This window comes from Siphateles boraxobius, unplaced genomic scaffold (genome assembly GCF_051911475.1).
Source record: "Siphateles boraxobius isolate OS27281-9 unplaced genomic scaffold, OSU_SipBor_1 41, whole genome shotgun sequence".
NCBI classification, from domain to species: Eukaryota; Metazoa; Chordata; class Actinopteri; order Cypriniformes; family Leuciscidae; genus Siphateles; species Siphateles boraxobius.
The window spans coordinates 945,185-1,017,273 of NW_027509042.1; the positions used below are offsets into that span (position 1 = coordinate 945,185).

Here is a 72,089-nt window from a genome sequence, read left to right on the forward strand (position 1 = left end):
TGTGTGTGTGTGTGTGTGTGTGTGTGTGTGTGTGTGTGTGTGTGTGTGTGTGTGTGTGTGTGTGTGTGTGTGTGTGTGTGTGTGTGTGCCTGATAAAAATGAAATGTAAATGCATATGTTGTGCTGAGGAGGATCTGTATGTCAGCGTACGATAAGCCGTCCCTGGTGTCCATCTGCTCATATATAACCTTACTGTCTTGAAGTGTGTGTGTGTGTGTAGATGTCTTTACCCTGGAGGGTTAACCAGGCGTCTGCCTGCTGACCTCTGTGAACCCGGGCCTTTGCTCAGACCTCAGGAGAACAGCAGGTACACACACACACACACACACACACACACACACACACACACACACACACACACACACACACACACACACACAGGAGCAGAACAGCAGGAGAATAAGAGCTGGGGGGGGGGGGGGGGGGGGGGGTCGTGATGGAAAGCTGTTGCATTGTGAAAGACCTGCTAATGCACTAAATAGACCAGTGACAAAGACACACACACTCAGAGACACAAGCCCAGCTGTCAATCACACACCGACACACATGCTGGCACGAGTCAGATCAGCAGGACGACTTCTGCCATTCGGACTAATGCATTTCTGTCTTTGTTGACACGCTGCCTCATTTGCCCGTTACAAATTATCATCACAAAGGCCTGCTGGGTCACAAACGTGATGCATTCATAGACCACACACTTATTCCTCCGTCTGTCTGAATCTGCTCGCCTTCATCAAGTCTTTCTCTTTACTAACAGCTGATGAGTTTCAGTGGTCAGTTCTCCTCACGTTCACAGGTGTGCAGAGAATCTCATCATGAAGCTCAAACACAAACACAATCCCGACTGTCTTCATGATCAACACTACATCTCATGTCACGATTCGATACATATCACGATACTGAACTCACCATACCATATTGTGATACTCCAAGACATATGATAAAAGGTTAACAAAAAATATTGGCTACTGTTGATTAAAATGCTAACTTTCGTTTTACATTGTGTGTGTAAATGAATAGACTTGGACTTGGTGCTGGAAACCCAATGCACAGGATAACAGACACACCAGAATAACAATATTCATGATTCTGAAGCTGAAAATCCAGAATTATTTTGGACGAATATGCTTGCACTTTTTCACTGACTAGATATATACAGTAAAATAATGTAGGCCACTGTTTACTGTTAACAGAGACATCTGGCGTTATCAGGACCCATTGCATTACTATACATTAAATTCAACATTACATATAATGTAGTACTGACACTAAAACTCTGAAAACTTGAATTTGTTCTTCACACAGAAATTTTTATTTTATTGTGAACTATACACAATATATATGGTCACTATCCACGATACATATTGTTGCATTTTTGCATTGCCGTATATTGTGAGTCAAGTCACCTTCATTTATATAGCGCTTTTAACAATATATATTGTTTCAAAGCAGCTTTACAGTGCTACTAAATGCCCCTTGATTTTATATTCTGCATCTATTGCAATAAGAGTTTAGCAGCCTGGCTCTCTCTCCGCAGGACGGCGGGTGTTAATGTGTTGTTGTTGGTGAGCATCTGTCCCGCACGCGTGAGAGCAGGTGGAGACTCGCTCGCCAGAGACTGGGAAGAAGGAGAGGCATGTGTTCGTGTGGGAGGCAACAGGAGGAGGGAGAGAGAGAGAGAGTCTCGTTCTGTTTATCAGACACGAACAACATGCATGAACACAGTTCAGTCTGAGCCACATCAACACTGAGATGAAAAGGAAAACAGTTTAGACACTATAGATTTTTAGGGATGAGTCAATGTCTTTGTCAGCTTCTCAGAGACACACATTACAGTCTCAGAAACCCTGTATAACAATAGATATTCTCTCTCTCTCTCTCTCTCTCTCTCTCTCTCTCTCTCTGTGTGTGTGTGTGTGTGTGTGTGTGTGTGTGTGTGTGTGTGTGTGTGTGTGTGTGTGTGTGTGTGTGTGTGTGTGTGTGTGTGTGTGTGTGTGTGTGTGTTGTGTGTGTGTGTGTGTGTGTGTGTGTGTGTGTGTGTGTGTGTGTGTGTGTGTGTTTGTGTGTGTGTGTGTGTGTGTGTGTGTGTTTGTGTGTGTGTGTGTGTGTGTGTGTGTGTGTGTGTGTGTGTGTGTGTGTGTGTGTGTGTGTGTGTTATATACAGGTGCTGGTCATATAATTAGAATATCATCAAAAAGTTGATTTATTTCAGTAATTCCATTCAAAAAGGGAAATTTGTATATTGTATTCATTCATTACACACATACTGATATATTTCAAATGTTCATTCCTTTTAATTTTGATGATTATAACTGACAACTAATGAAAACTTCAAAATCAGTATCTCTGAAAATTAGAATATTGTGAAAAGGTTCAATATTGAAGACACCTGGTGCCACACTCTAATCAGCTAATTAACTCAAAACACCTGCAAAGGCCATTGAATGGTCTCTCAGTCTAGTTCTGTAGGCTACACAATCATGGGGAAGACTGATGACTTGACAGCTGTCCAAAAGACGACCATTGACATCTTGCACAAGGAGGGCAAGACACAAAAGGTCATTGCTAAAGAGGCTGGCTGTTCACAGAGCTCTTTGTCCAAGCACATTAATAGAGAGGCGAAGGTAAGGAAAAGATGTGGTAGAAAAAAGTGTACAAGCAATAGGGATAACCGCACCCTGGAGAGGATTGTGAAACAAAACCCATTCAAAAATGTGGGGGAGATTCACAAAGAGTGGACTTCAGCTGGAGTCAGTGCTTCAAGAACCACCACACACAGACGTATGCAAGACATGGGTTTCAGCTGTCGCATTCCTTGTGTCAAGCCACACTTGATTAAGACACAGCATCAGAAGCGTCTCGCCTGGGCTAAAGACAAAAAGGACTGCACTGTTGCCGAGTGGTCCAAAGTTATGTTCTCTGATGAAAGTAAATTTGCCATATCCTTTGGAAATCAAAGTCCCAGAGTCTGGAGGAAGAGAGGAGAGGCACAGAATCCACGTTGCTTGAAGTCCAGTGTAAAGTTTCCACAGTCAGTGATGGTTTGGGGTGCCATGTCATCTGCTAGTGTTGGTCCACTGTGTTTTCTGAGGTCCAAGGTCAACGTAGCCGTCTACCAGGAAGTTTAAGAGCACTTCATGCTTCCTGCTGCTGACCAACTTTATGGAGATGCAGATTTCATTTTCCAACAGGACTTGGCACCTGCACACAGTGCCAAAGCTACCAGTACCTGGTTTAAGGACCATGGTATCCCTGTTCTTAATTGGCCAGCAAACACGCCTGACCTTAACCCTATAGAAAATCTATGGGGTATTGTGTAGAGGAAGATGCGATACGCCAGACCCAACAATGCAGAAGAGCTGAAGGCCACTATCAGAGCAACCTGGGCTCTCATAACATCTGAGCAGTGCCACAGACTGATCAACTCCATGCCACGCCGCATTGCTGCAGTAATTCAGGCAAAAGGAGCCCCAACTAAGTATTGAGGGCTGTACATGCTCAAACTTTTCATGTTCATGCTGTTCAGTTGGCCAACATTTCTAAAAATCTTTTTTTTTGTATTGGTCTTAAGTAATATTAAAATTTTCGGAGATACTGAATTTGGGATTTTCATTAGTTGTCAGTTTTAATCATCACAATTAAATGAAATAAACATTTGAAATACATCAGTCTGTGTGTAATGAATGAATATAATATCCAAATTTCACTTTTTGAATGGAATTACTGAAATAAATCAACTTTTTGATGATATTCTAATTATATGACCAGCACCTGTATACAATATATATAAATGTACACATCAGGAACCCTATATAACATTATATATATATATATATATATATATATATATATATATATATATAAATAAATTGATGGAATGCTATATATATATATATATATATAATGTATAACATTCCATCAATTTATTTATACATATATATATGTATAGCATTCCATCAATTTATTTTCTAAAATATAATATACATCAGTGTTGATATTTTCAACTAAAACTATTTAAAATTGTTTTTGTTATTTGAATTAAAGCTAAAATAAAATAAAATATACATATTGGACAGAAAAACTTAGATTTATAAATAGGCTAATAAACAAAAAAAAATATTATTTTAATTAAGTTTATGTTGAAGTACTAAAATTACTGAATCTGAAATAAAGCTAAAGCTAAATAGAAATATTTAAAGAAATTAAAATATAATAAAATTGAAAAGATAAAAATAAAAGCTGATTTAAAATATGAATAAATACTGTAGGCTACATAAAGTATATAAATAATACTAAAATAACACATGATGTTAAGTGAGCTCATATTGATTGAGAGCCTGTATGGAATATTTATTCTTTTATAACCTCAGTTTAGTATAATAAAAAGTGTACTTTAATATGTTTAATATATGCCATGGTCCTGAAATTCACATAATGGTACATGAGCAATATAAACCAGAGGAACCATATTATCATTGTATTTGTTTGTATGTATGTGTAGGACATTTGAGGACATGTCCCATGGTTTTACCATGTTTTCTGGGAATAATACCAAAGTGATGCAATGGCATCATGTAATCATGTATTATGGTATATGGCAATCAGTCTACCATAATATACATCAAAGTAACATCTGGTACCATCACTGTATCATGGTATCACCACTGATCAGATTCATAGTAGAGTCTCTGTAGACTGTAGCTCCTCCTCCAGTAATAAACATGCCAGAGATGCAATCAGTGTGTTCAGACCCCCATCAGACACACACACAAACACTGCGTCCGTGGAACTATAGTGAAGGAGACTGGACTACTATAGCACTCAACACACACACACCTCGGCTAGAGTCTGTCAGCGCGCAAGAAGAGCTCAGGATGGTCGGGATTCCGGGCGCGTTTCAGTGTAAGTACACTAGTGATTGTGTGTGTTTCTTTGTAGCATTTTGTGCAATTGTCCTACAGTAAGGCGTATTGCGCCATGTCAACAGAAAAATATCAACAGAACAGGGAGATTAACACATATTTATTTGTGTACGGCGAATTTTCCATCTGTGGTATACAATTATTACAGTCGCTATTGTTTTGACTGTAATGTATCGTTCTCTCAAACGTGTGTTATTTTCAAGTCAGTCAGTCTGGGCATGCGTCATACGAACAGCGCCTCTGGGTCACGAGCGTTCGAAACTCCCGCGTTCTTCTGCGTTCCATTTGTTGGAACGTCAGAACGCGTTCTGTGTGAATATTAAACGAAGTAAATGGTACGTCATAATACATTTAACATTATACATTCAAATGGAACGTCAGTTCATGAAGCTTTCATTAAATTGTGCTCTTTTTATCCATTTGCCAATATTTTGTACGATGTTTATGATGATGTCAGAGAGTAATACCACAGTATGTTAGGCCATCATTGATTGCCATATTCATATATTTACAGTAAATGGCAAAATAATCTTATGCTTTTAATTTCTTTATAATTTTTATTTAAAAAATATATTTTTTATTAATACATTATTATTAATAAATAATGTGCAAGTTATAAGGTAAAGGTACTTAAAATACCACAGCATTGCCATAGATTTCTATGGTATGCTTATGAAAAAACATGGTACTTTTCTGTAAGCACCATGGTATTACCATAGTATTCTTGGAGTACCATATACCATGGTATATGAAGTACCTTGCTATCATCACCCTAGTTTTTTGTAAGGGTGGTGTTACCATGTTTTTTTTGTGTGTGTGGACATTCTTCTCCCATGATTGTTTGTTTGGACACTAAAATGATGGGTATATTATGGTATTATTTGAAGTGCTGTAATGAAGCAAAAATAAAGTACTGTGGTATATTTTCATGCTAATCCAATGGGTTGTGTTTGGTAAGGGCAAGCTGTCTGTAAAGCATGGTAAACCAGCTCTAATCTGTTTTGAGGGTCGGAGACGGACCCTCTCTTGTGTCTCACTGGAGGATTTGGCGTTAATCCCTTCAGCAAAGTTTCACACCATCTGGACTTTAGTGCAGCTCAGTGGACTGATCTACAGGAGCACTGTGTGTGTGTGTGTGTGTGTGTGTGTTTACAATGAAATGTCATGGTGCCACAGCAGCGCTGTCGGGGTCAATCGTGTTTGAGAATAACGCAGGCCATTGTTTTATCCCTGGGGTTTGTTTCTTTGCCCTGAATAACTAATGCATCTAATAGCTGGTGATGTTGAAGATCATGTGATGATCATGTTGACCACTTGAGGGCGTGATGGGCTGTAGTTGATGATTGGTTGGATGTTGGTGATTGCCTGTGTCCAGTTTGTTTACAAAAAACACGCGCCATTGTATTTGTATGTAAATACCATGTCACATACATTTCAGTACCATGGTATATATTAAAGTACCATAGTATTACCATTGTATTATTACTGTGGTCAGTAATATTTTAGTACCATTTAGATAGTATTTTTTAATTATTAATTGTTGAAATATACTATGGTACTGAAACTCATATAGCATGCTATTCCAATGTATATCCCAAAATACCATGGTAAATGTCAAGAAAACTAGCTAATATTATGGTACATGGCCAACAAACCAAACCATGGTAGTGCCATGGTACTTTTTGTAAGTGTTCTTTAAAAAACACATGGTTTAAAAAACATGGTTATACAATGGACCATTTCTAAAACATCAAATTTACAGTTTTGTCGAGAATCCTGGCGACTCGAATGCCTGTGTCCATCCCTCTTTAATGAGCCTCTCGTGAGTTTTTGGTGCATAATCCATTTGGAAACATAAAAGCTTTAGAACTTTGGTGTAATTTTCCCCTTCAGCTTTGGCTGGAGCTCTTAAAATACGGGAAGTTTGTGTGTGTGTGTGTGTGTGAGTGTGTGAGTGAGTGTGTAAATGTTAGTGAGTGTGTGAGTTAGTGTGTGTGTGTGTGTTGGGGTTGGTTAGATTCCGATCCTCTGACTTGAAGAAAGGAAACACAGGACAAAAGGGCCCTTCAGGTTTGAATTAGCACTTTAATTGCTCTTGGCTCTTGCTGTCGGGGTCTCCAGCGCTGGCAACACGGCGCTCCGGTCCGGTCGCGTGGGAGAGTTTGTGCACGTCAGAAAGAGAGAGTAAGAAGAGTGGGGAATCAGGCATGGGTCTCCACTTGGGTTTTTAGCAGCTGTTAGCGTTTAAACGAGGCAATCTAGTCCCGCTTTGGCTTCACTGTTCTCCTCTTAAAACTGGCGAGAGCTGCGTCCTATTAGCAATTAACCAAAACCCTTTGAGTCCCGGCCATAATAAAATGGATGCTCAGTGGATACAGTTGCAAATGCTATATCAGACAGACCTAACATCGACTTTATGTGGCTGCAATGATCCATAGATTCATAAAACAGTGTTAAAACAGTGTTAAATTTGACTCTTAGTGTGTGTATGTGGACGCCGTTCTTGTGTTTAGCCATTTAGCAGGCTGTTTTTGGGGGGGGGGGCGTGTCCGCGCTTGTGTGTGTTGGATGGATTATCTCAGAAGGGAAACACAACGCAGTAATTGACATCAGCTCCACCAGATGTTTCTCGTCGCCCACCGCTGCGAGGACAGGCTGTGGAAGATTGAATCCAGATGTCGAGGCTCCACAGCGAATAGTTCTCTCACCACCAGCGAGCGACTGTTGCCCAGAATGTCAAGTTTTTGCTGGAGACACGGATTATTCCAGGACCGGACCGCCTGGAGTCGGGCCCCTGACCCCGTTTAGAAAAGTCCATTTCAGATTTCCTTATTCATCACGAATATTAACCTCATGTGTTGACAACTGTCTTTGTTTTGATACACTTCATTTAGCCTAAAAATGAAAAGTCTCATCATTTAGTCATTATTAACTTGCTCTGAAGTCCTGCTCCAAAAAATCTTGCCCAGACTCAATCATATTCCGTTGTGTCGCATTACGATTGTTTACGAGACACGTGAGACCCAATAGAGAACTGAATTGATTATGTTTTTTTTAAAGTTTGAATCACCCTTGCCTTGTTCAATCTTGGGGAAAAACAATAGGATTTTTCCATTTACTCTCCCTCATGTCTTCCAAACCTAAGACGTTCATCTCCGAAAAACAAATGAAGATATTTTTAATGAAATCTGAGAGATTTCGGCCCCTCCATTGACTGTCCAAGCAACTACTAGGCTACTTTGAAGCTTTGAAAAGTTAGTAAAGAGATTGTAATACTAATCCATATGATTTGAGCAGTTTATTCAAAATGTTCTGAAGAGACTCAATCGCTTTATATGATGAACAGACTGAATTTAGGATTTTTTTAAGTGTAAGTAAATAATGACTTTTTTTTAATTTTAGGGTGAACTAACCCTTTAATCTTTAAAAATGAATATAACTTCTATGAATTTTGAAGCCTAAATATAATCGTCAGAATTAGGCTTGACACAGTCGCATGACACCATTAAGCTTTGATAATGCTTTTAATCTTTATTTAAAAACATTTTCCCTGAATGTTTGAGTTAGGACAGTTTGCAAGATCTGGAATATAAATACGAGGCTGTGAACTGTTCGGTGTGATAAAGTTTAATGTCCGACAACCTCTGTAGTGGTACAGACACATGTTAGCAAATGCCTTTTTCAAGATAAACAAAAGCTTAAAAACATCAAGATTCTGATGTATGTTTTGAAGAATAAAACACGAAAATATCTTCGGTGTTCACACACAGAAATTATTTCAGAGATTTAATTAAAAACCCATTGACTTCAGTGTGCATGCAAGATTTGTTTTTAACAACTTTTAAACTTAAATTTCAGATTATTCACACAAAATATCGTGTGACTTCTAAAGACTTGGAATATTGCATGCTAGTCATAAGGAATTTTTTGGTTCTTCATCACCGATTGATTTTTTTGTGTTTTGTTTGTTAAATGAAACGAATGTTCTTTTGTGTTCCATGAAAGAAACCGATGGTGTGTAAATGATAACAGAACAAACATATATTTTCCGGTGAACTATCCTTTTAAATCCCTTTTCTCAGATTCCTTGAGCATCGATGCGTTTTGTAGTCTTCTGAATTGTTCTGCAATCGTCTGCAGGGGCTGATGGTTATCTGTTATCGGCTGATCCGCCTGTTGCGAAAACAAAGCAATAAGAGTTTGGAGTGTTTCTCGTCCTGCACGTGAGTGTGGGATTATTTTGGGACGGCTGATCATGCTCTGAACTTTCTGCTTCTTTCTGCACCGGTGGGAGTTTAAAGAGGGACAAAGACGGCAGTCATTGAGGAGTCTATCAGGGAGGAGCGTTTAAGAGCTTGTGAAAGGGGCTTATCATGCCATTAAAGCTTTTTAAGACCCCCACCACACACACACACACACACACACACACACTGCTTGAGAACGACCCCTCCACCTCCTTCACCCACATTTCTGTGGAGTTTAGGAATATTTTCTGGAACTTTCTGAAATCTCAGGTTCAGATTCAAGAAGCTTTACATTAAACCAAAACCATTAGAGACGCTGATGCACAGTTGAATCTCTTGATCAAATATCCAGGTGCTATTTTACCTAAAAAATAAACAAGAAATTATATTTTTTATATTTTAAAGACCATTAAGATCTTTTTTTGCATTGTAACATTGTTTTAATGACAATGATATACACTCACGTAAAGGATTATTAGGAACACCATACTAATACTGTGTTTGACCCCCTTTCGCCTTCAGAACTACCTTAATTCTACGTGGCATTGATTCAACAAGGTGCTGAAAGCATTCTTTAGAAATGTTGGCCCATATTGACAGGATAGCATCTTGCAGTTGATGGAGATTTGTGGGATGCACATCCAGGGCACGAAGCTCCCGTTCCATCACATCCCAAAGATGCTCTATTGGGTTGAGATCTGGTGACTGTGGGGGCCATTTTAGTACAGTGAGCTCATTGTCATGTTCAAGAAACCAATTTGAAATGATTCGAGCTTTGTGACATGGTGCATTATCCTGCTGGAAGTAGCCATCAGAGGATGGGTACATGGTGGCCATAAAGGGATGGACATGGTCAGAAACAATGCTCAGGTAGGCCGTGGCATTTAAACGATACCCAATTGGCACTAAGGGGCCTAAAGTGTGCCAAGAAAACATCCCCCACACCATTACACCACCACCACCAGCCTGCACAGTGGTAACAAGGCATGATGGATCCATGTTCTCATTCTGTTTACGCCAAATTCTGACTCTATCATCTGAATGTCGCAACAGAAATCGAGACTCATCAGACCAGGCAACATTTTTCCAGTCTTCAACTGTCCAATTTTGGTGAGCTCTTGCAAATTGTAGCCTCTTTTTCCTATTTGTAGTGGAGATGATTGGTACCCGGTGGGGTCTTCTGCTGTTGTAGCCCATCCGCCTCAAGGTTGTGCGTGTTGTGGCTTCACAAATGCTTTGCTGCATACCTCGGTTTGTAACGAGTGGTTATTTCAGTCAAAGTTGCTCTTCTATCAGCTTGAATCAGTCGGCCCATCGTCCTCTGACCTCTAGCATCAACAAAGCATTTTCGCCCACAGGACTGCCGCATACTGGATGTGTTTCCCTTTTCACACCATTCTTTGTAAACCCTAGAAATGGTTGTGCGTGAAATCCCAGTAACTGAGCAGATTGTGAAATACTCAGACCGGCCCGTCTGGCACCAACAACCATGCCACGCTCAAAATTGCTTAAATCACCTTTCTTTCCCATTCTGACATTCAGTTTGGAGTTCAGGAGATTGTCTTGACCAGGACCACACCCCTAAATGCATTGAAGCAACTGCCATGTGATTGGTTGATTAGATAATTGCATTAATGAGAAATTGAACAGGTGTTCCTAATAATCCTTTAGGTGAGTGTATATTTCTCTTGCCTAGATATAAAAAAAAATCTATATTGTTATTTACTTTCATAAAACAAATAGTACCATTAGGTATACTTATAATAGTGTACTTTACAATTTAAATAATGGAGCTTTTTTTATTTTGCATCACATTAATGAGAATGAGATTTTTTTTATTTATGCAAAATTAGTTTTCCATAAGATTTTGGTGTGAAATTATTATTATTTTTTATTTTTTATAAATTTTTAATGTATCTTTGAAATATTCTTGACAAGTTTTTGTGAGATTCCCCCATACATACAATTTAAAAATGAAAAATAAATCTAGCAGTTTACATTACACTATACATGTTTTTCTTCTCTCTCTCTCTCTCTCTCTCTCTCTCTCTCTCTCTCTCTCTCTCTCTCTCTCTCTCTCTCTCTCTCTCTCTCTCTGTGTCTGATGGGAAATCCAGCTGTTTTGTGGCTGTCAGTGGCCCACGGACTACATAAAAAAGGGGATAAAAATTGCCTTCAGTCCAGACTGTGAGAACTGACCAGAGCGTTGACATTGAGACCTGGTGTGTGTGTGTGTGTGTGTGTGTGTGTGTGTGTGTGTGTGTGTGTGTGTGTGTGTGTGTGTGTGTGTGTGTGTGAGTGTGTATACTGTGTAACTGTTTCCCATGCTTCAGGCCATACGGTCGCATTAAACAGGATGTCTGTCACATTTCAATGATCCATTATATTTCTCCTGTAGAGTTGGCAGCAGTGCTTCTGAATGAACGTGAGAGTGAATGAGACGCTTTATTTTTGTCTGTTTTTGTGAGTGCAGAGTGCTGTAATGATATGAAATACTCAAGAAATACTCCTGTGAATATTAGTGAGATTTCCAGCATGTGAACGTGAGTGAACGAATCAGTCATGTGAGTCGGTTCTTTTCAGTGAAGTAGTTCATGAAATACTGAACAATTCATTCGTGAAGAGGATTGATTCTGTCTGAGAACATTGGCTCTGTTCAAAACCTAGTGAGCTGAATCGTTACCTACATAGGCAGCATACTACCTTAAATGAAACCTCATAAGTTAACATCTGTTAAAAGCTTAACAGATAGGCAGTGTAAATTATGTTAGGTCATTAGGTTTTGAAAATGTGATGATGTAAAGTAACTGATGAATCATTTTTTGAACTGGTTCATTAAAACAAACTGTTTTGAACAACCGATTCACCAAAATGATTCAGGCATTCCAGCACTAGTAAACACGCCAAAGGGATTGTGGGAAACGGTGGTCTTGACAAGCCAGAACAGATCCTGCAATCCAACCTTAGGGAAGGCATGCTCTCACACACACACACACACACACACACACACACACACACACACACACACACACACACACACACACACACACAACACACACACACACACACACACACACACACACACACACACTCACACACTCTCTCGAGATCCCCTTTCCCTTCTTATCTGCACAACTATAATTAAGTCAATGGTTTACATTGTAAAAGCCCCATGGGTGCTCTCTTTCTGTCTCTCCGTCTCTCTTTCTGTCTCTTTCTCTCCAGGGGTTCTCTATACATCTGAACCACCTGCAAACACAGGTGTGTGTGTGTGTGTGTGTTTGTGCCAATAACACAGCTGCTCTCATGCCTTGAGGCCAAAAATGGACTGAGAATTCAGAATAAACACAGGTGTGCTGGAGGAGAACCAGAGATATAGACTTTTTTCTTGTTTTAAGCTGTTTTTCTGCTGCTCATACTATTTATGATGCATGCATTATATGTATTTGCAAATGCAATATTTCTGTGTGTTTATATACATGCACATGCATGTTTGTGTGTATGTATGCAAGTAAAAAGAAGAATTGGGGAGAATAAATTATGAATAATTTACTGGCATTGTGTGAATATGCAATTGTAAAAACGTAATGCAACAGTCAGTAATCTGAAATGTAATATTATTTTTGGAATCTGATTATGTAATCCAGATAAATGTGATCAGTTACTACTACCACGTTATTCCAAGCATACTTGACGTGCTGACTGCTTTGGCTAAATACAGTTTCACATATTATTTTTATGCATTTTTTAAGCAGTAGTTAGCGGTATGCTACTATTCTAATCTGAACACAGTCTCTTTCATCGAGTCTCTTTCCCTCATCTTGTCTTAGATTTCAATCGGCATGGATCCCACACATAATAGCCCAACACACAGCTCTTTGTGTCTCCCCATTACAGCTGTGTTATCTCTTCCAGGCTTTCATCCCACTCGGATGAGATTACAGATGCATTTTATTTCAATAGCGCAACTTATATCTGATACATACACCTCCAAATCAGGCTCAAGGTCACTGCCTACGTCCTTCTTTCATTACGGCCTCAGAAAGCGTTCAGACGTGTAAATCACACCACAAATGTGTGAATGTCATTGCATTAGAAAACTAAATTAAAAATAACTAGTGAAGGCATAAAGGTTTCTCATGCATTTGAATGGATTTAACCTAGAAGTGTTTATTTTATGCTCACACGTTCATTATTTGATAATTTAAGTCTAATAAACAAATGTTTTGCTTGGATATTTTGTATTCAATGCAATGACATTCAAGTGTTGTTCTAGGGCGGCTGTATGTCAGTTATTTGTGTTGACTAACTGAATAAAGTGATCGTATAGAAGTCTTAAATATAGTCCGGAGGTTGTTGCAGACCTGGTTTGGGACTTGACCTCTTCGGTATGGAGCGGTGTGTGTTTCTCTGATCTACTTCACATCAGTTCTTCTCTTGTAAAACAAGGCAGTGAATTCCTCTCCATCCCTTTAAAAGAGATTCTCAGAGAAACCTTCAGTTCGCAAGGTTAATGTTCATTTTTAGCGAAATAATAAAAGATTAATGTGTTAAATATGAAATGCAGAAAATGCAAAATAACCATTTTTATTTCCAATATCTGAATTAATGCAGCATTTTGAGGTCACATGACAGTGCCTCAAAATGCTGTTATTTAAACATTTGTTTCAAATGCATTTTTTTATATACACTGAAAAAGCATTGGTGATGCAAATTGCTAGAAATTGCTAGGTAAATTTCACAAATGATTACAAAGAAATGGCAATTAACACTTTGAATTAAACCTGGAAATTTGAAGTAGAAAGAATAGTATTTTTTACTGTGCTCTAGGCAGTATATAGTGTGTATTCTGCAAATTATTCATTTTGGAATCAAACAGCTTGTATTGTACTAGTTCTGAGGGACAAACATAATACCATTAATTATTTGCATGCATGAACAAATATGACGGTTACATCATGTTTAAGATTAAGAATGGATCAGGGTTGCTGTGTATATACTGGTCATTTGATGGTCATTATATCTCTCTGACAGTAAAGTGTGTGTGTGTTGTCTCTCTTTTTGGCTCCCAAAGTGGAAACTTAAGGGTAGTGTTGCCAAGAGGGAGTGTGACCCACCTCTCATAAATTGTAAGTGCAGACTCGTGCACACACACTCGGACAGACGCAGTGTTGGGGAGACACTAACTTCTAACTTAGCAACACTAAGCCAGTATAGTGTGACCGTATACGAGCTGAACGCTTTGGGGGAGGGGTTGAACACTGTTTCAGATGAAATGAAAAACAAGCATACTACTTATTAAATACTGCACGGCAAATTTTTTTAAAATAGTTTTATCATTTGCATGCATTTTTATGCATTGCTGTTTAAAACTAGTGATTTCAAATTCTTAAAGCGCTATATGCCATGAAAGAGAACTCATTTTGCAATATTTGCGCTACAGAGCACGTGAGTATTGAACTGAGTTCTTTTTGCCACCTAATTAGGCTTCAATGGTCAATGTAAACAGCTGAGAAAGAAAACACATGTGTATCAGTATATTGGATCCGTGCATTCGGTCTTAAAGTGACAGCAGCCTAATAAACCTGTCATTAATGTGAATCTAACAACAAAAGACAAAGAGAAAATAACTCCCTGCTCTCTGATGTTTTTCAATTGAGTACATTACCAGATGACCCCAAATCACTTTAACTCACTTCTGGGGACAATTTGGTCCCCAAACTATAAGTAAACACACACACAAAACTCTTTCACACACATCTCCTCACTTACATACAAACACACTCTGTCTGTATGTCTTGTAAGAGGAGTCGTGTGTGTGTGTGTGTGTCAGGCTTTACTTAAACTAATGGCTCCCAGGCGTGCAGCGCGGCCAGACACACTGGAGCCGAGAGCCGAGCAGGAATGCCACTACAAACAGAGAGAGAGAGAGAGACTGACGGACGCAGAGAAGTGCTTGGAAAGAGATTTTGGTGTGGAGGAGATTGGATGTGGATTTGGAACAGCAGTCCGCTCAGTGTGTGTCTGTGTGTGTGTGTGTGGGTGTGAGTTCAGGACGTGTGTGTTCACATCTGTCGCCCTGCTGCGTTACGTCCACAGATGGAGGAAACGTCTTGCAGATGGAATTGAAGGATTGTAACGATTTGGATAGAAACAGGCTCCTGTGCTCTTTATAATGTGTTTAAAAGAACATTTTCACCCAAAATGAAACAATATGACTCGTGCACTTTACATGTGCTCTCGATAAAGGTTCCAAAAGGGGGGATTTGAAATTTTTGGTTCCAACAAGAACCTTTCGGTGAACAGTTTTTTAAAAGAACCTTAGTGTAAAGAATGTTTTATAATCCAAAAAAGATTTTTACATTATAAAGGCACTGGAAAGATTCCATGGATGTTAATGGTTCTTCATGGAAACTTCGATGCCATAAAGAACCATTGGAAACAAAACAAAAATCGATGCAGTTTTGGAATCAAAGATATTGACATTTATTTTCATATGTTAACATAATACTCCTTATAAGCACAGAAAATTTCACTGCAAGTGAACTGCAAGTGAAAATAGAATTATTTAGGTAAAATAGTCAAGATTAGCGTTATTCTCTTGCTTTGTCTGCTATCTTAGATGTTTTTGGACACACTCACAGTGCATTTTGGTATTGTCTTCATCTTGAAGTATACTTGAAGGAATTCTGCTTTGGAATTTGGCTAAAATATGGGATTTCAGAAGGCAGTGTGAGCTTTTGTGTTGTTTGTTGCCTTAAAATGCTCTCTAGGTAGGCAACAGAGCTAGTCTTCTGTCATTCCCAGCACACACAGTGTTGTTCATTGGAAACAGGCCTTCTGTGGCGTCTCCATATGTGGTGTAATGGCCACACACTCCTTTCAGATGCATTTCTGAGCAGAAAGTCTTTTTTTTTGTTTAAGCCAAGCTTTATAGATGTGCATTTACATGCAAATGAAGGGAGCTGGTGTTAACACTCATCATCTCAAGTAGCAGCCCATACACACTCCCTAAAGAGCACAGATCACTGTTTGTCCACAAGCAACAGGTTTTACATCACTGCTTTGATTTTTACTCTCTCTATGCATGCAATATTTATGATAAACAGCTTACGATGGGCTAGTGTTGAGTTAATTCTGAACAGGATTTTTTTTCTCTGAAAATTTTAATAATGTAATATATATATTAAATAATAAATATATTGTATGTACTACTATCATATATATCTTTTTTGTTACATTATATTTACTTTAAAAAATCTCAAAATTCACCAAAAAACCAAGCTGAAAGATGATTTCTTTATCAGGTGATAATCTCCAGTATTGACCGAGTAATCGGGCTTGCTGATGTATCACCCTTTCACTAAACATGATGAAGTCTTGTTATTCCTGCTCGTATCATGTTCCTGAAGGATTGCGAGGTCATGCATTTTTTACTTTTCTTTTTTGGACAGGAGGAGAGATTGGCCGCTAGTCAGAGTTGTGTTTATTTGTCCAGAAGGAGATGGAGGAAGAGATAGAGAGCATATGCCACATGACACCATATTGTAGATAATGTTTCTAATTACATGTCAGAATTTATTAAACTTCGCGTTCCTCGCCCCAGGTGAAAAGAAAATGATCTGACATCATGCACATGAAGGATTTATTAATAACCATCCGTTTAGAAAGTTTAAAATGCCTTTCCCATCAAACAAGCAAACGAATAAATAAACATATTATCGGTATATTATACAATTGCAAACATAAAACACACACACACACACACACACACACACACGTCTAATACAGACATTATAAGTATTTCTAGTTCTGTGCTCTTAGTGTCCATCAACAATTGATTTCTCTCGAGCAATCTTACAAGAAACATGTGACATCAGTTAGATCTCATGAGCAATCTTTGAGCAATCTTTGAGCAATAATAGCAGTTTTTGCATGTGAACAGAGCAAGATGTTGCATAATTCAGGCTATAGTAACGACACACACAGTGTGAGGTGTGATGGTAACATCTCCCTCCCTTTAACTGGCATGCACTTTGTTTAGCCTTTGAGTGCCAGAGCAGTTAGTTATGTTAATGAGTCTCCTCTAGTTTAATGTATTGAATAGGGCAGCGGTTGATTGGCCAGGAGCCACACAGTGGGCGGGACTTTGGCAGTGACATCATCAGCATTGCAGACAGCACAGAGAGAGAGAGACTCTGTAAATCCCATAACCCATCTGGAGTCCATCTGTGCCTCGCTGGCGGTGGGAAGGACTCGACTGCAGCGTTCACATATGTGAGAGAGTTCGAGACACATGCCTCACATATGAAAGAGCAACCAGAGTGATTTACATTGTTTGGAATAAGACACGAGCAGGAGAGGACTATCATAGAGAGGAGGTGAGCTTCATCTGTGTGTGTTACTCTATTCCAGAGCTGCAGAGATCAGGTGCTTGTGCTTGTATTTAAAGGATATCTTCAGCATGGTATTACTATGGTACTTTTATGTGTGGATTTAAGGGTCTATGGAGAACTTGGTGTTACAAACCGTTGAAAATATGCCTTATAATAATATGATTTATTATAAGAAGTACGAAGAAGCATCATTGTACATAACATACATGTTTAAAATCAAATATACTATCACTTTACTATGGTACTTTAACAGTTCTTTCTTCACAGTAAGAGTTAGTACTTTTTGATTTAATCATCTGACTGACATGAGTATGGTAATCATTCAATACCGTGGTATCATAACATTTGGTAATGGTTTAAAAATACACACATGCACTGCTGTCATAGTCCATCTGTTTAGTGCATCTTAAATACTACATTAATGTGTTATATTATTAGTATATATGTCGTATTATTATTATAATACTATATGTTTAAAATTACGATTATATGAATGCAAATTTACTTCATAGATTTGTTATGTTTTTTTATTCATATATACACACCATATTCATCATGTAACATATATATATATAAATATATATATATATATATATATATATATATATATATATATATATATATATATATCAGGGAATTTTGAAATAGTGATTTTGGTGCTTTAAAGAGGTCAGTCATGGAAATGAATAACATCATGGAAAGTGTTTCTGCTCCACTGTAAAATATTTCATCATCTAGAACTGCTCTTTGCGACTGTAATCTCTATAAAAACCCTTCATGGTGAATGCAGTGATGGTTTGTGTCCCGGTTCCACGTGGCAGAAGCTTCAGGTGTGCTGAGATGCAGAGGAGAGAGTTTGAGTTCATTGCTTTAACTCTCGTTTAGCTTGAAAGAGAGTGCATTATTAGTTTTGTGCACGGATGATCAGAGGGACAGATCGATCAATCAAACTGTTAATTAAAAGGTTGATGTTGCTCAGGAGACTCGATGCAAATCCCTCAGGATTTGGTCATAGAGCTATAAATCATGTTTGAGATCTCTTGCGTTTCATTGTAGACTTTGGCAAATCTGAGCCCAGTTTTAATCTCTTTTGAAACTCTAGATTCGATCACATTGTGATTTAGGTTTTGAGATATTTGAGATATATCTCAGGACTGATGTTCGTCTCTGAGCGTTGTGTGTTTCTGCAGGTCTGCTGTGTGTCACTTTAACACAATCTACAGCCTGAGGACGACTGCACACCGTCATACTGACAGCACAGTGTGTGTGTGTGTGTGTGTGTGTGTTTTATTTTATTTTTTTCCTGTAGACTTGCTGTCTGTACAAACTCAGAACTTTGGACTGGAATCCAACTAGTGCTGAAAGCACATTTTAGCACTATTTCTAGTGTTTTACTTCAATACTTTGCTTGAGATATTTACTGTACCTTAGTAGAGTGATGGTATCAGTTCATATTAATACTTCTGTGTTTTTATGTAGGCCTACTACTACCGTTCAGAAGTTTGAGCTTGGTAAGCTTGTGTAATATATATTTTTTAAAGAAGTCTCTTCTAATCTTCACTGCTGTATTTATGTGATGAAAAATAAAGTAGAAATTGTGAAATATTATTATAATTTAGAATAGCCATTTTCTATGTAAATATATTCTAAAATGATATTTATTCCTGTTATCAAAGCTGAATTTTCAGCATCATTACTCCAGTCTTCAGTGTCACATGATCCTTCAGAAATCATTATAATCATTCTTAAATTCACATTTAATCAATTTAATCTATCCTTTAGGAATAAAATTATCAATTTCTACTTTAAGTATCAAACATTTGAACAGTAGTATATATATTCTTTTATTTCAGAATCATTGATATTTTGAGTTCGATTTTATAAGTTGATTTCTATTTATTTTTAGTCATTTTGTTGTGTGCGTTTTTATTAGTGTCTAATTTTAAGTTTTAGTTTATTTACTTTTAGTTATTTTAGAACTTAAACTAAACTAAAATAATAAATATTGCAATTGCAACTATAGCTGAATTTTTTTAAATATAAAACAAAATATTAAAAAAATCAGTTATTTCAAGTAATAAACATAATTTTAGGGTTTTAGTAAATGATAATAACTTTTAGTTTACAGTAATAACCCTAGTGTGTATATCATGTTCACCTACAAAAATATACCAAGATGTACTGTTGTATACACACACACACACACACACACACACACACACACACACACGCACACACATCTATAGAGCAGCTGTTGAGTAACGCTGAAGGCAGGAAGTTCCACATTAGCTCTGCTAAAGCAACGCTAACTGTCGTCTTGTCATCAAGGCAGCGACGGATCCGAGCGATTAGCCTTAAAACAACCGTTTTACTGTTGCGTCTGATGGAGGTGTGTGTGCGGCCGGCGCTCAATCACACCATTGTCCCGCTTGCCGTTAAAACCTTTGACCTCCTGTGTGGTCCGAGGGTCTGTGGGACATCACAACAGTGTCTCGTAGCCCTAGTGAAGATGTAGCTCTGGGTGGCTTGTGCTCGATGACCTCGAACAGCACTTTCTGGAGGCCCTCAGGGGCCCTGGAGGAGTCTAGCTTCAGACGTTTTGTCTTTAAGGGCCGCATAATTAGAGAAGATCTAACGGAGCTCGACCCAACACTTGTTGTTAGACGTGAGAGCGATGCTATCAAAAGAATGGTACTTTTTATATTTACTATGGTACTAAATGATTAGCATATTCATGCATCAAGGAATTTACATCATACCATCATGGTAAATTAATAGTAAAAAGCACAGTACAATTTTGGTAGTATTTTGTGTCAAACTTTTCTTAAGTAATTTTAGTATGATTTATGCTATTATAGTATCAATTAATATTTAAAATTTGCTTTTATTTTAATATTTTTAATTATAGTTTAAGTCATTTTGGTATGCGCTTTTATCATTTTTATTAAATATGTCTTCAACTTTAACTTTTGCATCTAATTTGCATATTTTATTTTATTTCAGCCATTTTTCAATTAAAAAAATAAGTTTTAGTTAACAATAACAACACTGACATCTATCAGATATACACCGTGGTATTGTTTGATTTACCATGGTATTTAAATGCTACAGAATTCATGTATCAATCTCCATAAGTGGCACATATACTGTTCATATTTAGTCCCGATAGTGGACAGCATGTTGTACATCTGGACTTCAGGCTTGAGACGTGATACAGCTGGTGCAGGGATAGTTGTGTCTGGAGACTCTGGTTATATCAGACCTGAGAAACAACGACATTAACATTTCAACAGACTCTTATCGACTTGATCTCTGTGTTTCTAAAATCAAGTGGAATGAGCCAATCAGAGCAGCCGTTGAGTGATTGATTACCCGGGCCAATCAATTAGTCCCACTGAGGTCAGAAGGGCAGCAATTCAATGAGCAGATGCTTCCGATGAGCCAAAGGACAGTGACTTTAGTCCTGACACACACACACACACACACACACACACACACACACACACACACACACACACACACACACACACACACACACACACACACACACACACACACACACACCGGATGCCAAAAGCTTTTGCACAAGCAGTTTTCTATTAGTGGACATTACTGTTTTCATCAATATGTCAATAACTGTTTCCTTCACTTAATCATGCAAATGTGTGTGTGAATGTGTGAAATCCTTATAAATGCAGTCTGACATGAAAATACATCCACAACAGTTTACAGTGAGTTAAAACAAGCATAGAATACATGTATTTTATATATTTATATTCTCTGAAAACGTCTTCATATGTGAAGCAAGTTAATGCATTTTGTTTTAAGGATGTTTAGATTTTTTTTAAATTGTAAAACAAGACCAAAATATTGATTAAGGAAATGATTTTGTGCAAAATAACCTTGAATCAAGATCTTTACAGAACATTATAGTGTCAGAAGGTAACATTTACCATGGTACTGAAATTCATGTACTATAGTATTTTAGTATTTTCACAAGGTACCTTGAAAAATACCATGGTATTTTTTTGTGTGTTTTATGTAACATGATACTGGTTTTGTCAGTGTGATATGGAAACAACTCAAGCAAAGTTCAAAAATCACTACTTTGATGATGTTTTGTGTTTACCATACATATCCAACACTGATAATAATCATAAATGTTTCTTGAGCAACAAATCATCATATTGTAGTGATTTCTGAAGGATCATGTGACACTGAAGACTGGAGTAATGATGCTGAAAATTCAGCTTTGATCACAGGAATAAATTACATTTTACAGTATATTCACATAGAAAACAGCTATTTTATATTGTAATAATATTTCTAAATTTTTACTGTATTTTTGATAAAAATAAATGCAGCCATGGTGAGCAGAAGAGACTTCTTTCAAAAAAATAAAAAATCTTACCGACCCCAAACTTTAATGTAGATCAAATTATTTGAAGGCTACTAAGTTTAAATACCTATCTGAGATGTGCCTGTACAATACAAACATCTCTTCAAATGCTAATCAATCGCTTTGACCGTAAGCTCATGCTGTTCATATAACCTCTACAGATCTAAAAGCACCAATAAATCAGGTAGCGATTAAAGCACTTGAAGATGTGAATCGTCTGCATCTGTTTGTCAGGTCAGTGAACGGAGGCTCAGACTGTAAAGTCAGATAAAGTGAGTGACGTTAATGAGCTCGGTGTTTTAATCGAGAAGCTGAGAGGGTTGAACATGCGGACAGTGACGTGTCGTGTGCTCTGTTGTCAGGATACACACGACGGCTTCAACCTGTTGCATGCTGCGAGAGAGCAGCAGATGTGTGTGTGTGTGTGTGTGTGTGTGGACTGATAGGCACCAGGTGCAGCTTTTGTTTTGCCTTTCCTTTCTTTAACTCTCCCTCCGCCTCCTGTTCCTCCTGTCAAACTCCTATTTTCCTCTTTTCTCCCCACAGGAACTTTTTATTGCTCAGATGTTGCTCTTTCAGAGATCAGGAGACTTTTTCGGTTATGTTTCAGATGTTTCTCCGATTCTTTAAATGAATGTCAGTGTAAGAATACATAGCTTTAAAATGAACACAGATCATTTGAGTTTATATTGAGATTTGAGTGCCGGTATCTGAGGCAATTTTATTATTTGCATTTAGTAATATTTTTGCTGTTCGCAGCCCATCAGAACAGTGTCTGGATTCAAGGAATTTTAATTTAAGATAAATTCCAAGAAGTTCGTTAGTACATTTCTAAAAAAATATTTTCTTAAGAACAAAAAAGACAGGCTTTTTTTCCAGCAAAAAATCATGTAACATGCATAATCATGACCAATTATTATCGGTCATTGGTGTCACTTCATAGTGACAACTCTTTGTGCCTCAATGTCACTCAGCACATGTATTCATAACCTAGATAGATAGATAGATGGATAGATAGATGGATGGATGGATGGATGGATTGATTGATTGATTGATCCAGATGAGACGCTTGTGAGATTACATGGGTCTGATATAGTGACTGATGACCTATAGATATAGTGACTGTTGATATATAGATATAGTGACTGTTGATATGGATATATATATATATATATATATATACACATATATAATCACTGTTGATATATAGATATAGTGACTGTTGATATGAAGATATATATGATCACTGTTGATATGGAGATATATATGATAACTGTTGATATAGATATAGTGACTGTTGATATATAGATAATATAGTGACTGTTGATATATAGGTATAGTGAGTGTTGATATGGAGATATATATGATCACTGTTGATATGGAGATATAGTGACTGTTGATATATAGATATAGTGACTGTTGATATGGAGATATGTATGATCACTGTTGATATATAGATATAGTGACTGTTGATATATAGATATAGTGACTGTTGATATGGAGATATATATGATCACTGTTGATTTATAGATATAGTGACTGTTGGTATATAGATATAGTGACTGTTGATATGGAGATATATATTCGATCACTGTTGATTTATAGATATAGTGACTGTTGATATTGAGATATATATGATCAAGGTTGATTTATAGATATAGTGAGTGTTGATATATAGATATAGTGACTGTTGATATGTAGATATATATGATCAAGGTTGATTTATAGATATAGTGACTGTTGATATATAGATATAGTGACTGTTGATATGGAGATATATATGATCACTGTTGATTTATAGATATAGTGACTGTTGATATTGAGATATATATGATCAAGGTTGATTTATAGATATAGTGAGTGTTGATTTATAGATATAGTGACTGTTGATATATAGATATAGTGACTGTTGATAAATAGATATAGTGAGTGTTGATATTGAGATATATATAATCACTGTTGATATATAGATATATTGACTGTTGAGACTCCATCTGTCGGTCCCCCCCCCCCCCCCCCCCCCATCATCATCTCCATATGGTGGAAGAACAGAAGGAGACGGAGGGGGAAGGGGAACAGAAACATCCGTCCCAGCTCTTTATTTTCTTTCTTTCTCTCTTTCTCTCACACACATAATGATCTGATAGGTTAACCCTTTTGTGTCCGTCTCTCTCTCTCTCTCTCTCAGTGTCTCTGTGTCTCTCGCCCTGTGTGGGTTTGTTTTGCTGATGTGTGGCTGGAGGCGGTGCGTTTCTCTGCTCTATTGTCCTGATCTCTTTAAATGATTTCTAAACACTTGGTTTGGCAGCATTGAAGCCCTTTTAATGGAAATTCATATATCACTTTAAACAAAGACAGGCCGGGCTTTTAAATCAACTCTGTGTGCCTCAATGTTTAACGTTTTGGGGGAGTAAACCATTCCTCAGATGGGTTTGGTTATATTCTCAGAGTCGGCACATGTATTCACAACCAAATCAGCCCAATGTTTTTTCATGAGATGTTTAGGAGAAATCACTTATATATTCATATACATCTTCATGTCAGAAAGCTTATAAAGGACCATTTCTGAAGGTTCTTGAGTTGCATTAAAAAGTTATTGTTTCATTATGGATGGATGGATGGATGGATGGATAGATGGATAGATAGATAGAAAGATAGATAGATAGATAGATAGATAGATATGTCCAATCAGAATCAAGTATGCCAGAGGGCTGAACAGTAAATGTTTATAATTTTTGATTGGTAAATATACATCATAATTTGATATAATAATAGTAAAATAAATTAAGAAGACCATATTTAAATTGATTTCCATTATGGTCTTTGTGTTTGTGACTTTAATGTCTCAATCTATTTTCATACGAGTACATGGTAAACCTATGATTAAATATATCAGCATGCAGTTGTTTGTTCCTCTCAGTTTAAAGCAGTTTATCACAGTCTATTAGAGGTTTCAGGACAGCGTGAGATGTGTCAGATGACCAGCTATTGACAGTGACATTTAATAGCTTTAATGATTTTTTCCTCTTTATTTGAGCTTTATGAGTATGAGAACAGGTGGCAGTCAGAAGAAGCTGCTCATGTGCTGTTAGCAGATCAATATTGATCCGCACGAATATATCTCAGAGCTAACAGACCTGTGTTCTCTTCCACACGGATCGCACCGCAGCTGTGTGTTCACTGCGGTGTGTGTGTGTGTGTGTGTGTGTGTGTGTGTGTGTGCTGGACTCAGGTGAAGGCAAGGATGTTTTCAATTCAGTGACTAATAACCAAGGTCTCCACACCTGAGACTGCAAAAAACACTCTTTAGTATCAACAGTTCATTTTTTTATAAGCCTTCATTTTTGTACATTTTTTTTAGTTATGCATAATTATGCATGAATGCCTAATATGCATAAACACATAAATAAAACAGTAATGTATTTGCATTTATGCAGGGCAGCCAGTTTAATGCCAATTAATGCAAAAAAACATTTATTCAGTAAAATTTAATGATACACACAGTTGCTATTTACTGATTATACCCCAAAAACAGTCCTTTTCCACCTTGATGTGAAAATTAAGCCTTAGTAATTAAAAAAAAAAAATAGGTTGGCGCAACATTTGACTAATTTAATGTTAAGTAAGTTAAACATACTAGAGTAAAATAACTTGACCTAAACCAACTAAATTGTGTTGACCCAACTAAAAAAAATTATTTTGAATGAACTCAATTAAATTGTTTGTAAAAAAAAAAATCTTCAGTTAAATTCAGGAAGGGTAATGAATACATTTTTTAGTGTATTTACATCAAGGTGGGAAAGGACTTTCATCATATAAAAGAAAAACATATTCAGTAATTTTACCTTGCTGGAGAAATCAAGTTATATCTACTGACAGTTAAACCTCGTTTTTTCAGGTTGGTTAAATTCAGATACCATCAGTAATCTTAAAGAATTTATTTCATTTCAACAAAACCAGTTATTGTAGATTTTACCACACGTAGTACATTTTCGAAGTTGAACTGTCATTTCAACATTTTTTTTTTTTTGCAATTTAAAATATGAATGGTTATTTTACACAATATTTACAAAACAAATGTTTAAATTGAATTTGATAATTATAATATTACAACAAGCTTTATTGATAATCTCAAAATTGCCAAATATTGTCGGACTGGTCAGTGTGGTCTGGTGATGTATGGATCTGTAATCAGAATCATTCAGATTTTAAAGAAATGTGTTTAGCTTTACTAGTGCAACTCTCTCTCGTCTTTCACAAGTTAAGCTGTAGTTCTCCACAGGTGTGCTGATAATCTCTGCTAACAGACGGGTTGTGTATATCCTACGGTGTGGCTCAAACCCAAATGGCTGGGCTTCCAGTTTCTCCCACGTTCCCTCTTCCTGACTCCTAGGGAGGAGACAGGTGTACATGGAAGGGAAAAAAGATGGGTACACATGATTTTTCAGTCAGGCATTAACAAGGGCAGCCTGAAGGACCCGGAGCGGGGCTCAGGTGCGCTCGCAAACCACACGATTTGTCTGTGTGTCCGTGCGTGTGTGCAAAAGTGTGTCGCACCTGTGACTGCTGCGCTTTCGGTTAGTGTGGCAGGATCAGGATTCGGTTTGAGACTCACAATCACTATAAAAGCTCATTTAAAAGAGTGCAATGAATGAAACAAGCTTAAACTACAGAACACAAATGTGATTGTCCTTCAACAGTTTATTTTCTTAATGCTAAATGTAATTGCTTTTTTCCTTGACTTTTTTTGTTTATTAGGCTCCTGCAGTAAATGCAATGAGCTTAAACTGCAGAATACAATGCAATTGTTCTTTACAATGCAAAATATAATTGTTTTGTTTCCATTTCCGTGCAGAAATGTTTGTTTTATTTTTATTTTATATATTTTTTAGTGGTTTCATTTTTTTAAAAATTTAATGCACTACACAACTTAAACAAATAGAGTAATGTATATTTGTAAATGTATATTTTACAGTAGTATAAGTATATAAACAATGACGCAATCAACATAATGGCATAGACACAACATTTTAAAGGATTTCAGTGAGATTGGGCACAGACTTTGCTCTACTCTTCTGCTATGTGTCGGACTCGTTCAATATGTCGTCTGTTTATCATGACTGCAATGAAACGTACAAATGAAGCGCTATAACAATCCCATTAAAAACCGCCTTACTTTTCATTGTTAAGTGGAGAGGCCCATTTAAAAACTATACGGCGTAATCCCTCACGGAGAAACGCATTCACTGCATTAGTTTCCCATGAATAAACATTAAACAAAACACGCTTTTCACCCAGAGAAGCCCCGTCTATGAAAAGTCGTCTGGTAAGAAGCGTTTCATGACCTTTGACAACTCGATCTGTGTGGGTCTATTAGCCGCCTTTGTAATAGCGCTTTCAGCGGTCTGATATACTCAAAATGAGGCCGATAGCTTCTCTCACGGCTCCTTCAGAACAACAGCACCTCTGATCTACGACTTTTGGGCCTGGTGGTCCATTGAAAAGCAGAAAGTATGCGTTTAGCCCTTGACGGCTTTTGTGAAGCCTAGTTAGCAAGCGTGAAATGGCCCGATCCTCCATTCAATGATCACCCTTTCTTTCCCGAGGACAAAACCTGGTTCATTTGCACTTCAGCTGTCGGGACTCCACGGTTCTTAAACAAGGGCAGAAAACATCTGGTGTGCACCAGAAAGGAGATGATGGGTTTAGGAAGGGTGTGAGGGTTAAGAATAGAAATCTATGCCACTTTTAGAAGTTTGGGCTCAATTGGATTGTCGAGGTCTCTTTAAACATGAATTGCATATCAATGCATCAATTGCATATCAATGCATGAGACACATTGTCTACATTTGTTTGCCTAGGAATATCCAAATTCATTCGTTTGCATTTGTGCATGTGTTAATGATTGTATAAACGATGCACTTGTGGCAAGATGTAAACGGTTACGAAATGAGAGTTGTTTCTGTGATTTTATGTCTGACCGAATGAGATCAGAGATGTTATTGGGTTTGAATGGAAATTTCGACAGAAAGCTTAATGATTACAAAGAAAATAAGTGATGTGTCAATGTCCAGCTCATTGTCTCTGGCTCTGGTTTTCAGACAGTGCAGAGAAGAACGTTCCTGCCATGCCCGGATCCCCAGTGGATGGAAAGACTCATTCCAGACCAACCGTCTCCGTCATGCCTCCTCTTCCCTCCATCAATCCCAGCGGACCTCGTCCGGCAGCGTTCTCCACCACAGCACGTGGGTCTCACTCAAACATGCATGCTCTCATTGCCATTAGTGTGTTCCATATGATGACATACTACCATTTTCACAATATTTTAATTTTTTGCATGCATGGAATTCCCGAAAAACATATTGCACGTCAAAATTTGCAGTATGCAGTATTGCAGTGTGCATTTGACTTTTCATTTCCAGAGTGATGAATAAACCAGAAGCGATTACAGACTAAGTCATGTGACAGCAATGTGGCATACTAGTTGTTTGAGATTTCAATTGTGGAATCATGCATTTGTTCCATGTACTATTGTTAGTAGGTATATAGATACTGTATATAGTATATTCTGAGAAGTATTCACTCCTAATGATAAAGGAGATTCATTTTTTGGCGAGTCTACTCAAAGTTTATTAAAAGCTGATGAATCGGAGACTGAAGCTGTTGTTATTAAATGTATATTAAAATATAAAACAAAAAAGAATTTCAATGCAATTTAGTCCATATTCACACAAACAGCATGTGACCGTTGTGTATGTGTGATAGGATTTCTCAATACTCGTAGTACATACTCAAAACATTCCCTGTCACCAGCGAAGTACATACTTTGAGTGCATAGCAGACCATTTACATTTAATTATTTAGCATGCTTTTTTATACAAAACAACTTAAAATGAGGGAAAAGCAATTTACCCTACAGGAGCAACTAACAGCAGGGTAAAGAAAAGAGCAAAAAGAGTCTTTATTTATGATTATTATGATAGTTAACCAGTAAAACTGTGGCTTGACATATTGCAGCTATAAACACAACACTTTACAAATTCTTTTGAGCTTGTAGGAAAGTTTATGTAGTGAAAAACAGGGTTATTATCATTAACAAACATTAAAAATGTTTGTTAAATTGAAATAAAGCTAAAATAAAATAGAATTATGATATGGAAAAATTTAACATTAAACTAAAAATCAGAAATTTAATGAAAATCTATCTGAAATATGTTTAAATTTAAGCACTAAAATGACTACCTGGAAATAAACAAATACAAAAAAAAAACTTCAACCTTAAACTAAAATTAAAACTAATAATAATAATAATACCTTAATAAAACTAATAATAAAATTAAATAATTATAAGAATAACTATAAATATAAAACAACTATATAATACTAAAATAATGTGTTTTCAGGTCATTCCTAACATTGCTATGATTATCACAAGTCTAACCACATTCTCTGTTTATGCAGTGACCAATGGGATCAATCATTCCCCACCGATGCTCAACGCCGTCCCTTCTCCGCCTCAGCGCTACAGCAACGGCCCGTCGTCATCATCTTCCTCTTCACTGGCCAATCAGCAGCTTCCAGCGACATGCGGCGCGCGCCAGCTGAGCAAACTGAAGCGCTTCCTCACCACTCTACAGCAGTTCGGCAACGACATCTCGCCCGAGATCGGGGAGAGCGTCCGAAACCTGGTGCTCGCTTTAGTGGTATGTCTATTACATACATAATATATGGTTCGGTCGTATGCAAGGGGGTAATCCATCAGCCGGAAACTGAAGCCGCCATTGTAGCAGAACTTCACCTGCTGTTAGCATTCCATTGACTCCCATTCATTTTGGCGTCACTTTGACAGTGAATAACTTTACATCTGAGGTGTCCAAAGACTTCATTTGTCCATTATTTATTTCTAAAGAAACACGACAATGTATAAAAGGCTCCATTACTTTGTATCTTACGTTATGGCCCCGTAGAAGCCGTTTTTGTAAAAATAGGCTTACGATTGTGTCATAACCACGCGTCTCTCTGTCGCACAGTAGAGAAATTACCGTATAGACAGGAGGAGAAGCTCGCAGGCAATCTTTTACTGACTATGAGGCAATCGGGGGACATAGAGGCATAAAGTCAAGGGAGAAGCCCATAGATAGAGAGTCCATAAAAGCAACGGAACAAAATATTTCAACAACATTTTTGAAGAATAAGGTGATTCAGATTTGTTTGGCACAGCTACTAGAAGTTTTACAACTGTCAGACTGTCGTCACGCTCAGTTTGATCCTGCGCAGTCGCTCAGCCATCAGGAAGTGAGTACTCTAATCGGTTTTCTCCGTTGAAAGCAAGGGGGTCGCTGTGTCCATTTCTTTTACTGTCTATGGTCGTATGTGGAGCGGATTTACTAGCGATGTCTTTTTTTCCCATAGAATTCCACCGTCACCATTGAAGAGTTTCACTCCAGACTGCAAGAAGCCACAAACTTCCCCTTAAGGCCCTTCGTCATACCATTCTTAAAGGTAAATGGGCAAAAAAGGAATAAATTGTCATTTACTCGCTCTTGTGTCGTATCCCAGCCTCACATTAAGTTATAAAAACGTTATTCTTAATGTTCAAAATGTCCTGTTTTTTAAATATTTCAAATACCAAGCTATGCAAAAGTTCCATTTTATTATTTTGCAAACGTGGGAATGTTACTTTGGAATCTTCTCTGAACATTCCGAAACAGGTTGTAACATTTAAATAGATGTTAGATTCCATGAATGATGTCTAATATTTTTACGTTTTAAATATTTTAGAGACTAGATAACTTCCCTGAAAACGAACGTTCAATTAACGTTACCGGAAGAACTTTGAGAGAACCTTGCTGGAATGTTCAGAGAGCGTTCCCTCAGAAAAGACATTAAAACACCATAAAAGCCAATAAAACACTCAACAGCAGTGTTGGAGATATTAGTGAATCCCTGGAAGGATAAAACATGTGAAGCTGCTTGAATTCAGGGATTTTAAAGTGCCATGCATGAGAGGGATGCTGAACAGAGAAAGTGGAAGACATCTAATATTTCCTTTGGTGATTTATGGAGCCAACGGAGACTTCCGTGAATTCCAGCCGTTCGGAAGTGTGAAACACGACTATAAACCGTTGCAGGTTGTTTTTACGGGGCCTGGGTAACATATGGAGCTCGGCAGCGGTTAACACAGTTGTCCGGGAATATTTGCTGGCGCAAAACAAGAGAACATGAATGACAGGCAGCATATGTGAGAGGAGGGTAAAGTTAATCATGAACAGAGATGTTTGTCGTTTTCGTAATAAAAACTAGATATTCTTGATCTCTTTTAGGAAACATTTGAAAGCATTCCAGACCCTTTTCTTCGGGTATCATGTTTAATGTACTCCATGAACACAGAATTGTTATGGTTATCACCAGTACTAAATTATTTTGTGATTGTGATGGCATCATCATTAGTAAATATGACCAATATAACTAAAATCAGAATCATTTATATAATTTAATACAAAGCACAGTGATACTAGCCGCATTTATCCATGTTTTATTTAATGATGAAAGCGCATAAAATGCTGTGTGTGAATAATTTTTGTTGAAGTGGTTTATTGAAATGATCAAATTTGTTCAAATGAATTTGACTTTCGGTGTGTTTCACACGTCAGCACTAGTCGGGCGGCATCTTTGACAGTATTTATGTATAAGAGGAACAAAAGGGGGCCTAATACAGAGCCCTGAGGAACTCCATAATTAATAATTGTTCTCAGAGAGAATCTTATTCAAAATAACTACCTACTTATTTCGGAAACTTCCTTGGCTTCCCTTTTTGAATGACGAATATAGACTATTGATACCTGCTGATTGTCGTTTTCTTACACACATATGCTAATTGACAGTCGCCTGTAGTCTTTGCTAGTTCTTTGACGTTGTCTTGGTGTGTCCCGGTCTTTACAGAGAGAAAGATGTGTAAATTAATTTATGCTTTTCTTTTGAAAGGGTTTACTTGAGAGAGTATTTTCCCCTTGTGTTTGCCAGATGGTTCTGATATTCTTCATATGTTCACATTAGTAATCAATCTCACATGCTCATATAAGAAACGGAGCGCTGGGTCTGTTTTGTTTCATCTGGGCGATTGTTTCTCATCCTCCTGTGGCTGAAGTGTTTTCACATGAAAGATTTATGGACTATTTTGACGAGATGTTGGTGAAAATTGCAGTCTGGAGCTTTAATAGCGAGCAGAACATGCAGTGACGCTGACCAGACGCCTCGGGCTCAGGAGTTTTCATGCACATCGCGGCTCCTCTGAGTCTGTCCGGGAAGAAATCTTTTTGACCTTTATCTCCACTCTTATCAGGAAAAATGCAAAAAATGTGGTGCTAATTGATTAGTTTAGACCACTTAAGAAAATGCTTCCAAAGTGGGTTCCCAGCAAGCAATAGCCGTCATTTCACCGTCTCGGTTAACTATTGACCCGATGTAGTCCGACTGTGAGTAACCCACTTCTAGCCAAAATAACCTCGAATTTGGTTACATGTTGTTTTTGCCAAAATAACTAGCGAGATGAATGATATTCCATCATGTAAGCAAAGTCAACAGTGATGGTTTGGTTTAATTTCTTTGAAATGTTCATATTTTAGATGACTAGTCTATTCTTAGGTGGTTAGATGTCTATTCAATTTTCCTAGTCGTCTGGGCTGTGTTTGGACAGCTATTAGATGTCTTTTAAACGCAAAATTGCTTGCTGGGTTTGATTACTTGCATGTTTCCATTTAGTTGATGCTTGTTATGCAGCCAGATTTACCGTAATCTGAACGCAGTGTGTTCTTCACGCAGGCCAACCTGCCTTTACTGCAGAGAGAGCTTCTTCACTGCGCTCGGGCTGCCAAACAGACTCCAGCACAGTATCTGTCCCAACACGAACACCTCCTGCTCAGCACCAGCACCCCGTCTCCAGCCGACTCCTCTGAACTCCTGCTTGACCCCAACGACAGCAGCAAACGACACAGTCCTAACCGGTATGAGCGCACGCAAACATGCTCTGAGAAATAACACCTAAAAATAAAGAGCCATGGCAGAACTACATTAGTAGTTTTGGTACCAGATACTATTTTTATTTTAAGTGCACTCACTGTTAAAAAATAAAATAATATTTTGTGTAGAAACAATATTTGCTCAGAAATTGCAACAGCAGACGACACAGTCCTAACCGGTATGAGCGCACGCAAACATGCTCTGAGAAATAACACCTGAAAATAAAGAGCTAAAAATAACACGATAAAAATTATTGCATTTTTGTATTGTGATATATTGTGACATGATATATTGTTACACCCCTAGTTGTTATGGTACCAGATACTACTATATATTAATATACAGTATATGTTTATTCACATGCCATGATGTTTACATAGTACTGCAAGGTATCTCAAAAATACCATGATATAATAAATCACACCTAAAAATAAAGAGCCATGGCAGAACTACATGAGTAGTTATGGTACCAGATACTACTATACTTCTATATATTCACATGCCATGATTTTTACATAGTATTGCAATAACATGAGATTGCTGTGACAAGAACAAAAAATATGGTATTTCCATGGCACCATGAACAGAAAACATTTTATGCCATGGTGCATAAGAAAATGTGGAATTACTGTATTAAGTCCAAAAGAAAAAAAAAACTGGTATTTCCATGGTACAATGTCCAAAAAATCATGGTATGACCAAAAATAATTTGGCGTAGAAACAATTTTCGCTCCGAAATTGCTAGTAAATTTCACAATTAATGGCAAGACATTGCATTTTTAGTAAAAGGAATGAAATAGTATTTTCTGGAAAACTTAGTCTTTGCTTTATTTACAACTTTGAAAAATCATTTAAGTTATGGTATTAAGATAAGTTATGGCATTAAGATAACATTATAGTTTAATATATATGGTTATCACATGCCATGATGGAAGGTACCTCAAAACATACCATGATATTAGTGATAAAAAATATGATCCAAAAAACAAATAGTGGTATTTCCATGGTACTATGAAAAAAAAAAACAATTTTAGTGCCATGGTTCATGAGAAAGTGTGAACATTTCCATGGTACAATATCCAAAAAACATAGTATGACCTAAACATTTTTTTTATAGCATGTTTTTCAAGAAAATATTATTTAAGTCTTTCAACTTCAAAATTGTACATTTAATTCAATTTGTTACTTGCCGTTTCTTTAAAATTATTAGTGAAATTAAATAGCAATTTCTGAGTATTTCTCGTCGTGCTTTGATATTTAACATGATGGAACTGATTGGTTACAATATTCATATACCATAGTATTTACTGCAAGGCACTTCAACAAAACACCCTGGTAATGTCATTGTAAAGGTCCAAAAACCATGGTGCTTTTCTAAGTGTTCTTATTATTTTCACCAGAAGTAAAGAGAATGGTTTTCACGATCGGCCTCCCGCCTCCCTTGAACCTACTGCCAAACGGATCTGCACCATTAGCCCCGCCCCCAGACATAGCCCCGCCCACCCGCTCCATCTCCCCGCCCAGATCCACCCAACTCCGCCGCCTCTGCAACACTACGCGCTGGATGACATCAGCACACCTCAGCTGTACCGAGAGCCTCACCGAATCCTGGAGCTGAGGGAGCTGAAGGACAGGCCTCGACTGCCAGGTACTGACTCATTGACCTGCAAATCATTTTTGAAGAAGTGGATGTTCATCGGAGGACCCCAGGACTTTTGTCGCACTTGAACCACAAATACACACACAATTTTTTTTTAATGGATTCGAGTTTTGTGGTTGAAATTTAAAAAAGTAACAAATCCTTCCCTCACGGGTCAATTTTACCCCCATAGGAATGAATTTAATGCGAGGGATGCTTCAGTACACATAGAAAAATCTAAAAATGCTCAAAATTCTAACAAAAAATCCTAAAACTTTACATGTGAATGCATGTCTACATGTGAATGCATAGTGAAGTGAAACTGACTTTAGGACCCTGCGGAAACAGCTCATTTGCTCCATATAGAGCTATAAGGCAATCTAGTGGCAAGAGTTATGAAATATCATCTTAAATTATTATTTTTATACAAGAGGTCAGCAAAGACAACCAATGAAAAATATTTTGAGCTGAATTAAAAGGTTTCTGCATGAAATTTTGCGTTATTTTGAATGAATATGAAAGAATGTGAGGAATGTACTTAAATTACTAATAACTATTTATTATATATTGATCAAATCTAGTAATTTAAAGGTAAATAAAATAAAAAATAGCATTAAATCTTCCAAAAAATTGCATTAAGAAATAGAAAACATATTATCAAAATGAAATAAAATAAGCTTTCCGGACATCAAGAAAAAATGAAGTATAATTTTAGGGCTTCGGGTAATTTTGACCCGCGAGGGAAGGATGAGGGTTTTAAACTATAGTGTATGTCTGATGTGTTTCTGTCATCATGTGCAGGCAGTAACGGAGGCTACCGCGAGGAACCTGTAGACCACAGACTGACGGAGAGAGAGTGGGCGGAAGAATGGAGACATCTGGATCATGTGAGATTGCATTTATTAATAATTCTTACAAAGAAAAGTACTGTGCTGACACCATGGTAAAGTAGTGGTATTAGATGGTGAATCTCACAAAACCTGTCAAAAGTGGGGCTGCTTTGTATTTCACTTGAAAATCAAGAATAAAATAAGAAATTGCATTTTTTTGTGAGTTATGTTATTATCATCTATGTTCTATTATGGTATTTATTAACATTTTTAAGCTTTTATATTTGTTTTATTTTCAGTGTTCAGATCTAGTTTAAGCTTTTGTAATTTTAATTAGTTTTTGTTTTAATAATTCTATTTAGCTGTAATTAATTTATATTTTAGTTTTAGTAATTAAATGTGTTTCATGTTTCAGGTTCAATCAATGAAAATGTTTGAATAATTTTAGTTAGTAAAAACACTGATTTGCTTTAAGAAAACAAGACTGTTTTACTGTTTTTACATTGAAAAATAATTAGAAAATTAAGAACATTCTCCAATGAAACTCATTATTGTAATACAATCTCATTCTCAATACTTTAATGCAAAGATTTATTTAATTTAAACTTAAGTATTTATACATCATGATAGTATTTGTTGTAATGACTTTAAATATATTATGATTTAATATGACGGTACTGAGAATTTAATCAGAATCATGAGAATGAGAATTAGAAACAAACTCAAAAACAAAACATCCAACATGCAATAATTGCAGTCTTAAATGTGTTAAATCTTTATAGTCCATGCCTTCATTTGTGAGATTCACCCAGGTAAAATAAAATGATAATCATTATATATATAAATACATATATACGGTAGGCAACATTTGAAATGGATCAAAACCTTTCATCAAAGTTATACATGAATTTTGAATAATAGCCATTCTTGTCTTTGGACAACTTTGATGAACTTTTTTGATCCACTTGAAATGTTGACGACTGTATATGTACTAAATGTCTTGTATACTACTGTATATATATAAACCTCATGTACTAAATGTCTCTGTCGTCTGTCTGGTTGAAGGTGCTGAATTGCATTGTGGACATGGTGGAGAAAACTCGTCGTTCGGTGAGCGTTCTGCGGCGCTGTCAGGAGTCGGATCGCGAGGAACTCAATTACTGGAGGAGACACTCAGACCCACTCGACGACGTACGCAAGAACGGGACGACATCAGGGAACGTCCCTTTCACCAAAACACACAGTCCTCTGTCATCAGAGGGAATCAACACAGGTGAGTCGTTTAGTGTTCAGAAGCATTTAGAGCTCGAACTGTTTGAACTTTGGCCCCTTTTTGTCGCTGACCTTTCAAAGCACAGCCAGAGACGCATTTAAATTTAAGCTAATTTTGCAGAGTTCAATCGCTTCCCCCTAGTGGAGGTGCTGGTGAACTACAGTAATAACATCACCTAGTTTTTGTGAATTATGAGGACAGGAATTTGTATAATGACATGGGTATTACACTGGTATTACAACGTGAACGTGATTTATGAAGACATTTCCTGAGGCCTAGTATTTCAAATGGCTTTAAAAACAAACAGTGTTTTTTTAAAAAGTTTTCTGTGATGGATAGGTTTAGGGATCTGGTTAGTGTGTGTGGGTGTGGGTGTGGGTGTGTGTGTGGGTGTGTGATGGGTAGGTTTAGGGGAAGGGTTAGTGTGTGTGTGTGTGTGTGTGTAGGTTTAGGGGAAGGGTTAGTGTGTGTGTGTGTGTATGTATGTATGTGTGTGATGGGTAGGTTTAGGGGAAGGGTTAGTGTGTGTGTGTGTGTGTGTGTGTGTGTGTGTGTGTGTGTGTGTGTGTGTGTGTGTGTGTGTGTGTGTGTGTGTGTGTGTGTGTGTGTGTGATAGGTAGGTTTAGGGGTCGGGTTAGTGTGTGTGTGTGTGTGTATGTGTGTGTGTGTGATAGGTAGGTTTAGGGGTCGGGTTAGTGTAGGAGAATAGAATATACAGTTTGTACAGTATAAAAACCATTACGCCTATGGAATGTCCTCACAAGTATAGCAGAACATACCTGTGTGTGTGCGTCTCTAAACGAGTGTATTTTGTGTGTGTGTGAGCCTGCTGATAAAGCAGCTGTTGTGTATTTGAGTCCAATCTAAGGGAATGTTGTCTGAAACGCTGCGCTCCTGAACGCCATCTGTGATGAAGCGTCCGTCCTCTCACTGCTTCTGATGGTAATGTGTGTTTGTTTCTCTCACGCAGACTCTCATAGGGATCTTCCCCTGCGCTCCGGCTCTGGCTTCGTGCCGGATGAGATATGGAGGAAAGCCGGTAAGGGCGGAAACCCAGATGCACCCTGGGAAACCTGTTTTCTCCCCTACCACCTGTCTTGTTTTTCAGTAATCACTTTCAGAAACGAAACAAGTTCTTTGTTCAATATTTATATTGTTTTATTACAAGAAAACACAATGAAACAATGCAAATATGAGATGAATTCAAATTCTCATGATTCACCTCAATTCCGTTTAAAGTTTTGTTCTCAAATGATAGTGTCAGTGCAGTGAAATCAATTATATTACTGAATATTAAGTCAAATCACCTTTATTTATTTAGTGTTTGTTACAATACAGATTGTTTCAAAGCAGCTTTACAGAGATAACAGGAAAATAGTGCAACAAAGTTTGTTTCCAGAAGAAAATAGCATCATAGTCCAGCTTAATTAAGTTCAGTGATGGTTCATTTCTGTTGTAAAAAGGTTATTAATTTAGTTCATTTATATATATATATATAGCCGCTCTGGAGAAAACAGTGATGTCATCGTCCAGCTAAGTTCAGTTCTCATATAAAACTTTTTGTTATTTCAAATAGATATGAAAAATTATATTGAGTTACTACTTGAGTTGAAATATAGTAAAGCAAAACGCACTACGTCTCATTTACCCATTTTCCACCAAAAAAGAACTGGTTTGGAACTGGTGCTGGTTCAAAGTTGGTTCGGAGTTGGTTCAACTTGCAAACCTTCTCAGAACCTGTTTGTTTTTCCACTGACTAGAGAGCCCAGCGAACGACGTCGTTACATCACTGTGTACGTCGCCATACGTCTTAGCTAGAAACGCTTGCGCCAACTTCAAGCATAACAATTACAATGGCGGACTACATCGTCTTTCTGCAAATGTTTCTCCTGGCTTTGCGATCCTATATTGGGGTCAGAAGAAGATGTTAAGAACACATCTAAACCCGCCCCCAACCCCCTACGTAAGCATGACGTGGTAAAAGAACTGTTCTAGTCCAGCAGAGAGTTGGTGCCGCTTTGGAACCAGTTTTCCTGGCCGAGAACTGGTTCTTTGGCTGTCGAAACACAAAGAACTGGTTCGCGAGTAGGCACCGGCTCCGAACCGGCTCTCAAAATGCTTTGGTGGAAAAGGGGTATATGTGAAGCTTTTATGCTATTTATATGATGTTTCGTGTTGTTAGATCACACATAATCTGATTCATTCGTGTTGTTAGATCACACATAATCTGATTCATTCGTGTTGTTAGATCACACATAATCTGATTCATTCGTGTTGTTCGATCACACATAATCTGATTCATTCGTTTTGTTAATTCACACATAATCTGATTCATTCGTGTTGTTAGATCACACATAATCTGATTCTTTCGTGTTGTTGGATCACACATAATCTGATTCATTCGTGTTGTTAATTCACACATAATCTGATTCATTCGTGTTGTTAGATCACACATAATCTGATTCATTCGTGTTGTTAATTCACACATAATCTGATTCATTCGTGTTGTTAGATGACACATAGTCTGATTCATTCGTTTTGTTTCGATCACACATAATCTGATTCATTCCTGTTGTTCGATCACACATAATCTGATTCATTCCTGTTGTTCGATCACACATAATCTGATTCATTCATGTTGTTAGATCACACATAATCTGATTCATTCGTGTTGTTAATTCACACATAATCTGATTCATTCGTGTTGTTAGATCACACATAATCTGATTCATTCGTGTTGTTATTTCACACATAATCTGATTCATTCGTGTTGTTAGATCACACATAATCTGATTCATTCGTGTTGTTAATTCACACATAATCTGATTCATTCGTGTTGTTAGATCAGAGATAATCTGATTCATTCTTGTTGTTAATTCACACATAATCTGATTCATTCGTGTTGTTAGATCACAAATAATCTGATTCATTCGTGTTGTTAATTCACACATAATCTGATTCATTCGTGTTGTTAGATCACACATAATCTGATTCATTCGTGTTGTTAATTCACACATAATCTGATTCATTCGTGTTGTTCGATCACACATAATCTGATTCATTCGTTTTGTTTCGATCACACATAATCTGATTCATTCGTGTTGTTAGATCACACATAATCTGATTCATTCCTGTTGTTCGATCACACATAATCTGATTCATTCGTGTTTTTAGATCACACATAATCTGATTCATTTGTGTTGTTAGATCACACATAATCTGATTCATTCGTTTTGTTTCGATCACACATAATCTGATTCATTCCTGTTGTTAGATCACACATAATCTGATTCATTCATTTTGTTTCGATCACACATTATCCAATTCATTCGTTTTGTTTCGATCACACATAATCTGATTTATTCCTGTTGTTAAATCACAAATAATCTGATTCATTCGTGTTGTTCGATCATACATAATATGATTCATTCGTGTTGTTAGAATACACATTATCTGATTCATTTGTGTTGTTCGATCACACATAATCTGATTCATTCCTGTTGTTCGATCACACATAATCTGATTCATTCGTGTTGTTAGATCACACATAATCTGATTCATTCGTGTTGTTAGATCACACATAATCTGATTCATTCGTGTTGTTGGATCACACATAATCTGATTCATTCCTGTTGTTATATCACACATAATCTGATTCATTCGTGTTGTTAGATCACACATAATCTGATTCATTCGTTTTGTTTCGATCACACATAATCTGATTCATTCCTGTTGTTAGATCACACATAATCTGATTCATTCGTGTTGTTAGATCACACATAATCTGATTCATTCGTTTTGTTTCGATCACACATAATCTGATTCATTCCTGTTGTTAGATCACACATAATCTGATTCATTCGTGTTGTTAGATCACACATAATCTGATTCATTCGTGTTGTTAATTCACACATAATCTGATTCATTCGTGTTGTTCGATCACACATAATCTGATTCATTCGTGTTGTTAGATCACACATAATCTGATTCATTCCTGTTGTTCGATCACACATAATCTGATTCATTCGTGTTTTTAGATCACACATAATCTGATTCATTTGTGTTGTTAGATCACACATAATCTGATTCATTCGTTTTGTTTCGATCACACATAATCTGATTCATTCGTGTTTTTAGATCACACATAATCTGATTCATTTGTGTTGTTAGATCACACATAATCTGATTCATTCGTTTTGTTTCGATCACACATAATCTGATTCATTCCTGTTGTTAGATCACACATAATCTGATTCATTCATTTTGTTTAGATCACACATTATCCAATTCATTCGTTTTGTTTCGATCACACATAATCTGATTTATTCCTGTTGTTAAATCACAAATAATCTGATTCATTCGTGTTGTTCGATCATACATAATATGATTCATTCGTGTTGTTAGAATACACATTATCTGATTCATTTGTGTTGTTCGATCACACATAATCTGATTCATTCCTGTTGTTCGATCACACATAATCTGATTCATTCGTGTTGTTAGATCACACATAATCTGATTCATTCGTGTTGTTAGATCACACATAATCTGATTCATTCGTGTTGTTGGATCACACATAATCTGATTCATTCCTGTTGTTATATCACACATAATCTGATTCATTCCTGTTGTTAGATCACACATAATCTGATTCATTCATTTTGTTTCGATCACACATAATCTGATTCATTCGTTTTGTTTCGATCACACATAATCTGATTTATTCCTGTTGTTAAATCACAAATAATCTGATTCATTCCTGTTGTTATATCACACATGATCTGATTTATTCCTGTTGTTAGATCACACATAATCTGATTCATTCCTGTTGTTATATCACACATAATCTGATTTATTCCTGTTGTTAGATCACACATAATCTGATTCATTCCTGTTGTTATATCACACATGATCTGATTCATTCGTTTTGTTTCGATCACACATAATCTGATTCATTCGTGTTGTTAGATCACACATAATCTGATTCATTCCTGTTGTTAGAGCACACATAATCTGATTCATTCATTTTGTTTCGATCACACATAATCTGATTCATTCGTTTTGTTTCGATCACACATAATCTGATTTATTCCTGTTGTTAAATCACAAATAATCTGATTCATTCGTGTTGTTCGATCACACATAATCTGATTCATTCCATGTTGTTCGATCACACATAATCTGATTCATTCGTGTTGTTAGATCACACATAATCTGATTCATTCGTGTTGTTGGATCACACATAATCTTGATGAACATGTGGTTTGTGTCCTGCAGAGGAGGCAGTGAACGAGGTGAAGCGTCAGGCGATGGACGAGGTGCAGAAAGCCGTGGCCGAGGCCGAGCAGAAAGCCTTCGACATGATCACAACTGAGAGAGCCAAGATGGAGAAAACCCTCGCTGAGGCCAAGAGGAAAGCCACAGAAGACGCCATACAGGTCATCAACGAGCAGGAGGACTCCAGTGAGGTGAGAGCCACACACAACCTTTCTCAACTCAATCACCATCTGAACCACGTGCTGATACAGCAATGCGTCCGGGAACATAAGCTTTACATAAACAGGGAACCATTAACAGCAATACCGTATGTTGAAACAAGACTTCAATTACTCTCATTCCTGAATGTTATAAGCACAAGTCAGACATGTAAACGTATGAACACATAAACGAGAGGAAAGAGAAAAATAAATCAAATTAAATGACTAAATAAAATGTACTTGATAAGAATGCATACAAATTATACAACTATATGTACACGCATACTTAAAGAGAAACTATATGTACATATATAATTATGCATATGTACAATTCTTACTTACACATCCATATATATGTATATATGTATACACGCATATATACATTCATACATTTATAGCCACGCATATTCACACACTCCTACCATGTGCTTACATACTTGCAACAACCCAATTGCTCAAAAAGTGAATAAATGGATTATAACTGATGCATAAATATCATTTAGTACCATAAAATCCCCTAAAAATACAAAATATTAAATAAAAACTATTTTCATACTAAAATGTAGTACAATAATTTCACTGAAATGACACGCGAACAGTACCAGAGGTTTAATGCATTTTTGCAGTGTGAATTTAATATTTATATTGTAATGTTGGTAACACTTTACAATAAGGTTCATTAGTTAACATTAATACATGTATGAACTAACAATGAGTAATACATGTATTACTGTATCTGTTAATCTTTGTTAACGTTAGTTAATAAAAATCCAGCTGTTCATTGTTTGTTCATGTTAGTTCACAGTGCATTAACTAATGTTAACAAATACAATTCGTTTAATTTTAATAATGTATTAGTAAGTGTTAAAAATATGAACTAAGATGAATAAACGCTGTAGAAGTATTGTTCACTCTCAGTTCTTGTTAGCTAAGATAGTTAATAATGAAAAGTGTTACCGTAATGTTTAATATTGTAGTAATACCCATAACTGGCAGTGATTAATTAAGCTTGTCTCTGTGTGTGTGTGTCAGTGTTGTTGGAACTGTGGTCGTAAGGCGAGTGAGACGTGCAGCGGCTGTAACGCGGCGAGATACTGCGGCTCCTTCTGTCAGCATAAAGACTGGGAACGACATCATCTCATCTGTGCCCCGGGACTCCAGAACCAGCCCAAACCCAGCGCCCGAATCCTGGCCAAAGCCCCCGACAGCGGCCCCGTCCCGAGCCCTGTCCCGGAGAAAAGCTCCCGCGCGTCCACACCCGCGTCGGACGCCAGCGCACACTAGCACACACACACACCGCTTCACTCCGGAGCGGGACATTCAGACACTCTTCTGCGAGTTTGTCCCACGGGACGACGTGTTTTTGGTGCAAATCTCCTGTGATTGGTTTCACCCGCACAAACTGTTGTCAGCGTTTCGTCTGTTTGCTTGTTTGTTTCTGTGCGTGGATCTGTACATATGAATTAATTCATTTTATTGCATCAAATTAATTAATGCAACGCCACAGATTATACTTGCTTGACTTCCGCCAACACTTTCAACACTTCTGCCTCGGTGGGTTTTGATGTCCGTCACAGAGAATCCACATGCTGGAAAACTAATCTCTCTCTCTCACACACACACACACACACACACACTCACACATGCACACACGCACGCACACACAAACACACACACACTCACTCACACATGCACACACGCACACACACACAAACACCGTAGGCCTATCAAAAACATGGATCTAAACCTTCAGAGCGGAAAAAAAATTCTTCAATTCAGGATTTTCAGACACACTTCTGCGTTTATCCGACAGGACGACGTGTTTTTGGCATCTTTGGCTGATTTGGTGCAAATCTGTGATTGGTTTCACCCGCACAAACTGTTGTCAGTGTTACGTCTGTTTGCTTGTTTATGTGTGTTTCTCTACATATCAGAGCAATATAAGAGTGATGGATTCACCAAAGCTGTCAATGAATGCTGTGACATGTTCATGTGTAGGTTTATCATTATTATATGACAATTAGGGATGCACGATATATCGGTCACCGTATCTGTATCGGCCGATATATGATAATTTGTAATGTTATCATTATTGGCCCGATAAGGAAATTTGGTCGATAAATTAAAGTAAATAAATAATGTATTATTTCCTTCAGCTGAGACGCTTCAGATGTGCACTGTTCAACATGATTGCTCTGAATTGCTTGAAATATGATTGGAATCACTTCAAAAAGGAAAATACAGTGAAAGTGAAACATGTGCAGCGCAAGTCTGTCATATCAGCTACATAAAATTATAATGAGAACATTATAATTGTGTGTTTGGGACATGGCTTTTTAATGATGAGACTTTTGTTTTTGTAAGCAGGCTCTCAAAAATATATACAAATTTGGATTTACATTTATCGACCAATATATCGGTTATTGGATTTCAAATATAAAGAATTATCGGTTATCGGTATCGGCCGATATTTCATATCGGTGCATCTCTAATGACGATATTATCAGAGTTTCGATGGAGAATGCTGTGTTAAACATGGCTAACAAACCCTGGTCTGAAGGGATCAGATTTGATCAGTTTGTACAATCCTGATCTTCCTGTTACAGATCCACATAAACACACATAAATCCACCTTACTGAACCGGTCTGTGTGCATCAACATGCAAAACTCAAATCTCAGGAGGATATGTACATAATTTGATGTTTATTCCACATGTAGAGTCAAGGGTGAGTCTGTTTCTTTTCTTTTCTTTTATCTCCACATTGACGTCTTCAATTACCCGTTTCGTACGGTACACAACGTGTTGATTTATTTTTTCATGATCAGAATGTGTAAAATATAACGGTGCAAGAGAATCTTTATTTTGTGAGCTACTCTGTGACATTCATTTTTTTCCTTTGAGAATTCTTGAATATTGGTATGAAGTAGATATTAAAAAATAAAGACATTAACATGGCTTCGATGGGCATTGTGTTTGTGAAGGTCGGTTTATGGATTTGATCGTGTTATGGAGGTTTTTCTATAATATTGTAAATGTGCAAAAATGAAGCACATCTTTAAAGGTTATCTGTTTAATAGTAATTATAAGGTGTATTGTTATTGCACAGATTTTATATTAATATAGAATAGAAAACCCACATAAATTTAGCTTAAGAAGCATTTACTGTAACTTATGCTTAAATATGACATTTAAAGAAGAGTTCAGAAGAGTAAAATCCAATTTAGTTGCATATGAAAAACTCATTGCAAATAACAAATAAATAGTCCAACATATAATAAATCCACTCATCACTATAATGAACATTGAAACCTCAAAACTGGGGTGAAAAATCACAAACGTTGATTTTCAGATGGGAAATCTTTTATGGCTATAACATTCAAGAAACGTTGATAAGAGAAATGAGAGATATGGACATTTTACCTAATTGTACCATGTTTACTTGACAACAATTATGGAAAAACAGATTATTATTAGTAGTAGTAATACCTAAATATGTCATCATTGTACCATGGTACCGTAACAATATGAAAGATTCTGAAAGCTGTTTAAACAATGTAATCCAGCATGATTTACAGTAGGCTGGTGTTTACAGTAGCTGTTCCTCCACTAGATGGCAGAAACACACTGGATTTGAACGGTTATGGATTGATTAAAAGCTGCTTGACATTTATGAGTGTTTTGGAACAACACGACTTGATTAAATGTATGATAGTCACGCAACACAAAATTAGTCCAGAAATAAAGTCTGAATGCAACACCACAGATTATATTTGCTTGACTTCAGCCAACACTTTCATTTCTGCCTCGGTGAGTTTAGATGTCCGTCACAGAGAATCCACATGCTGGAAAACTAATCTCTCTCTCACACACACACACATATGTAGTGTTTCCATGTTTTATGGGAACTTTCCATAGACATAATGATTTTTATACTGTACAAGCTGTATATTCTATTCCCTTACACTAACCCTACCCCTAAACCTACCCATCACAGAAAACTTTCTGCATTTTTACATTTTGTCCCCATAATGTAGGGTTTACCATGCCACACACACACACACACACACACACACACACACACACACACAACTAACATCTGCCACTACCACAAACACACACCTAACCTCTGCAACTCCAAGACACACACACACACATAACTAACCTCTGCCACTCCCACACAAACACACACACACACACACACACACACACACACACACACACACACACACACACACACACACACACACACACACACACACACACACAACTAACCTCTGCCACTCCCACACATACACACACACACACACACACACACACACACACACACACACACACACACACAACTAACATCTGCCACTACCACAAACACACACCTAACCTCTGCAACTCCAAGACACACACACACACATAACTAACCTCTGCCACTCCCACACAAACACATACACACACACACACACACACACACACACACACACACACACACACACACACACACACACACACACACACAACTAACCTCTGCCACTCCCACACATACACACACACACACACACACACACACACACACACACACACACACACACACACACACACACAGCTAACCAGACACCCCCCCACACACAAACACACAACTAACCTCTGCAACACACACACACACACACACACACACACACACACACACACACACACACACACACACACAACTCACCTCTACCACAAACACAAAACTCACCTCTACCACAAACACACAACTAACCTCTGCAACACACACACACACACACACACACACACACACACACACACACATACCCCTTTTCCACCAAGCCAGAGCTGGTGCTGGTTCGGAGCCAGAGCCTAGTTTCAATTCGGTTCTTTGGTTTTCCACACGCAAAGCACCAGCTCCGAACCAGGAAAAGTGGTTCTTAAGTAGCACCAAATAATTGCTGGTCTAGAACAGAGCCAAGTAAGAACCACTTGCGTCAGGGGCTGGGGGCGGGGTTACCGTGACCAACAAGACGAATAGAAACTTGTGACCGCCATTTTTAAATAGCAGCTAGTCGAGCTAATAGCAGCTCGATTATAAATATCCGTCTATGTAAGTTACGGCGAGCTGCACAAACGCGTTGGACTCCGATGTATTTTGTAAACCCATGAGCATCCATAGTATTGCAACGTCCGTTATTGTTGATGGCTTGTTCGAGATGCATCGGAGCGGCGCGGACCGATCGGAGCTGCGGGAGTGTTTGGAGAACATACGACTCCTTGTGCTTTTAGATCGCTATCGCAGCGCTTTGATGTCATGCGGAGATCGATCTGCGAGAAGCCGATGCATCTCGAACAAGCCTGGCGTACTGTTTGGCGCTACCGCACTAGCGTTGCTGGGCAACATGAGACGTATACAGTGACGTAAGATTTGGCTCTGTTGTGGCTCTCTAGCCGGTGGAAAGGCAAATCGGTTCTTATTAAGCTCGTCAGTCGAACCCACTCTGAACCAGCTTTGGCTCTGGCTCTGAACCAGCACCCGGTTCTTGTTGGTGGAAAAGGGGTAACAGTCACAGTAACCTCTGCTACTCCCACACTAGACCCTTGGCAAAGTATGCAGAGCAACTTTCTCTATTTACGGATATGACGAGATACACACGGACCAGTAATGTATGTGCGCAGTTTCCCGCCAAAATCATCCTGACAGGTCTAAAATATGAACGCTTACCATAGTGAACAACTTTTTACATAGTAATATATCTGTAACTGTGTTTCATAACGTGACTATTTGAACAGGGTATATATTAACTGTAGATATTTAAGCATAATCTAATGTAACTTTGTTAATCGCATTAAAATTGAGTTCTTATAAAAAGTTAGTAGGCTATTAAGATGCAGATTATTCACCTTTTTTTTAAATCAGTCCAATTAGGCCTATCCTGGTTGACAAGGACTTAATAGTCCTAATTACTGTCATCATTTCAGAAGCTTCTCGACAAATCACTGAAGTGTCATTATGAGAGAGCGAAAGATTCTTTACTAATTATTTGAAAAAATTGAGCTATTTCTGACTTGAAGTCTATTATTCTGCTGCTTTATATTCACAGATCATCCACAAATAATTAGTCAGTGATACAAAACATTAAAAAGCTGAAATGATTGAAGAACAAAACCACACAGAATAATCATTCGAGTTTTATTTTCATTTAATGGACCAATCCACTTACAGTGAAAACCCTAAAGCAAAAAGGTCAGGTTTCTGTTTTTCAGGTAAGATGCATGAATAGTACAACAACTAGCAGGTTTCCATGGTCATCAAACAATAAGACAGTCAAACCAGGATCTTACAGTGTCTATATGCAGTAAATATATATAAATAAATATATGTGTGTTGATCCAGGTTTAGAAGGACTCGAGCGAGTAAATGAGGCCAGAACGGGTGAAATACTTCAGGAAGGTTTAAATTACAATAACAGAAATCTCTATTCACAGTCTGACTCCTCTACTTCAAACTTCTCTTGAGAAATAATTGTTTGTTGCAAATCAACTGACACTATAAAACATCTCCTAATCTGCATGCAGTTTCATCATGTTTCATGATGCAGATCATTTTGCTATAGAGTTGTCATAATAGGCTATTTATTTACAAGAACACGTGAATTCTTGCGTTTCCTCTTGGTATTTAGCTCTGAGAGTCGCTGTATCTGCATCAAAGCTACTGGCTTGAAAAGTTTCATCACGGAATGGAGCGAAACACGCTTTATTTTCTAAACATGCGATTAGAATAACACACCGATGCCTGTTAGCGGCGGGTCTGCAGCATTCATTCACAACTGAAGATTCGAGAATCGGTTCCTTTGAATCTGAATCGAACATGTCAGGAGGACGCTGCTAAGAAATTCAATACAGTCACACAGACGAACTCCATTGGTCAACACAAGCTCTAAAACATAAATATTTACATAAATCTTTTTTGACTAATTATGCTTATTCGTTCCCTGACACGTAGATGCATTTTCTTCTCAGCTGAGCAGACATTTAACTAAACTAAGATAAATTGTCAAAACAATTATAAGATCTTAATTCTGCTGAACAGCAGCAAAAACTGTCCACCATTCAACTTAAATACTACAATCAAAATATGAATCTAATATTAAATAATAATATATTAAGATAATTCTAGGAAATATTCTTCCATTGTGTTCAATAAAAAAAAATAGCTTATTAAATATAATGTTATTTAAAATACTTTAACATTTATATTCATTTCTTTAAATTTTTCAAATCAGGGTTATTGTCGTTAACTTAAAGTATTATTATTTTTTTAATTGAAATAACTTTGAACAAAAATTAGAATTAGAACTGAAATAAGTTTAAGTTGAAGCACTAAAATTATTAACTGGAAAAGTTCAAACTTAAACTGAAATAAAAATAAAAATAAATTAAACCTATAACAATATTAAAAAACAAAATGACAAAAAAAAATACTGAATTTAACACGAAATCAAAATATAAAAGTAATTACAAATATTGATAACTATAATAAAACTAAAATAAAAACTAAACGCTGATTCAAATTCAATATTTCTGCATCCAATTTACAACCTCAATTCAAATTCATCAATTAAACTTGAATGAGAAAAGCATCTGAATCCACTTCTGAATGATGTACAACCCTGCTTGTTTTCTGTGAACTATCAGACAGACATCATCTATAAAATGCAACACAAAAAAGGTGTGTGTGTGTGTGTGTCACACGTACAGATGATTAATCTGATTTTTTTTTTTGATCTAGTTATTACAGACACAATGGGGTCATTATTTCAGATGGGGGTTCAGTGGTGTTTCGGGTTGCTGTTAGTTGTTTGTCATGATCCACCAGGACGCTGTGAGAAACAAACAGGCAGATATTAAAAAGACGAAGCATCATAACGCCTCATTAAAGACTGTTTAATTTCTTTTTTCCTTCCAGGCTGAGACAGATGCATTCAGAAAGAGCTGATAAATGTTGTGACGCTCTCTCTCACCTGGCATGAGCATCGTGGACACGATCTCTGGGTCCTCCATCATGTCTATGATGCAGCGCTGGAACATCTTACTGGCGTCAGACTGCAAATAACTGTAGACAAACAATCTCATGTTATCAGAGGATATAATGAACAGCATCCTCCAGATGAAAACAGCCGGCTGCTTAATTCAGCGCTCAGGAGAATAAATTGAGTTTTGAGTTACATTTCATTTAACTGAAGTTTCTATCATGCTTGGGAACTTGCATTATTTTTGCAATCCCATTAAATGCCACCAGTGGTGCAAGAGCGACACATTTCAGCTGTAAATAAGCCAATACATTTTCCTTGCTCATGAGTAATCGATATTCGTCAAACAATCATGAAAAAAATATGTATCACGGTTTCCACAAAATCTAAAGCAGCACAACTGTTTTCAACTGATAATAATCAGAAATGTTTCAGCAAATCATCATATTTTAATGATTTCTGAAGGATTATGTGACACTGAAGACTGATGCTGAAAATTCAGGTTTGATCACAGGAATAAATTACATTTTAACATATATTCACACAGAAAACAGCTATTTTTAATCATAATAATATATCACATTTTGTTTTGTATTTTTGATCAAATAAATGTAGCCTTGGTGGGCATACAAACATAAAACAATCTTACAAACCACAAACTTTTGAACGGTAGTGTAAATAGATGCAACAAACCTGAATATTCAAGCAATACAGAAGTTTGGATTTATTAATAAATATCAGCTTTTTATCTTTGCATTTCTCTAAAGGTAAAACACAAATGATTTATTTCTTAAATTAGATCACTGTATCTTTAAGGAGAAGATGAGATCCACACGTAAGGTGTGTGTACTTCACAACGCAGACATGAGAAGCATCACGAATGAGATTAGGTAACATAAGCCGTCACGTGTAAATCTTCTAGATCAGCGTGATTGTTTGAGAAATTTGTGTTACTAGACGAGCCATCTGCTAATTTGAATTTAGTCACGTTAGACCCTCAACAATCTGGCTGGAAAACATTAGAGGCGCACAGAGACACACACACACACACACACACACACACACACACACACACACACACACACACACACACACACACACACACACACACACACACACACACACACACACAGTCACATCCATCACACAGACGCGTGCGCGCACACTCATATCACACACACACACACACACACACACACACACACACACACACACACACACACACACACACACACACACACACACACACACACACACACACACACACACACACACAGTCACATCCATCACACACACGCGTGCGCGCACACTCATATCACACACACACACACAGTCACATCCATCACACACACGCGTGCGCGCACACTCATATCACACACACACACACGCACGCACACACACACACACACACACACACACCCATCACACACACGTGTGCGCGCATACTCACATCAGACGCACACACACACACACACACACACACACACACACACACACACACACACACACACACACACACACACACACACACACACACACACACACAGTCACATCCATCACACACACGCGTGCGCGCACACTCATATCACACACACACACAGTCACATCCATCACACACACGCGTGCGCGCACACTCATATTCAACAATATTTATTGAATTTTAACAGGTTTATAATGCAATTGGGGATTTTACCTCAGGAGTCGACAGAGCCCAAAATTACAACCAAAAAAATAACTAATTTGTATGATTATAAAGATCTCATTGATTTACATTACAAGCATCAGAATTTCATCTTACTTTTTGTCCATATAAACATAAAATTGCATATTTGTACTCAGTTTGAGCCTCTGAATAAAATAAGGATGTTTTTCCTCCTCGAGTTTGAGCTACAAATTCTCACTATATCAGATTTTATATATAAAAACCTGATGTATCAAACACACACACACACACACACACACACACACACACACACACACACACACACACACACACACACAGTCACATCCATCACACACACGCGTGCGCGCACACTCATATCACACACACACACACAGTCACATCCATCACACACACGCGTGCGCGCACACTCATATCACACACACACACACACGCACGCACACACACACACACACACACACACACACACACCCATCACACACACGTGTGCGCGCATACTCACATCAGACGCACACACACACACACACACACACACACACACACACACACACACACACACACACACACACACACACACACACACAGTCACATCCATCACACACACGCGTGCGCGCACACTCATATCACACACACACACAGTCACATCCATCACACACACGCGTGCGCGCACACTCATATCACACACACACACACACACGCACGCACGCACGCACGCACGCACACACACACACACACATCATATTAACTCACACACATTTAGGCATGAAAAGTCATTCGAGTCAAGCCCAAAAACATCATCAAGACTTTGTAACAAGGGCATAATATGGCCTCTTTAATGGGAACATTAGCAAAATGTTCTTAGAACAGATTTTGGTTAGCTGGGAAATCTATGTTTTAATGCGTAACTGTTGTGGACAGAGCAGAACCGTGGCCGATCATGTTCCCTGACAGATGTAAAAGCCAGCAGGAGCTTCAGCACACGGAGAACTACAGCGGGAGCTGAATAACCCCTCAGACCAGAGCGTGCTCGACTCCAGCTCGGGAAAATACACTCCATTAGGATCTGATTTACAAAGACCCTTGAACTGACTCTCTAAATCATTATGCTGCTCAACACACACACACACACACACACACACACCTCATCCAGGAAATACGGTCCTCCCAGAACTCGTAGATGATGTAGCAGCTCTTCTCGGGAAGCTTCTGGATGGACACACTGAACGAGAGACACAGAGAGACGACCAATCAGTGCAAGCATCTGGTGAACATTGGCACTAAAACCCAATGTTGATGGTTAGTCATGGCTGTCATTATAGTTATCACACAGCAATAAAAGCAAATCAGACCACTAAATGATCAAAACTTTGCTGATAAACCTGTCGCACTCAATCTCCTCAAGTCCTTCCGTCTCTGATTGACAGCTTACACTGTTTTAGCGAGGAAAAGTCTTTTAGTTTAATTGCACAAACATCCTTCAGCTCGAGCTTCACGTGTCTTTATGATCTGAAATCTGCACTGATTTGTATCAAGTAAATGTAAGAATAACTATTATATTAATAATATTTCAAGATGAACGCTTACTGGACGGAAGCAACTTTGGTTTACTTGAATATTCATACATAATTTAAAAAAAATATATATATATTTATTCTGTATCAAATATGATCATCAGGCTTTTGAGGAAGGTTTATTTGTTCATCTCTCAATCATCATTGTATTGCATTGCGTTGTTTTAAAACTCCAGAGCTTTGATAATAAACAAAGCATTTAAATATCATCTTACTAAGACATATTATTTGGAGATATTGATATTTATATGCTATTTGTGTAATTATGTGCTGTACTGTGTTACGCCTGGTCTAGGGTCAAGGACGCAACATTTAGAAAAAGGAAACGATACGGTTTCTTTTAATGGAAACGTGAATAAAACAATATTTATTGAATTTTAACAGGTTTATAATGCAATTGGGGATTTTACCTCAGGAGTCGACAGAGCCCAAAATAACAACCAAAAAAATAACTAATTTGTATGATTATAAAGATCTCATTGATTTACATTACAAGCATCAGAATTTCATCTTACTTTTTGTCCATATAAACATAAAATTGCATATTTGTACTCAGTTTGAGCCTCTGAATAAAATAAAGACGTTTTTCCTCCTCGAGTTTGAGCTACAAATTCTCACTATATCAGATTTTATATATAAAAACCTGATGTATCAAATATGAGTAATTTTTTGTCTTTTCGTCCAAAGGTTCTATTTTAAAAAATGGATTTCAGGCTTTACAGGGTTAATATTCTCTTGGAGCATTATGGTTCATACAGTATCTTGATAGTAACTTGTATGTAATAATATGGTGTGTGTGTGTGTGTGTGTGTTTTCCTCACTGTAGGCTGTCGTTCTGATTGGCAGTGGTGTCGGCGTACGACTTCAGAGCTTTCTGAAACTCCTCGACATCATTCTCGGTCACGCTCATCTGTCTCTGCACCAGCAGAATGTTCTGGAGATGAAAACACACACATCAAATATGACAAACTGGAGAAAGAGAGCTAATGCAAGCTTCCGGTTTCATGCCGAACATCTGATCATAATGCAGAATCTGTTTATCATTACTCATTCACCCTCATGTCCTTGTGTATAATATAATATTTTATAATACACCGAAAATGCTGACACTGTCCCTTGTGAAAAAGAAGTGTGCTTAATTATACTGAATGTGCATATTTTTGCAGATAATATTAATGAAATAAAAGTACTAAGAGAGTTCACTTTCATTATTGTGGTTCTTATCTCATTTTAATAACTTTGTGATAATGTCAAATTAAGTTTTATCTTCGGCATGGCACAGAAGTACACTTATTTTAATCTGACTAACATACTAAAGCACATCAAGTACTTGATTATAAGTCTAACTGTAGTGTGTTATCTAGTACATCTACAGTAAATATATTTTAAATTGCAACTTCATCACAAACGTGTAATTACAAATGACATACAAGTTTCAATAGAAATGACATTAAAGTATATTTTAGTTCACCATAAGTGCTTTTCTTATTTCAAAGACAATGGAAGTAAATATGAAATTAAATATAAAGATCTATTTAAGTCTTACTTAGCAGGGTCAAAAAAGCACAACAAAGTTCAGCTAAATGCAAACTATAATACACTTTCATTTAATTCCAATTAACATGCAAATTTAACTGTCTTAAAAGTTTGCACTCATGTATATTCTTTTACAGTATATTATGTCCATAGTAAGTACTCTTTTTTTAAAAGGATGCTAAAGTGTACTTCTTTTCACAAGAAAGATGCATAAACGCACAGTGGTCCATTATGTGTGCTTAATTCTGAAATTTAGGAAAACTGATTATTATTCACTGATAATGTTCACTGAGAACCGAATCAACTCATTCATTGAAAAGACTCAAAAGAACAAAACCTTTTGTTTAACTGGGCTTTGCTACTTCATCGCTTCATTAATATACTTTGTCCGTTCCCTCATTGCCTTCATCCATCCCTGATTTTGATTAAACATATTGTATCGTTCATCATTGGGTGAATTCTTGCATAATGATGGAGGATCTTGAGGCTTAAACAGACATAAAATATGGACTGGACTTCTGAAGCGGTGGATCGGAGAACTCACTGATTTGTACGTGCTGGCCAGTGTATCTTCTTTCAGAGGCTCCAACTTTGGACTCTAGAAATGAAAAGCAAAACAAAATTGGTTTGTAAGACATGCTATCTCAATATACACTACTGTTCAAAAGTTTGGGGTCGGTAAGATTTTTAATGTTTATGAAAGAAGTCTCTTCTGCTCACCAAGGCTGCATTTATTTGACTAAAAATACAAAACAAACCCAGTAATATTGTGAAATATTATTTCAATGTAAAACCTCTGTTTTATATGTGAATATATAGTAAAATGTAATTTATTCCTGTGATCAAAGCTGAATTTTCAGCATCATTACTCCAGTCTTCAGTGTCACATGATCCTTCAGAAATCACTATAATATGATGATCTGATGCTCGAGAAACATTTATGATTATTATCAATGTTGAAAACAGTCGTGTACCATTTGTTTAGGATTCTTTGATGAACAGAAAGTTAAAAACAACAGCATTTATTTGAAATAGAATCTTTTGTAACATTATAAAAGTCTTTTTTGTCACTTTTGATCAATTTAATTTCTCCTTGATGAATAAAAGTATTGATTTCTTTTATTTATTTCCCCCAAAAAATAAACTTAAAATAAAAAACGGTAGTGTTTAATGTTACAAAAGATTCTATATCTGATAAATGCTGTTCTTTTGAACTTTCCGTTCATCAAAGAATCCTAAAAAAACGGTACACAACTGTTTTCAACGTTTATAATAATCATAAATGTTTCTTGAGCATCAAATCATCATATTATAGTGATTTCTGAAGGATCATGTGACACTGAAGACTGAAGTAATGATGCTGAAAATTCAGCTTTGATCACAGGAATAAATTACATTTTACTATAAATTCACATAGAAAACATTGAAATAATATTTCACAATATTACTGGGTTAGTTTTGTATTTTTAATCAAATAAATGCAGCCTTGGTGAGCAGAAGAGACTTCTTTCAAAAACATTAAAAATCTTACCGACCCCAAACTTTTGAACGGCAGTGTACATGCTCAAAACATAAAGATTATTGTGTGAATGGATATTTGGATTTATTCACCTGACACTCCAGTTTGTCGATGAGCTGCTGCAGTCTGTTGATCTGAGAGCACCAGTTTTCATCTGTATCTACGGTAACGCCTGAGACGCAACACACACCAACACTCAGTACACAACTCCACTCATCAGCAGCAGGGTTATTACTGTTAAAACTATTCAAAACATTGTTGCTTATAAGACTTTTAAAAGACACTTTATATTCAGTAATATCAGTTTGACTGCACTGACACTATTGAGTGAGAACAAAACTTAAAACAAACTCTGTTGGATAATAACACTATTGTCTTCTGCGGAGCTGCTTTATAGCTGAATTGAATTAATTTAAAAATGAATAAACTTAGCAAAATCAGCACTTATGGAACTGAATCGAAACAACACTGGACTGAATTGAGCTGAATAAAGATATTATTGTCTTCTGTAGAGCTGCTTTGTATTTTAATAACAGAGTTTGCTTCATAATTAATCAACTTTAATAAACAAATTATATAACTTATGAATATTGCATAACTTTAAACTAGCTTTACTATTTAGACATCGGACTGGACGAAAGGCCTGAAATAGTGCTGGCTGCAGTTACACAGTTACACCAGTAGGTTATGAGTGAACAAGTCTTTATGATGAGTCATTGCATCATTCATTCAAACAATTCTTTCAACTACAATTGAATCATTCAGAAATGGTTCAGGTGTGGTTTCGTTTGGCATTTTAATCGTTAGTGGAGCAAAAACAGACATAACTTGTAAAATTATGTCTAAAATGTAATTCGCTTCATAATTAATAACCTTTGCACAGTTCATATTGTTAATGAACTAAATAATATTGAAATAAAATTGAGCTGAATAATAACACTATTGTCTTATAAAAGCAGTGTGTGTGTGTGTGTGTGTGTGTGTGTGTGTGTGTGTGTGTGTGTGTGTGTGTGTGTGTGTGTGTGTGTTACCGGTAGTGAGAATGCCCGAGTACGGATCAGTAGGCGACAAACACATGTTCTTCTGCACTCGACGGCCACATCTTCTGTTGTTCTTCTGTATAATAAGTTGATCCGGGACTCTAACTTCAATCCTACAGAGAAAAAGAGCCCAGATCCTCTGTTAATGTTCTGCATCATAAGAACGTATAAATATGTTTGTGCTTACGTAAAATGATGATGTTGTATCAGTAATAATAATATTGTGCTTAAAGTCGCACTGTAGTCAATCATTGTATCCCTTAAAACTCATCTTTGATCACCAAAATGACATATTTAAACCTTTTTTTCCTTGAAAAAAAAATGGCTTAAAATAGCTCGAATGTAACTCGACACCCTTCCCTCATTTAGTATTCGCGGTTCTATGAATATGCAAATGAGCCCCGCCTCCACTCACTCACTCACTCAGAGATCCACTCGTTGACGATCACACGTTGATCTGATTGGTTACAAGGTAGTTTGTGACGTCAGAAACACCAGCGATTTCTAACCGTGTGTTTGAGACTGTCTTTGGTTCACTGCAGTTTTAAGGAGAAAATACTCAGCAATGCTGTCGACTTGTGAATTTACACATGATTTGTCGTAAAGCATATTAAAAACACCACAAACACATATAATGCATTCAGATGGCGTTGTTTTCAGTGAATATCCAGCAGAAGACAGTGAATGGATGGCAGATTTGACAAAGCCCAGCTGGAAGAACACAGCATCTGTGCGTCTCCGTTCACTGCCAATAGTTGATGAGCATAAGCGAATAACATTGAATGTGAATAACCTCGTCAATGTTGTAACCCTGCTGACGTCACCCACATACGTTCACATGAGTCAGAAGTCTCTCTTAAGGCTGTTGTTGACCCACCTCTGCTATTATCATCAGATGCACATTTCTGATATAACAGACCACAGACTCAAAAACGAGTGGAAAAAGCTTGAGATTTCTCAACGGGCTGCGTTTTTAGCTGGACATCATCTGCATATGTATTGATTTTCAGTATGAAACCGAAGCTTTGAGAACTCTTGTGCAGCACTAATTAATTCATGAGATCAGCTGCGTATCGAGAACAGAACAGAGACGTTCACAGCGCCAGACACAATTACAAAATGTATTAGTACTCTCTTATTATTTAAACATAACAAAAAACATTTCTACAAAACAAATTATATAACTTACGAATATTTAATAACTTTAGACTATCTTTACATCGGACTGGACGAAAGGCCTGATATGGTGCTGGCAGCAGTTACACAAGTGACTGCATTACTGAATGTTGAATTAATAGTCTAATTCATTCAACCGATTCGCCCGGCAACACTGAAACATTCAATAACAAATTGTCTGAGACATTGAATCATTCACTCAACCAATTCTTTCAACAACGATTGAATCATTCAGAAATGAAACAAGTCTTTATGAGTGATTCATTGAATCATAAACTCAACCAATTATTTCAACAAAGACTCGATCATTCACAAATGAAACAATTCGTTATGAGTGAGTCATTGAATCATTCATTCAACCAATTATTTAAACAATGATTGAATCATTCAGAAACGAAACAAGTCTTATGATGAGTGAGTCATTGAATCATAAACTCAACCAATTCTTTCAACAATGATTGAATCATTCAGAAATGAAACAAGTCTTTATGAGTGAGTCATTGAATCATTCATTCAATCAACCGATTATTTTAACAATGACTAAATAATTCAGAAATTAATCAAGTTTTTATGAGTGAGTCACTGAATTGTTCACTCATCCATTGCCGAATCATTCGAAAATGCTGATTCATTCAGGAACGAAAAACGGTACGGTTCGGCTGTGGTTTCGTTTGGAACTATTGTCATTAGTGGAGCAAAAACAGACATAACTTGTGATATTATGTCTTAAATGTAAGTCACTCTATATGAACTTCTTGTTTATTGAACTGCAGTATACAAGGAATAATATACTCGCAATAAATACCATTTTACAACATAAATGTGTTTGTAAAAATGACTCAATGAATAAGTGTATAAAGGATCTGAACTTCAGCTAAGTGAGAACAAAAATCAGAAGAAACATCAGTCACCATTATTGGTTGTAATTGTGCAATCCTGAAGCTATAACATCCAGAAATGAGTCTGATGTTCACCAGAACTACGATAAACAGCACTCTCATTGTGTTTACGAGTATCCGCGAACTGTACAGTGTTATGAAGTGGTCCTAATGGGGCTTTTCTGTTCGACAAATGGGAATTACAGTCAGAGAGAAATAACAGCAGAAATGTTCTTCGACTTACTGAGCGATTATAGCAAACAAAAACATATGCAAATATTTTTCTGTTGTTTCCGTCACATTACGAGCTCTTCTGAGAATACCGGCATGTTTCTGTGACAGCTGCTTTGTGCGGAAGAAAATACCCCACGGATAAACAAGACAAATGTGCTTCATCACGAAGAATACATTACAATTACTTCTGCTGCACTCTGTTTATCTGTTCTCTTGTCTTTCTCTTGTCTCGTATATACGAAATGCTGAGACGAGCAGAGACTACATCCTAATAAAACACAGCATCTTCAGTGATTCTGTGCTGCACCTGAGCCTCACAGATCCATCTTCATATCAAGAACTATTATGGGGTTCAAGAAGAACTCTTTTAAGGTTACTGTAATGTCACAGATTCTTATGATGTCTAAAGACATATAAGGTTCTTCTAAAACATCATAGAAATATAAAAAAGGTTCTTATAAGCAAATCAATTACTACATTTAAATTGTATTTGAATAGGGGTGGAAAATAGAATACAGAACTGCAAATAAAATGTGTATGTAAGAAAGCAGAATTATATTGAACTGACACAGATTAGATTAGATTAAGAGATGGATGGATAGATAGATAGATAGATAGATAGATAGATGGATAGATAGATGGATAGATAGATAGATAGATGGATGGATAGATGGATAGATATTCTCTATATCAGTGTCACTGTTTCTGAACTCATTGAAACGCCTCCATTGTAGTCTTGAGTTTCTTCCGGGAACGAACACGTCACAATATTCCTCATTTCAATAATTCATACGCAGAATAAAGGGGCGGGGCCTGGTTGAGTTAGTTAGTAGTGTGTTAAACTGGCAGTTATGGTAAGGGGCGGGACTTTTCCCAAACAGCATCGAAGCGCTCGACCAATCACAACACACTGCTCCAGCCGACCAATCAGAGCACAGTGTGCTTTTCAGAAGGAGGGGCTTCATAGAGACAGGAAGTAAACAGAGCGTTACTGACAGACTGGGAAGAGAGGAGCCGCAACAATGGAGAATATGAGGAAAATAATCAACATTCAAGCAGGAAAACCTGTTCTAGTAGAGCCTGAAAACAACATCAAGACTGTAAAAGGTTTTCTCGAAGAGGTTTTCCTGTAAAAGTGATCTCCTAAGGCGCCACTGGAACTCCTTTAATTTTAGGAGTGCAAGACAGAAAAAAGTGTTGCGTTTACAGCGTATGTGTGTGTGTGTGTGTGTGTGTGTGTGTGTGTGTGTGTGTGTGTGTAACTCACGGAGCGGTGCTACTTTGCGCCTCCACGGCCTCCATAGCACACTGGAGAGACATCTGGAGCGACAGAAGCTGACTAGACGTCTCCCTCAACATGAAGCGGGTCACAAACTGACCCAGAACAGATGAACCCTGGTACTCCTGCAGAAGAAGATGCTCACTGTATTATTTCACGCACAGTTTTCTTTACATCCTGCATTCGTCATCATTTACGACCTTCAGTATTTCAAATCCTGCAGTAGTTTCATCAACAATGTAGAAAATATCATGGCAAACATGATGCAGGAAACCCTCCACTGAGTTTACTGAGCATCCAGGAAACATCTTGACAAGTAACGACCGGGCTGAAAACAAAATTAAGGCCCACTTTCTCTGCACTAATAGAGATGGGATACAATTACTGGCCTTGACACAGTACAGATCAGTGCCCGAGGACAGAAATAGTAGACTGGATCATTTCTGAGTTTTTGCACTTATAGTTGCCCTCCTGAAATATGTCTTTGCATAATCAAAATATAAAAGCAATTGTCAATATCGTGCAGTGCAACAAAACAGATGTGCTGTTATTATTTTAGCATTATTCGTATGCTATTGTAGTTTTTATTAATATTTTGAATTTAATTAATATTTCATTTTTTAGTAATTTTGTTAAATGCTTTTGTCATTTTAATTTATGTTTTTTTTTTATATTACAGATTTGTTTCAATTTTAGTTATTATTTATTTCCAGTTAGTCATGTTTAGTGCTTTCAGTTAGTTGCAAATGCAATACTTTTCGTTTACATTTTTTTTAACTAATATTTAGATTTTATTTTTTTGTAGTGCAGCTTTTTTTAAGTTAACAAAATATTTTTAATAGTTTTATTTACCAATAATAACCCTGGATATGATGTGACCTCATTCGAATCCTATCCAGCTAACAAAAATATGTTCTATGAAAGTTTTGCTAATGTTCCTATTAAGTTATTTCTGAATGTTTTCTGAATATTCAAAGTGAAGTTCTGAGAAGGTTTTTATTTTTAGTCAGGAAGTTTTTAGGTAGTTTACCTCCTTCGTCTTGTCCATCGCCTTCAGGACGGCGACATTGAGTTTCTCTAACGCTGACAGAACATCCAGATATTCTCCAAGATGCTGAGAAAAGTAATCTGAAAAGAGGAAGAGGATGAATTATAGGTCAGAAACAAAAAATGAGTCATATTCTTTCTCTGGTGGATTTTTTAGCCATGCATTTATGCATGTTTACTGAGCTAATATTAACCTCTTGCGCACACTTTTTTAGTTATAAAAATGGTCAGTTTAAACTGAAAACAGTGAGGGAGAGAGAGAGAGAGAGAGAGAGAGAGAGAGAGAGAGAGAGAGAGAGAGAGAGAGAAAGAGAGAGAGAGAAAGAGAGAGACAGACACAGAGAGAGTCAAAATACAAAATTTGTTATATAGCTACAAAGTCATTTACCACATATGAAATGGAGAAGTTCAAGGAAGTGATATCTGAAACAATCATGCTTTACAATCTGTTTTATCACCAGATCATCCTCCATCACACACACACACACACACACACACACACACACACACACACACACACACACACACACACACACACACACACACACACACACACACACACACACACACACACACACACACATACACACGCTGGCTCTTCAGCGTTGCTGTCTATATCTGAGTATATGAGTCAGTGAATTATGATGCTGCGCTGTTCTGCGGACGAGAAGGTTTTCAGATTATTATTTGTCGTCTAATATGACCGTCTTTACTCTCTGGACTCTGAGCACAGAAGACTCAGGCGGTGTTTCAATTCATAGATTTATATTTTGTGTACTAAATGTACAGTCAGCACACAGTTTAATAGCAGCCATGGTGGTTTTCCCTATTCAGTTTCTCCATGGGGATCTCAGCAAATTCCATAATAAATTTTTTTTTTAATATATGCAAATAATATCTCTGTGGAGAAAATGCAATGAAGTAATTTCTTTTTGCCGTGTCATAATCTTATGCATTGATATTAGAGACCGCTTGGTTGCGAAATGTTTTGCACCAGACTAATTCACTTAAAATGTATTACTCTCAAAAGATGCATGGATGCACACTTCAAAAATCCACCAGAAAATGTATAGCACTTTAGAAATAATATCCCAGCTTTATCAGGATGCATTAATCTTGCACACTATCCAAGACGGATAATATTCAAAACAGGGTGCAAAATTTTAGGATTCTCAATATAGTTGAGAATCTGTAGAATTCAAGGAATCAAAGGAGATATTCACATATTATGACCTTGCAAATGAATAATAAAACACTCAAGATGCATTCTTAAAGTTAGAGAATGTGAAATGTGTGAAGTTTCCAACAGGTACATTTCTTTTTTAATTACTGCCACTTGAAGAAACACTTCTTCCATCTTTATTCTCTATCCAGTATGATAATTTAAAGAAATTGTCCAGACGTACCTGATAGTTTGTCTGTATCGAGGTTACTGGGAAAAGAAGAGGAGAGAGAATAAAATGAGTCATAAGATGAAAAGTCTTAATTGAATTGGAGAAGAGTCAAGGATGTGAAAGCGGTGTGTTATTTGAGGAAGATGTGTGGGCCGTCCACAGCTTCGCCACACTTTTACAGTGTAAACAGTCCAATTACGCTTTATTCTGTTAACATCGCAGGGCTGAGGTGATGTTTCTCAGCAGATGGAGACTCGCAGAGATAATGATCTCGCTAATGGGGTAAAACCAGTATAACAAAAAATATCCTATTCTTAAATTACTTTTACAAAGTACAAATGACTTTTATCATGTGCAAACAGCGGGTCTCTATACCATTGACCCACAAAAATAAATATATAAATAAATAAAGCCAAGAACAACCACAATATTTTTTTCACACTGTTTGTGCACAGTCAAAACTGTCAGTATTATATATTATATGCATATTTTGTAAACTCTATAGCATAGTGTCTATATTTCAATTTTTATTTTAAAATAAAATAAAAACACATTACTTTTCTAATTCTAATTTGTATTGCAAAATGCTATCAAAAATTATATATAATATAATATAATATAGTATAATGTGATATAATATAATATAATATAATATAATATAATATAATATAATATTTATTATATTATATACTTTTATAATAAATAATATTATAAACCGCTTTATCCTCGGCAGGGTCGCTGGGATGCTGGAACTTAATATTATATTATATTTATTAGATTACATTACACTGCATTATATTATATTATATTATATTATATTATATTATATTATATTATATTATATTATATTATATTATATTATATTATATTATATTATATTATATATAATTTTTGAAAAGCAACTAATCAGCATTTTGCAATACACATTAGAATTAGAAAAGTAATGTGTTTTTATTTTATTTTAAAATAAAAATTTAAATAGACACTATGCTATACAATAGAGTTTACACAATATCCATATCATATAAATATTATACTGAAAGTTTTGATAAATACATGCATTTATTAGGAAATGATCACATAAGAATACTGTGAAGTCCTTCATTCACATTATAAAATGAGATGACACTCAAACCAAAGATGCAGATAATCTCCATGAGTTTCTGGTATGAAAGAAACATGCCAGAGAATAAAGCCTTGCACAATCACACATCCCACTCCTCTCGGATTGTGCATTTTCATGCTGAACTCCACATTCATATCCTTATGCAGACGAAAACAAATCTAAATACCCCAGTACGTGTTGTCACATTAAATCGCCATCGCAGCCAAAACACAATTATGAACACTGTGTAGCCTCGGGCGCAATAATTTGCTTTGAGTGCTCCCTGATAGCATTAATGGACTTTTAATATTTCGCTGAGACTGAGGGAAGGAAAAAGCAAAAGGAGAAAAGGGACTAGTTGAATGAATTGGGTAATTGAATTGCATTGTGTTCAAACTGGTGTCTATTAACACACTACTATCCACAGCCTAATGCTGAGGATGATATCAGCCTGATCCGTTTGACATACGCTGTGGTGATTCGTAAACGACAATGGGCGTCAGGATTCAAGAATCTATGGAAAGCCATTAGGCCCAATATTTTGGCCCTGATGGCCTTCCATAAGAATTGATCGTTTTATCTCGTATAAGGGACGACAACCAACGTGACGTCATGACAGGAAGGCAAGCATGTTTATTTATTTATTTTTCGTCCCCCAAGACCAACATCTGTGATGTTGACCAATAGGAGCACAGAAGCCCTTCCGTAGACAGGTTTCCAAATAAATTTAAACTTAAATTTCCAAATAAATGCAAGTTTTTTTTCAAATTCTAAATGTAATATTATATTATAAAAGTATATAATATATATAAATATAACATAGTACTTATTATATTATATCATATGCCGAAACAAAAGAGAGATACTGGTATAGGTCCCGCCTTCTCGATGACATCATGCATGTCGTTGAAAACGGCAAGCGATGATTGGGTGGGAAGCAACGTGTGTCTTAACAAGAATTTAGGAGTCAAAATCACATAATCTGACACAGCGACTATCATAAATAATATTCTGAAGTCTGAACCCAGCATTAAAACATTTGATCATGTTTAATACATGCCTATGGAATAGGCCACTGATGCAAAACTGATGCATTTGGATGGATTTTATCCATCTGGAATTGACTGGATGGTGAAAAGTGTCTCTATATGACAGAATGTATTGGTTAATGATAAGTCAGCTGAATAAGTCATAACAAGACATGCAATAATAATGTAAAAAGTGTCGATTTTAATTTCATGTTGACTTTAGATGGGGGAAAAATTACATAATCTTACATAAAAAGTTTCTGAAAGTTTGAATATGTGGCCGTACAATACGACCGATTCATGCCCACTTTAACAAATTCCAGCAGGTACATTTATCTACGGCATAAAGAAAAAAATAAGGCCATTTTCTAACGAATATATCCCAGGGGTCTGCAAATCAACAGACTGGTTTAACGGCGTAATGAGGACGAGAGCTGTTTAAAATGAACCGAGATGCACGCTTTACAGGAAGCAGACCTATTTTAGACTAATTTACTACGGTCTTCTGAATACAGTAATTACCCAGTGACCACTCTGACTGATTGCAGAAATATGCTCCATTTTCAGAGGAAAATCTGAGCTTGGAACTTTGTGGCCCTTTGTGTGTGTGTGTGTGTGTGTGTGTGAGGGATTGTGTGTGTGTGTGTGTGTGTGTGTGTGTGAGGGATTGTGTGTGTGTGTGTGTGTGTGTGTGTGTGCGCGTGGCAGCTCTGCAATGCGGTTCTTTGTGAAGTCAATTTTTCAGCTTTGTTCTGTCGATTCCTTGGCTTCCTGGAACACAATTCTCCATGCTTTGATTCATACACGTCACCTCAGGAAATACTTTGATCCTCCTGCGTTTGAACGTTCGAATGCTTGTTCGTTTTCGTTCCAGATGCTTCAAATTATGCGGCGTAACATAATCACGCCTCTCTGAAAGGCGACTAATTAGGGAACGGAAATGTAAGGTTGCTAAGGATACAGGTCACCTAAACTCAAGGATAAACTGTGGTGGGAGTTCACTACGTATGAACTGCGCCTACTGATGCACGCTTGTTCTGATTCACTAATGGAATCATGCAAATCAGATAACGATGCAAAAAGGCACAAATAATTAGTGCAGGTCAGGTGTGGAGGAAGCCACAATCAGGTGACTTTAATGTGACTGTACAGCATCACAAAAACACCTGAATAGATCTTAAAGATCTCAAATTCAATGGCGTTACTGTATATGGACTCATATTAGATCGATTATTTTCCTAAAAATCTAATCTTGATTTGTGTTTATCTGAAGAAAGGAAGTCAAATACACCAGGAATGGGATTAGAGTGAGTAAATGATGAGAGGATTTCATTTTCCGGTGAACTGTCTCTTTAAAAATCAGAGCATGAATTACTGCTGCCATGATTAATTAAAAATGCAGACGAAGTTCTTTCTAAAATAATATTCAGCCAGCCTTCTAATTAATTATTAATTGCACTATAGGAAAATAGCACTGAGTTTTATAAATATGTTGCGATATATAATAAGCCTCAAACCTTTAAATAAAACTTTTAAATGAGACTTTTTGCACTCTTATACTGTGCGCAGTGTGGCAACTTTGAAGCGAGTTGGCTTTGTGTGTTTGTGATGTTGAAGTATATACTTTGTTTGCCGTCCATCGATGGAGTAGAACAGCTCCCGCAGCTCGTCGGTGGTGAGAATCCCGTCGGCAAAATAGGCTTTGAACTCCTCGAAGGACAGCTTGCCATCGTCTGCAAGAAGACACAAGAGAGAATCAACAAACAGCTGTTGCCAAGAATTTATTTTTTGCGATAGAGGTTTAGCGCATTAAATATTTACCCGATCGGAATGCTAATTATCAAGAAAAATGGCAAGTGTCCTACAGATGTTTTTCCGTTTAACTTTATCGATACTTGGGATCACTTTTCATCTGGAAGGGCTTTAAAGCAATAAATCCATTTAGATGGACATGCAAAGTGACCAATCACCACAATTTCTGCTTTTATGTGGTATTTAGGGGCAGATTTAACAAAAAAACATTACATGTCCATTAAAGGGTTAGTTCACCCAAAAATTAAACCTATAATTACCCTCATGTCGTTCAAAACTCGTACGACTTTTGTTTCTCTTCATAAACAAAAATGAAGATATTTTTAATGAAATCCCTCCATTGAAAGTCTATACATCCAAAACTCTGACGATACAAAACATTCATAAAATAAATCCAGATTTCATTAAAAATATCTTCATTTGTGTTCCAAAAAATGAACGAAAGCCTTATGGAGGATTTGACACGATATGCGGGACTGCTGGTGAGTAATATATTTCATTTTGGGGTGAACTATCACTTCAAATATCAAATAGGTGGAAACATGTGTCCATCCAATAGTAATGAGAACAGATTTAAACAATTGCTTGTGCTTATATTTCCCACTAAACTGCTCAGAGTCTTTCAAAGATTTTTTTTACCTTCATTTATATAGTGCTTTTTACAATATAGATTGCTTCAAAGCAGCTTTACAGTGATAATAGGAAATTATTGGAAGAGATTTTTTTCTAGAATAAAGTCATTGTCCAGTTTCAGTAATTTTTTGATTGATTCAATTCAACTTAAAACAGAAAACTTGTACAGTTTTTTCAAATTGCTCACACACTAAAAGTGTAACTTGAGGACACTCAGCGAAACCATACACTCACACACCGAATCTGCAAAACTGCAAGCACATTATACGCTTTACACTCAGTTTGAACTTGAAAAACAAACTTTTAGCAAAACTCTAAACACATCTCTACATTAGACACATCATTCCATAACTAATAGCTCTTTTGTTTCATTTGGGAAACTCTGCGATTTAAATGCCACACTCATTTTCTGATGACCTACACCCAATGATCATGTGTGTAAACACTTATACATAAATTGATCACTTAGAAATCAAAATTAAGTTTTGAAAAAGAAAGAAATTATTACTTGAATTTCTGTTTAAAGTGTAAATATATACGGATATATATTTAAATGTTTGTATTTATACTTTATATTGCGTTCTTTTGAAGCCCCCGTTACCCTTCACTTATCGTTCATAATATCAATAGTTTTATGTCCTGATGGCTTGATACAAAACGGTGCACTTCGACTCCTAGAAATTGAGACGTAGCTTGCAATGTTCGCAACAGATCAAACAGTCAGTGAATGGAGAAACGCTGGCTGAAATATATTCTCCTCAGCCCACAGTGACTGTCTTTCTAAGGTCAGTCAAACACCTGGCAATGGTTTTTACTAACGGCAGATGTCGTAGATCAACCCTGATCCGTGAACTGCCATCTGCCGTTAGTGCATCTGCTCTTATTATTAGTTAAAGTGCAGAATGTGTCATTCACCAAGAGCCCAAAGAGAAGAACGGGGAATTAACACGCCAATATGAGACAGCACTCATTCATGGCTGACAGATCGTCTACATCACGTCTCTGACGTTTATCAGCCTCCCGAAACACACCATTCGTTTAGCAATCCACTTGTGCATCTGTGGTTTGATGACACTTGAGCTCCACGCCTTTCAGAACGTGGAAATCTCTAGATCTAATATCTAAAAATCATATAAAGCTAATGTTAACTAGAAGATTATGTGCAAAAAGGATTTGAGAGAAATACTTCCATTGCTGCCATTGCAAGTCTCTGTGTTATGCTTAATCCTGTCTGACATGTGAAATAAAAAATATATCATTTTCTTTAAATGTAACAGGTTTGCATATGTGTGAGTATCATATTTGATGCGACAGGCTTTTATGGCTCACATCGTAAGATGACGTTTACTTAGTAAACTGCTAAATAACTAGTTTAGGAAGTTATTTTTAAATTTAGTATATTAAGTATATTTTTATTATACTGCTGGACCTGACTATATTTCATTCTCATGTGTCAACATGTACAGAATGACAATAAAATGCATTGAACCTTGAAATTTGGCCAAAAAACAAGATAATATTCTGATGCTTGTAAATGAAATAGTATAGCAGATACTTACATAAAATGCATATAAGTATCAATATCTGCCAAAGTTTATGATCAAAGCTCTGTAGTTTTAAAACATATAATGCAATGCAATACAATGATGATTGAGAGATGAACAAATAATCCTTCCTCTAAAGCCTGATGATCATATTTGATGAGTTGCTTCTGCAGTAAGTGTTCATCTTCAAATAATACTATAACAATATCAAAGTTATCCTTATGTTTACTTTATAATAATCAGGTTTCAGAACAAAAAAACACGTGGTTCAAGAAAGGTTAAAGAAGATTAGACTGAGATTCAGACGCAATTATTATTATTAAATAGTGAAATATAAAGTAGCCTGCATGTGAGCCTCTGATTATTTTATATTGAAATAGAGAAAAGTTTCATGCATAAATCAAAGACAGATGGCAAAGAGAAGCGGTGTGTCTCCAGGGCCAGAGATCAGACGATCAGTCTATTTGAGAAAGAAGTAAAATACTCATAATTTATAAAGCACACATCATTCTGATCTAGACATCAACTACTGACAAGTGAAAAAGAGCATTACTTAGACTGATGCTGTCAAAATAGTGATCAGACTTACAGTACAATTCACTAAAAATCACACAGAGGTTTACTATTTATACCTGAAATAAAATTCATGCACACATAAGCAGTGAGACTTCTTCAAATAACCATCTGATCCACAAATGTGCAATTTCACTGCAATGCATGAACCAGCTTTGAATGTTTTTAAGTCCAAATGGACCCTTAATTACACAGGAGGCTTAAAGCGACAGTGGACATATTCAGAGCATTAGAAAACTCCCCAACATCTCCAGTTAATTCAAGAGAAAATGTAATGGCCATCTGCGTTCAGTCTCTTCACAACAGACGGCATCATGACCTTCTTCATCCTCTGTCTTTGGGTAATTAAAACATACACTAGCCAGCCAAAAATGCACCTAAGAAGAAAAACAAGATAATTTACATCTTGACTGGAAATTTAATTAGGTTGAAAGAAACCTCAGCAAGAATGATTCCAGTTACAGTATCAGCGGGTTTGTTTTCTCTCAGAGAACTTCTGTAATCTCCAAGGCATGTATGGATTCGCATTTGGATGCTAGAAATGTATTGGGTCACTGAATTGGGTTATACACAGATATCAGACACAAAAGTAAATGTGATATATCTGTTTTTGTAAAACACATCTGATCTCAAACTGAATTTTCAATACCAATCTGGGTCACTTGCATTCATTAATTTTTCATCCATGAAGATAAAATCTGTTTGCCCTCTATGAAATATTTCACAAAAGTTATATGCTATACTGTTCAAATATTTAGGATCTGTAAGATCAAAATATAATTTTATATACTTTTATTTACCAAGGATGCATTGGTGCAAAGTGATGCAAAATGACAGTAAAACATTTAAAATATAATAAAAGATTATATTTAAAATAAATGCTATATTAATTATATTAAATCAATATATTATATTATATTATAGTAATCAAATAATCCTGAAAATAATCATAAAAATATAACAGTAGTATAAAAATTATTTATTTAACATTGATAATAATCATAAATGTTTCTTGAGCATCAAATCATCATATTATAGTGATTTCTGAAGGATCATGTGACACTGAAGACTGGAGTAATGATGCTGAAAATCACAGGAATAAATTACACTTTACTATATATTCACATTGAAAACACTAATTTTAAAATTGTAATAATAATAATATATTTTATTTATTTATTATTATTATTATTAATTGTATTTTTGATCAAATAACTGTAGCTTTGTGAGCAGAAGTGGCATCTTTCAAAACATTAAAAATCTCCAAATATTTGCACAGTAGTGTATATCCATAAATATATAAATAATAATTATCAAAAATATATTAAATTAAAGAAATATATATTTTCAAAAAAATAATAAATATAACAAATATACAATATACTGTATAATATGTACCTACGTTAAAACTCAAATGTTGTGACACGACTTGGATAGTGAAAGTATATTAAAAGTATGTTAAAATGTTAATACTAACGCACACATAAAAAAGTAAAAATCAGTAAATTTTATAACAAAATATGCAATATACACAAAAATGCAATTTATGAAATGTCATTGTTGTTGTTAATGATGTTATGATGAACATGCCAATGTCAAGTGTGCTTGTTTAGACTGGTATTTAAAACATCACTTTGTGGCCGTTTGTATTATTGATTTCAATCATGGATTGTGAATATTTGCTTTTTTTTTTTTTTGCCAAACATCGCCAGACGTTACTAGGTCAAAGTTTAATTCTGAGTGATATCTGAAGTCCAGTAAGAGCTAAATCTGCTGCAGCTCTCGTGGGTTAATGCAGGCACAGGAGAAAACAGTCCGGC

General features: G+C 36.6%; 2 protein-coding genes across 8 annotated transcripts in view; one reads left to right on the top strand and one right to left on the bottom strand.

The window, feature by feature from the left end:
• Positions 1-4,706: 4,706 nt before the first annotated feature.
• Positions 4,707-45,156, top strand: cbfa2t2 (CBFA2/RUNX1 partner transcriptional co-repressor 2). 7 transcript variants are annotated; one of them, XM_077197662.1, is made up of 11 exons: positions 4,707-4,902; positions 28,063-28,206; positions 29,423-29,664; positions 30,374-30,463; positions 32,783-32,964; positions 34,381-34,628; positions 35,421-35,506; positions 36,515-36,722; positions 37,693-37,761; positions 42,000-42,190; positions 43,232-45,156. In XM_077197662.1, the coding sequence occupies exons 1-11, from the start codon at positions 4,722-4,724 to the stop codon at positions 43,481-43,483; spliced, it is 1,893 nt and encodes a 630-aa protein (XP_077053777.1). In that variant the 5' UTR covers positions 4,707-4,721; the 3' UTR covers positions 43,484-45,156. The 7 variants fall into 7 exon arrangements, with proteins under 7 accessions (XP_077053777.1, XP_077053778.1, XP_077053779.1 ...); XM_077197663.1 differs by having other exon boundaries at positions 4,718-4,902; positions 34,384-34,628; XM_077197664.1 differs by lacking the exon at positions 4,707-4,902 and adding an exon at positions 17,351-17,547.
• A 3,209-nt stretch (positions 45,157-48,365) lies between these two features.
• The window catches only part of necab3 (N-terminal EF-hand calcium binding protein 3), a 41,066-nt gene continuing 17,342 nt past the window's right edge, over positions 48,366-72,089 (bottom strand). The window contains exons 3-13 of the mRNA XM_077197670.1: positions 67,332-67,440; positions 63,587-63,612; positions 62,164-62,261; positions 61,122-61,258; positions 57,558-57,679; positions 56,619-56,698; positions 55,552-55,605; positions 54,293-54,405; positions 53,042-53,119; positions 50,211-50,302; positions 48,366-50,069 (exon numbers count right to left, since the gene is read on the bottom strand). Of these exons, the coding sequence (XP_077053785.1) occupies positions 50,041-50,069; positions 50,211-50,302; positions 53,042-53,119; positions 54,293-54,405; positions 55,552-55,605; positions 56,619-56,698; positions 57,558-57,679; positions 61,122-61,258; positions 62,164-62,261; positions 63,587-63,612; positions 67,332-67,440 (938 nt within the window). The 3' untranslated portion in view covers positions 48,366-50,040. The remainder of the gene's footprint in view (positions 50,070-50,210; positions 50,303-53,041; positions 53,120-54,292; positions 54,406-55,551; positions 55,606-56,618; positions 56,699-57,557; positions 57,680-61,121; positions 61,259-62,163; positions 62,262-63,586; positions 63,613-67,331; positions 67,441-72,089) is intronic.

Excerpts from the sequence above, each read along its gene's own strand:
- cbfa2t2 (XM_077197662.1), top strand. The coding sequence starts at position 4,722 with ATGCCAGAGATGCAATCAGTGTGTTCAGACCCCCATCAGACACACACA. Across the intron at positions 35,507-36,514 it reads AATGGAGACATCTGGATCAT|GTGCTGAATTGCATTGTGGA; the intron begins GTGAGATTGCAT and ends GTCTGGTTGAAG. Across the intron at positions 42,191-43,231 it reads AGCAGGAGGACTCCAGTGAG|TGTTGTTGGAACTGTGGTCG; the intron begins GTGAGAGCCACA and ends TGTGTGTGTCAG.